We start from the raw sequence: 70,387 nt of genomic DNA, 5'->3' as shown, positions 1-70,387 counted from the left end.
TCCCGAAACCATCTCCTCCAAAGCTACCTAAACTACAAATTTTAACAGCCTCCTCTGTATTGCCCTCACACCTCTTAATAACAGTAACGGTAAATAATAAGAATAAGAATACGAATACGAATAAGAATAGCATAACACAGCTGCTATAGAGGGCCTATTCTATGCCATGCTCTGTGGGGGGACTTTTCAAACTTTATCTCCAATTCTAATTATTTCTACTTTACAGTACAAGAGACTGAAGCTCAGAAAAGAGAAGTGACTTGTCCAAAGTAAGTGGCAGAGTTGGCATCAGAACTCAGGTGTTCTGTCTCCAAAGCATATGCTTTTTCTGCTCAACCATATTCTCTCTTCTGGGAAGATAGGCTCCTTTCTGGACATGAAGACCACAGACACAGCTACCCCGTAACAACTTTCAGACCTTTTCTAACAGTCTCCCTACAGACCACTCATTCATTCATTCACTCCACAAATGTTTATTGAGAGTTTACTAGGTGCTACGGATATAAAACTGATTAAGACAGTTTATGTCTCTAAAGAGTTCACACTGTCATGGGAGAGACGCATAAAAGGGTGAGTGGAGAAGTCAGTGATTAAAAGGGCACAGTGGGAACCCACAATCCAGGTGGAGTTGGAGGGAACAGAGATGGGTGTCAGGAAAAGCTTCGCAGGAGTTGATCTGAATCATTATCTTGTGGTTTATTTCAGTCCTTCCAGAAACACATTTCAAGCAGCTACTGTGTTTCAGGCTTTAGCCTAAGGCCTGGGATTAAATATAGCCAGGTCTCTGTTCAGTCTACACCCCTAAGAAATTTATGTCCATCCAGGAGGGATGATCATACATCATTCAGTGTCACTAAAATTGCATTGGGGCGCACAAGGAAATGGTTAATGCTATTGGCCAAGGGTGGCTCTAGGGGCCCAGTTTCTTTTAAAAGAAATGTTTTTTTTTCTTTCCCTTTATTCCTGCCTTACTGGTCTTTTGGCACTTTAAGCGCCTTTGAGGATATCCCACAGACCATGCCAAGTAAAAATAGCACATCCAAAACTGCATTTATGTTTTACAGCATTCTCCAGGGGAAGAAGCTGTAATTCAAAGTTCCATTGCCTTCATGTCACCAAGGTGTTGCTAGTTATAGAGACATCACCCCGTCTTGACGTCTCACGGTTCAAATCATTACATGCAGTGTCACCAAGTGCACGATTAATTATGTTAAAGCATAATAATCAATAACTTCCTGCTGTTCGCCCATGACTGTCCTTTCTGGAGTGAACTGCATTGCAAGACAAAAGTGGAACTCCATTAACTGTGTCTGGCTCTCCTCTCATAAATCATTTCTTCGACCTAGTGAGTCTCAGACCCCATAGGTGAGAGCAGGTTCAATAAAGAGTCTTCAAAAGTAAGGAAACTTAATATAGGATAAAGGTGTCCTTTTACATCAGGATCACTGTGTGGCCATTTGGAAAATAAAGTTGGGATCAATACAGCTTGTCTTTGTACCAAAATAAAATGAAGATGAATCAGAGATATTTAAACTTTGAAAAATGAAATCCTAGAAGCACCAGAAGGAAACATGGGAAGGTTTTTTTTTTTTTCTTTTCATAATCTCAGAGTAGGAAAGGGTTGAAGTCATAATAGAAAGTATTGATAAATCCAGTCACATAACAATAAAATTTTTTGGGCATGCCTGGGTGGCTCAGTCGGTTAAGCATCTGACTGTGACTCAGGTCATGATCTCATGGTCCGTGAGCTCAAGCCCCATGGTGGGCTCTGAATCTAGAACCTGCTTCAAATTCTGTGTCTCCCTCTCTCTTTGCTCCTCCCCTGGTCACACCCTGTCTCTCCTTGCCTGTCAAAAATAAATAAACATTTAAAATTTTAAAAAATAAATAAAATTGTTCTGCATAGCAAAAAAAAATCACCATAAGCAGTCAAAATCAAGCAAACTGGGTGGGGGAGGGGCGTATCTGAAACTTAGAATAGAGCAAAAAGGATAATATATATAATAATACCCTTTATATGTGATATATAACGTATATACAATAAAATATAATGTCCTTATCCTATAGAGATATAAAATTATCCTTTTTGGATATTGCAGGTATATCTGAGCAATTATAGAGGAAATATATCTATAAAATTTAAAATTTTATATAAAAAAGATATAAAATTTTCTCCAGAATTGCTCAGATCTTCCTGGCTCTCCAGGACCTCAGCTGGTTGCTCAGTGCAGTCTCCTGGCCACAGCCCTAATTGCCTTGTCCCCAACATGCTGCAGTCTCGTCCTCCACCAGGATGAAGCCTGGACAAAGGCCACAGTTGCATTGGTGCCCAGATGTGGGAGACAGGACTCTCCTCTCTTCTGGACTCAGGGGAACGCCATGCCAAAGGACCTGAAATCTGGCTCCCCCCCCCCCCCCCCCCCCCCCCCCCCGCTGCCGCAAGCTGAACTGGGTGTGCCACCCAGAAGTGCAGGGCAATTAATGCCCTTTGGGGCAAATATTGACCTAAGAGAGACTGTGGATGGGAGGCAACTGACAGGAAAGCCCCGCCTCCCCATTCTCACCAGCCCTCCCCCCTGATACTCCTGTAGCTGAGCCACTGTCCATTTCCTCATGAAGCTGTGGCCCCCTTGGTAATGTACCACCTTGTATGTGCTTTTCCTACTTTTTGGCCTCCCTTCCATTTCTCCCTTCACCCTTGCTGTCCTGGGATTGCACTCCCCCAGTAAAGCATTAGCGTGTAAGCTTTGTCTCAGTCTGTTTCCTAGGGAATCTGAGCCAAGACCATGTAGAAGCCACTATTAAAAGACAGTATGAAAAAGGCCAACAATACTATAGAAAAGTAGGCAGATATGAATAACTAGTTCATAACAAAGTAACTGCAAAGGCAACTATAAACAACTCTTTTTTTAAATGTTTATCCTGCTGTCAGCACAGAGCCCAATGTGGGACTCGAACTCACGAACTGTGAGATCATGGCCTGAGCCAAAGTCGAACGCTGAACCAACTGAGTCACCCAGGTCCCCCTATAAATAACTCTTTAGAAACGTGAAAAGACGCTCAATCTCATTCATAATAAGAGGTATCAAGAAGAAAATTATAACGATGTATACTTTTTTTATCTATCACACTGAACAGTCTGGTAACATAATATGCCAGCACAGCTGTGGAAAAAAATAGGTGTTCTTGCTACTGGTGGAAATAGGTATTGCTATGACCTCTATGGAGAGTAATTTAGAAATACTTTTAAAAATAAAAGAATTCTCATGTTCTTTAACCCAGCAATTTAAGCTCATTGTTGTTTTATTTGTAAAAATATGTCCATCAATTAGAAACTAGTTCAGCAACTTATGGTTCAACCATAAAGGGACAATTGTACAGCTATTCAAAAAACAAAGAGGAGGGGCGCCTGGGTGGCTCAGTCGGTTAAAGCGGCCGACTTCAGCTCAGGTCGCGATCTCACGGTCTGTGAGTTCGAGCCCCGTGTCGGGCTCTGGGCTGATGGCTCGGAGCCTGCAGCCTGCTTCCGATTCTGTGTCTCTCTCTCTGCCCCTCCCCCGTTCATGCTCTGTCTCTCTCTGTCTCAAAAATAAAAATAAAACGTTAAAAAAAAATTAAAAAAAAAACAAAGAGGAGGTTTTTTGTTTGTTTGTTTTAATGTACTGATATGTAAAGATCTCACTTTGTATTAAGTAAAAATATCTACAGAAAGAGACACGGGGAATTGGTTACAGTGGTGGCCTCTGTTAGGGCCACCAATAAAAGGGCCACTTTGCACCTTTTGCACCTTTTGAATCTTGTACCAAATGGATTTGTTCTTCCTTGCCAAGTTTACTGAGTTCATTGTACAGTTAAACCACATCCATTTAAGATGCAGAATGCAATGAATTTTGAAAATTGTACATACTTGTGAAACCACCACCGCAATCGGGATATAGAACATTTACATCATCCCCAAAGATTCCTCATGCCCCTCTGCTGTCCATCTCCCTCCATCCTGGCCCCCGACAACCACTGAACTGCCTTCTGTCATTAAAGGCCAGGGTGCATTTTATATAAATGGAATCATACAGTATCTCTTTTGTATCTGGCTTCTGCACCCTGGGAATGACTTAGAGATTCATTCATGTTATTTTGTATATTCAGTAGCTTGTTTCTGAATGGTATTCTGTTGTATGGTTGGACCACATTTTGTTTATTCAGCCAACTGTTGATGAACTTTTGGGTTGTTTACAGATTTGGGCTATGTGAACAAGGCTGCTATGAATCTTTGTGTGTAAGTCCTTGAGTGGAGATATGTTTTCATTTCTTTTGAGTAAATACGTAGGAGTGGGAAGGCTAGAGTGTATGTGTGGATATGTTAGTGTCTTTAAAAATGCCAGTTTTCCGGGGCGCCTGGGTGGCGCGGTCGGTTAAGCGTCCGACTTCAGCCAGGTCACGATCTCGCGGTCCGGGAGTTCGAGCCCCGCCTCGGGCTCTGGGCTGATGGCTCAGAGCCTGGAGCCTGTTTCTGATTCTGTGTCTCCCTTTCTCTCTGCCCCTCCCCCGTTCATGCTCTGTCTCTCTCTGTCCCAAAAATAAATAAAATTTGAAAAAAAAAAAATTAAAAAAAAAAATGCCAGTTTTCCAAAGTGATTGGACCTCGTCTCCATTTCTACTCCCAGGGCATGAGCATTCCAGTTACTCCACATCCTTGCCAATACTTGGTGTTGTTGGGCTTTTAAATTTTATAATGAATATATAATGGTGTATTATATACTTTAAAAGATACAGTTAAGGGGCTCCTGGGTGGCTCAGTCAGTTAAGCGCGCAACTTCAGCTCAGGTCACAATCTCACGGTTCACGGGTTGGAGTCCTGCGTCGGACTCTGTGCTGACGGCTCAGAGCCTGAAGCCTGCTTCAGATTCGGTCTCCCTTTCTCTCTGCCCCTCCCCTGCTCACACTCTGTCTCTCTCTCTCTCTCTCAAAAATTAATAAACATTAAAAAAAATTAAAAGATACAGTTAAGATTTAAAAAAAAATAATAACTTATAGCCTCTACCCCTAAGTCTAAATAATATAATAAGAAAGGTAGATGTTGACATTTTGATAAGGGAGGCATGTTAGTTTTCTATATCTACGTAACCAATTCCCACAACGCAACAGCTTAAAATGACGTACACTTATTATTTCATAGTTTCTGTGGGCCAAGAGTCCAGACATAGCTTTGCTGGGTCTTCTGCTCAGGGTCGCACAAGGCTAAAATCAAGGTTTAGGCTGGGGCTACGTTCTTTTATGGAGTCAGGAGTTCTCTTCCAGCTTACATGGCTGCTGGCAGAATTCAATTCCTCTGATTGTAGGGCTGAGGTCCCTGTTTTCTTGCTGGCTGTCATTTGGGGCCTGCTTTCAGCATTCAGAAGTCACCCGTATTTCCTGTCATGTGGCCCTTTCATAGGCTTTCACAACATGGAAGCTTACCTGTTGCAGGCCAGTGGGATACTCTCTCTCTCTCTCTCTCTCTCTCTCCAGTTCTCTAAGACAGTCTTATAAAACATACCGTAATCACAGAAGTATTTGTCCCACTACCTTTGCCATTTTCTATTGGCTAAATGCAGGTCACACCTTCTGCCCACACTCAAGGGAGAGGCTTACACAAGGACATGATTCATCGGGGGATATCTACATCTATTCCACACGTGTGTGTTAGACTTGGGCTATGGTTTTCAGATTTGAGTGTGCAGAAGAACCACCTGGGGGGCCTAGTAAGTTAAGTTTTCTGGGATATATCCCCAGAGTTTCTGCCTCAATGAGTCTGAGATGGGGCCTAGGAATTTATTTTGTTAGTGAGCAGTTAATGTCTTGGATGTGTCTGAGGCAGGTGGTCCCCAGGTCACATCTACAGAACACCATATGGAGGTTGCCTCATGGCTTTGGAGAGGGGCACACTCGGATCTGAGCCTCCCCTCTGCCAAGAAGCAAGTGAGACTGACCAAAGCCACTTTTTCTTCTTAGAACACAGAAGGAGAGACTGGGTGCTTTTACCAGCAGAGCCCTACAGAGGCAAAGACCACAGCCAGGGACAAAGACCACGAAGGAGAAAAACCCCTAGGACAAAGTAATCTACCACATTGCTGAAAGGTATGAACGAAATGTGTCAATGAATCAAATGTAATGAATCAAAGTAAAACCAACTGGTAATATAATAAAGTTTAGTTTTACGGTATTAGATGTAAAACACTGACAAATTGCTTATCCTTCCTGAGCCTCAACATCTGCAAAATGAAGGTAAGAATACCTGTTTCCCAGATCTGTTACCACATTATCAGTGAGACATGGTTGGGGGTGGGGAGATAGCCTGCATTCAAATATCTGCCCAATCCTACCTAAAAACTAGAATCTCAAAAAAAGTTCCATACTATCAAAATATTACCACAAAATTTGGTGCTTCTGTTTCTCCACCGAGACAAGCTAAAGAAAACAGGAAAAGTAAAAAACGTGATTCAATAAAGATAAATGTAAGGGACAAGGAAAGATCATACAAGTATATCATTTATATTACATGTCAGGGAGATAAACCTCCCTATTAGGAGAAAATAAATTTGAAGTCTGGGTTATAAAATGAATATAACTATTTATTACCTAAAAAAAATAATTAAAACCTAAAGACTTTTTTTTTTAAAGACTAAAATGATGGGCATATTCTAAGTTTTGTCATGAGTATGTAGAAAATAGGATGTCAAATAAAGAAAATTTTACAATCCCCATTTTTTAAAAGTTTTTTAATGTTTATTCATTTTTTGAGAGAGAGAGAGAGAGAGAGCACGAGTTGGGGAGGGGCAGAGAGAGAGGGAAATACAGAATCCAAAGCAGGCTCCAGGCTCTGAGCCATCAGCTCAGACACAGAGAGCAACCTGGGGCTTGAAATCACAAACCGCAAATCATGACCTGAGCTGAAGTTGGTCACTTAACCAAATGAGCCACTCAGGTGCTGCCCTCCCCACTCTGAAATTATTTTTTTTTAATTTTAGAGGAAGAGAGAGAGAGAGCTCATGACTGGGGTAGCAGGGCAGAGGGAGAGAGAGAGAGAATCCTAAACAGGTCCCATGCTCATTGCAGAGCCTGACCTGGGGCTCGATTCCACCAACCCTGGGATCATGACCTGAGACGAAGCCATGAGTCGGATGCTCAACTGACTGAGCCACCCACGAGCTCCTACAGTCCCAAATATTAAGGGTGATAACATACATCGAACAATGAGTGCCTGACAATTCTCAAGTGTTAGGTCCTAAATAATGCAATAATTAACACAAGCCCAAAGCTGGTCAAAATTAAAGAGAAGGAAATAAAAATATAATTGCATTGGGATTCCTTGGCACTTCATTTACTAGTTAATTTCCATTTTAGAAAGAGAGAAAATGGAGCAAATTAAGTCATGAATGAAACAGAAAAGCAAGTTTTAAGTGGTCATTTACTTAACAGTTGTTGAAAAGACAGTCCAGGATTAATGTGTACTCTTCATTAAAGCTTCAGAAGAAGATACGGAGATATTTATGCTTCAGTGAGAAGAATGATGTACTTTTTCTGAAGAGCCCATGTCACATTTACTGGAAATTTATGACAGTTCCTGCCATTGAAAGCAAGAACAGAAGACTCACCCAGTGCTATTCTTTCAACATAGTATTGGAAAGGCGGGTAATAACTATTTGGTAAGGACATCACACTATAGGGTAAAAAATACTACTTTTTGTAGCTGGCATGATTATACACCTGCAAGTTCCAAGAAAAGCAACCCTGAAATTACTAGAAATAATAAATGAATCCAGCAAAGACGTAGCCAAAAGAAACCAACATGAAACAATTGGGTTTCTAGCTGTCAGTGAAATACAGCTGCATATTAATAAAACGATACAATAAAAAAGAGAGAAAGATTCCATTTATAACCACGAACCAAAAATAAATTAGCTGAGGATTTTCCTTGAGCCACAAGATTTATTCCAAGAAAATTATTAAACCGTAACAGGAAGTGGAAAGGAGGTTGTGAACAAATGGAGAGATATACTGCGTCGTTACTAAAAAACTCACTCTAATAAATGTGACCGTATTTTCAAAGTTAATACATTGAATGCACTATTAGTTTTGGGACTTACAAAATACTTGCAGAAGCTGAATAATATCAACCTTACAGAATAATGGGAAAAAATAAAGATTGACTCAAAGGATTTAAAATGCACTGTAAGGGTACCTGGGTGCCTCAGTCCGTTGAGCGTTTGACTCTCCGTTTCGGCTCAGGTCATGATCTCACGGTTCATGGGTTCGAGCCCCTCATCGGGCTCTGCCCTGGCACTGCAAAGCCTGCTTGGGATTCTCTCTCTCTGCCCCTCCCCTGCTCTCACTCTCTCTCCCCTGAAATCAATAAATTAAAATAAAACTTAAAAAAAATGCTTTATAAAAAGCACATTTATCAAAACTATGGGTCCTCAAACAGGAAACAAAAAATCAGCAGAACATCTCCACGTGGTATAGTATCTTAAGCTTAAAACAGAACCAATTCCAAATTCCAGCTGTTCTTCCTTCAGACTGTTCCATCTTACCAAATGCAAAACCTTCCAATGGTCTGGCCAAAATATGTGCAGCCATCCTTGACCTTTTTTATTTTGGGTCAGAAGTAGGCCCACAACCCACCACTTCTCGCTGCTGTCCTCCCCTGCCCTGACAGAGGCCACCATAGCTTCTTGTCTGTACCACTGTCTGGAGCCTCCTACCACATCTGCCACTTCTGATTCTTATGGTCTTTGTTGCCCTGCAGCCGGAGCACGTTAGGCATCTTCCTCCCCAGGGAACTTGATGTTCCTTTCCAGTTACTATTCTCTCTTCTGGAACCTGCTTCCCCCCCAGATATTTACAGGCTTGTTCCCTCCCTTCCTTCAGGTCTCTGCTCAAACGTCATCTGAGTTTTCAGTGAGGTCCTGAAATTTCCCATTGAAAATTTCAACTTTTCAGCCCCACGCTGGGCTCCGTAACATTTTTCCTATCCTACTTTTTATTTATGTAGCCGTCTATCATGTATTTTTAAAAATTCGATTCCCTCCCTCCGCTCCCTCACAGAATGCTAGCTCCACAAGGGCAGAGATATTTGGTTTGTTCACAGCCTTATCCTTAGCACCTAGAGCAATGCCTGGCATATTGTAGGTGCTCAAAAGAAAATTTGTTGGGTGGACGAAACAAAATAGAAATTCCTCTGGCTCCAGGTGTCCTACTTTATAAACTTAGTTTACAGCAAATGAGAAACAATCCAATAATGCAGAAAGATTTCATCATTTACTGATTGTTCAGGCAATGGGATGATAGAAAGGAAGTTGATTGTGTAATATACTATTTTAGATAAATACATTATATCATATTGAATAATAAATTTCAGATAAAGTAAAACATACAGTAGCATTTTTACGAAGAAGAAAAAAATCTTGTGTTTGGAGGGGTGATGAATGTCTGACTACCGAAGAAATGACAAATAATAAGGACAAGATAGAGAAATATGAATATATAAACACCATTCTTAAATTAAAAAAAATTTTTTTAATTTTTTTTAACGTTTATTTATTTTTGAGACAGAGAGAGACAGAGCATGAACGAGGGAGGGTCAGAGAGAGAGGGAGACACAGAATCTGAAACAGGCTCCAGGCTCTGAGCGGTCAGCAGAGAGACTGACGCGGGGCTTGAACTCACGAACCGCGAGATCATGACCTGAGCCTAAGTCGGACGCTTAACCGACTAAGCCACCCAGGTGCCCCTAAAATAATTTTTTTTAACGTCTATTAATTTTTGAGAGACAGAGCACGAGTGGGGGAGGAGCAGAGAGAGAGGGAGACACAGAATCCAAAGCAGGCTCCAGGCTCTGAGCTGTCAGCACAGAGCCTGATGCGGGGCTCAAACTCACTGACTGCGAGATCATGACCTGAGCCGAAGTCAGACGCTCAACCGACTGAGCCACCCAGGTGCCCTTATAAACACCATTCTAAAAAAAGTAAAGATTATTCTAAAATTTATGGTAGATATAGGCTATAGAAAAAACATATGAGAAAAATATAATCACTGGAAGCTTATTCCAAAATAGGAAAGAACTGCTACAAATATATAATTGTGTCTGGATTCCATTCTCTGAGTTTGCAAAGGAGATGAGGAGTTTATTAACAAATAAAAAGGAAGAACAAACATCACATAGAAAAACACACAGCCTTGAAAGCAATAAAGAAAAACATGTTTAAACAAATTTAAGATATCATCCTGGAACTATTAAACTAGCAAGAATAAATAAAAATAATAAATCTCATGTTAACAGAACTATGGGGCAATATGCACTTACGTGTTGCTGGTGATGATATGTTTGTATAATTCCTTAAACAATCAAATGATATGTATCAAAAGCTAAACAAGTTTTCATATGGTCCTGTCATATCTTCTGGACTATTTATTCCATTTTAGGACTAAAACTTATCTACAAGGAAGTAAACTTATCTACAAGGAAACTTATCTACAAGGAAGTAAATAAAACATCGAAACTCTTGTCGTTATTTTGCCCTTGGAGAGAATTGCCCACACAGCAAAGTGCCTGGAAGCGTAGCGTCGTGAATCAGAACAGGCAGGATCATGTCAGGGCACCAGAAATTTATAGCCAAACAGTTACCAAACCAAGTGAGATTTTACTCAGGCTCCGTTTTTGGTTTGTGACATTAATTCAGAAGGAGGAAGAAGGAAGGCCTTCAAGGCATTCACTTTGGAGATGCACCCTCACCCTGGAGGTTGCAAGTTCTAGAGCCTTCAGGCCAGACAAGGCTACCGGGCAGCTCTCTCCCCTCACCCATCAGAGTCAGCCTCAGGGCCCTGGCTGTGAGGCAGTTCCCTTTGAATCGCTTCCTGGGAAAGAGGGCTGGTCCCCAAAACGGTCCAAATGGGCTCGATGGGAACTAGACGCAATGCCTCGCAGACCCTGCTGTGTGGCAGACAGATCCAGGAACACACCCAGGAATTTAGGAAGTGGATAGCGCTGCTTTTTTTTTTTTTTTTCCTTCTAGTGAGAGCCTGCCCATTGGTTGAGAATGGATAGTGTCAAAATTAAAACCTGATGCTCCTGCATTTTCCCTGGGAACAATGACAAATTTGGCTGCTTGGGGCAGTGGACGGGCAGGAGGGAGAGACTGAGTGAAGGGGCCTGGAGGGAAGGGAGAAATGTCTCTGGGGCATTTTTAGGAAGCTTTGCTATGTAGTGTGCTGTGTGACCTCTTCCTCCATGTCCCCAAAAGAATTTTGCTAAAGACTGACTCATCTTTTAAGGCTTCTTTGAAGTAGATTTAGATTTCTTTGGAATGCTGTGCTGTGATGATCCTGGGGCAGAAACGGGATTATTTATTCACATAGCCACTTTTCAAGCATCTACTGTAGGTGAGGCACTGTATTCGGAGCTGAAAATACAGAGGTAAAGAAGGTACAGTCCTTGCTCTCAAGTTGCTCACAGTGTCCTAAAAGGACAGGCAAATATAAAATAAAAAGGTAAATTGTAAGCGTAAGAGCGATAAATGCCGTAGGCTGAATAACGCTTCCTGAAAATATGCAAATCCTACTCCCTGTTAATGTTACCTTGTCTCGGTGGACCTAAATGTCATCACAGGTGTCCTGTGAAATTTGGCAGGTGGAAATTTGACCACAGAAGAGAAGAAGGTGATGTGAGGGTAGAAAGCAGAGGATGGAGGGATGCTCTTGGAATACGGAGGCTGGGGCCACAGGGTCAGGAATGCAGGTGGCCTCTGGAAGCTGATAAAGACAAGGAAAAGGATTCTCCCTTCGGAGCCTCCAGAAGGAACCGGCCCTGATGGCACCTTGTTTTAGCCCAGTAAAACCGATTTCTGACTAATGTTTTCCCAAACTCTAAGAAAATTAACTTGTGCTGTTTGAAGCCACTGAGTTTGTGGTAATTTGGTCAAGCAGCAATAGGAAATGAATATACCAGTGTTAAACGAAGCGAGGGGCAAGGAATGGAATGGTGCCCTATTGCCCTGTTGACACACGGCGCATTCAGGTGTCAGAAGGGAATTCAGAAGGGTGTTGCCATTGACTCTTCCAAGTGGGGAAGGACCACTCACCCAGCACTCTGAGCTACGGAGAGACAAGGCATCGTCCAAGGCCATACATGTGCATTCTCCAAGCAAACATTTATTATCTGCTCTGAGCTGGGTCCTGTGTTGACTCCGATGAGAATCTGAAGCTGAACACGGCAGAGTTCTTGTCTTCAAGGAGTTTCCCGTCCAGCAGGGGAGATTCTGGCCTAAAAGCCCTGGGGTGTCTTTACATTGGACCAGTTCCTGAATTTCTTTGGGTTCGGTCCTGTCTGCGTAAATCATAAAAAGAGCTACTTCACCAGAGGTTGTGAGGACCAAGTAATGAAATATGTGCAAAGCTGTTTTGTGACCTGTGAATCATATTGTAGGGCAGAATCCTAGTCTTTCCATGAACCCCTGTAAATCTGCGTATTTCCCTTCCTCCACCTTTCTCACCTTAGAGAGCATCCCGGCTCCTCATGGAGGTGTCCAGAGTTGGACCCAGGTCGTGTGACTCCAATCTCGGCTCACCTCACCATCAGGGCTATCTCAGCAACAGGCACAGAGTCCGGGGCTGGGTGTCATGAGTCTTTTTTAATTTTTTCCTTTAAAAAGTACTGCTCAGGTGAAACTTTTTTTTTTTTTTTTAATGAGAAAGTTGCTTGTTATCAAATCATGCCAAGGATGACGAGGATAGTTTCTGGGCAAGATGATCTGTGATTGTGAGCCAGAAAGTCAAATGCCGTTTAAAGTATGCCCTGTTCGGACCTCTGCTGATACTCCCATATCGGATTTCATCGTGCTGAAAAATCGGTGGTGAATGTTTGCAGTGGAAAGAAAGTCCCAGGTCAGGATTTGGCTCCTGGTTAAGAATAAAGGAGGAAATCATCGGTTTTGAAGTTGTATTTGTCTTGCCTTTCTGTTTTGTTCCTTTCCGCTCCACAGACGCGAACCGAGTGCCTCCTGTGCCCAGCTGCCCCGTGAGCAGGCTTTGTGAGTGGAGTTCAGACCTGCTGAGGCTGAGTGTCAGATGCGGTTCCTCTATCCCAGTGTTTGAACTTATAACTCAAAGGGTTATGAGTTTTAAGGAAGATTCTAAAGCCCATTTCAAATCTTTCTTCCTCTGTGTTTCTTCCCTGATCCTTAGCTAGACCGACTCTGCCTCTCCGTCTCTTTTTTCTCTGCCTCTGTCCCTTTATGTCTCTTTGTCTCTCTCTTTCTCTCCCCCTCCATTTCCCATCCCCCTTCCTCCAAGAGTAGCTTTTACTCTGTATCTCCCAGGACACTTCATATTTCAAATATTTTGCTCCACAATTCCTACATTAGAATGTGCTCAAAATGCAAATGTCTTGACAACAAAGCAACAGCTTCTGAAATACTTTTGTATCCCCCAAATAATAAAACAGCAGACACTTGCACAGTGCTATTTTCCAGGACTATTTAAAAAAATTTTTTTTTAATGTTTATTTATTTTGGGGACAGAGAGAGACAGAGCATGAATGGGGGAGGGGCAGAGAGAGAGGGAGACACAGAATCGGAAGCAGGCTCCAGGCTCCGAGCCATCAGCCCAGAGCCTGAGCGGGGCTCGAACTCACGGACCGCGAGATCGTGACCTGAGCTGAAGTCGGACGCTTAACCGACTGAGCCACCCAGGCGTCCCCAGGGCAGTTTAGAGATAGGTACTATTACCATCCTTAATTTACAGAGGAGGACACTGAGGCACAGAGATATTCAATGACTTGCCCAGGTCTCCTTGGTCAGATCTTGTGGGCTAATTTCTAGTTGAGAAAATACAGTCTTCGTAATCACTCATCCTATCTCTTCCACTCCCTCTGGCCTTGCCTGGAAGCTTTGCACATCTGTGTCTTTTATCTGCTTGTGGGCCAAAACCTTGTTATAATCTCATCCCTTTGCCCCATGTGCCTCTCTTGTACATAGTGGAAGTTCAGTAAATAATTGTGGATTGGTTAATCAGCTCAGAAAAATACAGACCATAAAAGAATAAAAGAATATCTACAAAAGTTGGAATGATGTGGGAAATGTTTCATGATTATAATCTTGAGTATAAAATTGATATATAACTGAATCTACATTATGGTTTTACCAACATAAAAATATAAGTATAGTGCTATTAATATACTGGAAGAGGGGCACCTGGGTGGCTCTGTGGATTAAGCATCTAACTCTTGATTTCGGCTCAGGTCATGATCTCATGCTTTGTGAGTTCAAGCCCCGTGTTGAGCTTTGCACTGACACTGTGGAGCCTGAGAGATTCTCTCTCCCTCTCTCTTTGCCCCTCCCTGCTCTCTCTCTCTCTCTCTCTCTCTCTCAAAATAAATAAATAAACTTAAAAAAAATTAAAAAAAATACTGGAAAGAAACACAAAAGAGTGTTGGCAGTAGTTGTCGCTGAAGGGTGTGGCTAAGAGTGGTTTTTATTTGCTTATTTATACTTTTTTGTACTTTTGCATTTATGTGGAATCAGCTTACGCTATCTTCATAAACAGAAAATGAAAAATTTTAAATATAGCATCCACTCAAAGCAAAGCAAGAACAATGGAAGATACTGGTTGATAAAGTTTGTCCTAGTGACTTGGGGTCTCCCTGGGGGGGTTGGGCAGAATTTGAGTGTGGTGTGGATTTCACAGCCTCTGTGTGTGTGTGTGTGTGTGTGTGTGTGTGAATGTCTGTAACATCTGTGCCACAATCTGATGGTATGCACGGGAGGACATAGTTTAAATGATTACTTATGAATGAGAAAATGATTAATATAGTTCAAATGGCCCATAGGCTTTGGAAGAAACTGGTCCTAGGAAAGACTAGAGTGTCAGGGCCGCAAAAAGGCCACAGAGATCCCGAAATGTAATCTCCTTCTCTTGTATACATCAATATCTGATGCCTATTTTGTTCAGGGAATCGATCAGGGTTAACGTAGGTCGGAAGGGGAGGAATCCTCACTTCTTCCTCTCTCTGGGTCAAACCTGCAGCAGCCTGATCCTGCTGTCCTGGCAGAGGGCCCCTCAAGCACACCTCCAATGGTGAGCTGCTACACTGGTCCAGCCCTGCCCCGGGCACCTGTGGCTGTCCCCTGTTGTCCTTGCCGCTCGGGACATGGCATCTCTGTGGCTGTGTGTGTGAGGTCTAGTAATGAGTAATTTGCAGGAGGGCACGGGGCACTGGGACTGGGCTCTCTGGAGACCCAGAGACTGCTCTGCTAAGCCAAAGAGTCTGCTCCATTGGCCTTTCCGAGGAAATGGCCTCTACTCTTTCTAGGCCCGTGTGCACCAGCAGACTGCCGTTTGTGACCAAAATGACCATTCAGAGACATCGAACCTCCAGCAACCAACCGACAACTGACCAGTAATTTGTTCAATTGGTCAAACTGCTTTTGTACGTTTACATCTTGCCTCAGAAGGTAACATTTTGTGGTTTGGCAGATGACTTCGGGAAAATCACGACCTCACACGCAGAAGTAGAAGTTTTGCAAAATATTTCAAATAATTTTTTGGCCTATAAAAGCAAAATGAACATTTTATTAAAATTTGGGAAACGCAGAAAAAAGAAAGAGAACAAATCCCCCATAATTTTAACCCTTAGCAATATCCTCTATTAACATAATTGTTTTTCCTTGCTATTAGTGGTTTCTTTTCATTTTTTCCCTCTGTACAGATTCATGGCATACTCTAGGTGTTTTTTAGTCTTGCTTTTTGCCCTTAAAAAGTGTATGATAAGCTTTCCCCGTATCACTCAATACTCTTTGAAAACCATGATTGCTAAGCACTGCATAAAATTCCACTGTAACAGTGAACCATCATTATGTAACTATTCTCCTGGTTGCAGACATTTAAGCGGTTGCCACATTTTAAAAATAAAAATGTCATGAACAGAAGAGGAGACAATCAGTCCTGGATACCTCCCGATGGAAGTGCCCACCAGCACCTGTGAAGGATGTTTGTCGAAAAATTGAGCCTGAATCTGATCAAGCCTCTAGATCTAACCTCCAATTTACAAGAAATGAATGACAGAGAAACACATTAGTGACACTCTGACACCACACTCAGAAAAATCTGGATTCCGGGAAACTACAGGACGAATGAACCAGGTTTTTCAGGAGATAAGAGGCCTGGTGGAAAAGATGAGGGAAGGGGAATCTATGGACGGAAAGAGGCTTAAGAGGGAGCATCAACCAACTGCAGTGTATGGACATTTGGGTTCATATTCAAACAACCTCTAAAAAAATATTTGTAAGACAGAATTGACACACTAACTTAGATATTTGATAATATCAAGGAATTACTAATTTTTCAGAAGTGATAAGAGTTTTTGTGGTTATGTTTGAAAAACAAATCCTTACTTTTTAAAGACACATGCTGAATATCTCACATTTGAAAGGATGCATTTGGGATTTGCTTCAAAGTAATGGGAAGGGGCAGGAGATAGTGTGTGAGGATACAGGTAGGTCAAGATTGTCCACAGTTGTTGAAGCTGAGTGATGGCTGCATGGAGGTTCATTTTATTATCTTTTTACTTGGCATATGTGTGATACTGTCCAGAATTAAAAGTTAGCAAAAGGAACAAAGGAAAAGGGAGCCAGTTTCTCTGATGACCAAATGCTGAGCTGAGCTCTGGAGAAAAGAGCCCTGTGCTTGAATAAGACAGACCTCATTTTAGTCCCACCTTTCACGTTTACTGGCTGTGTGTCCTTGGGCTATTTATCTACCCTCTCTGAGCCCCAGAGCCTTCACTTATAAAACTGATATTATAAAGCCTGCCTTATAAGGTTGTTGTGAGGAGGACACACGATCTTATCTGGGAAAGTGCTTGGAAAACTAAGGAATATTGGGTATTTTATCTCAAGGGACGGGTAGAGCATGAGATCAAGGCATAAGGAGAATGTGCCTCTTCCCCCCGCCCCTCTTCAGGGAGTTAAGCTCCCCAGTTTTTCATTGACAGCTGCAGGGCGGGCCTTTTATAGAAAAATACTCAGGTATGTAATTTTATTTATCAACTTATTTATTTATTTTTATTTTGCGAGAGAGTGAGAGAGAGAGAGAGAGCGTGAGTGGGGGAGAGGAGTGGCGGGAGAAAGAGAAAGAATCCCAAGCAGGCTCCACACTCAGCGAGGAACCCCATGCGGGGCTGGACCCCACAACCTTGAGATCATGACCTGAGCTGAAATCAAGTCAGATACTCAACTGACTGAGCCACCCAGGCGCCCAGGTATACCATTTTAATTCCCTTGTTGTTTTTTTTATTATGTATTTTTGAATTGTTTACTTTTTGTTTTCGTTTTTGGTAGGAAGGTTGACTTTTTTGTTTGGTTTGGTTTGGGTTTTGTGGGGTTTTTTTTGGTGTTTTTAAAAAAATTGTTTTCTTAGTGGTTGCCCTAGGGATTACCATCTTAAACAACCTGGTTTAGATTACACTAACTTAATTTTTTATTTTTATTTATTTTTTAATTTTTTAATTTTCTTTTTAAGAGAGAGAGACAGAGTATGAGCAGGAGAGGAGCAGAGAGAGGGAGACACAGATTCCAAAGCAGGCTCCAGGCTCCAAGCTGTCAGCACAGAGACCGACGCGGGGCTCGAACCCACAAACCATGAGATCATCACCTGAGCCAAAGTCGGGCACTTAACTGACCGAGCACCCAGACGCCCCTAACTTAATTTTTTAAAATATTTGTGGTGTTTAATTTTTCTCAAGCATTGTGATGTGAACAGTGAATTGAGTATACCATTTCTATTAAAATATTGTTCTGAAATTTTTCAAAAATCTGCAAAAGCAGGGATTAGAGAAAAACCAACTATCATCTTACCTTGAAAATTGTCAACTCATAAATGATTTAGGTTCTCTTCCTGTAGAACCTGTAGCAGATTCCAGAGAGTGCATGATTTTATTATCTGCCGACATTTTAGTATTTCTTAAAGACCCAACGTGGATGAGCGATAGAGGATCAAAAGAGACTTCACATACACATCAACCAGTTGCAGATTATGGATCTTATAAAGATCCTGAATCAAATCAAATGTCAAACCAGGAAACAAACGAGACAATTGGGGAAATACACTAACTTAATTTTGATAGCACACCAGAACTTTGTTCCTTTATTGCTCTAATACTCCCCCTCCATAATGCTGTTATTTTTATAGGTTACATCATTACACATTTTTTTTTTTTTTTGCCCATCAGCATAGATTTATCATCATTGCTTTCTGCAGTTTTCTTTTAAATCAGGTAGGAAAAAATACACTTACACTGTCTTTTGTATTTACCTATGTATTTACCTTTACACATTCTTATTTCTTCATGTGCATTCAGGTTTCTATGTCGTAGATTTTCTTTTTTTTTTTTTAATTTTTTTTCAACGTTTATTTATTTTTGGGACAGAGAGAGACAGAGTATGAACGGGGGAGGCGCAGACAGAGAGGGAGACACAGAATCGGAAACAGGCTCCAGGCTCCGAGCCATCAGCCCAGAGCCCGACGCGGGGCTCGAACTCCCGGACCGCGAGATCGTGACCTGGCTGAAGTCGGACGCTTAACCAACTGCGCCACCCAGGCACCCCTGTAGTAGATTTTCATTTCAGCCTGAAGAACTCGCTTGGTATTTCTGGTAAGTCAGATCTGCTGAGTGACAAACTCTCAGTTCTTCTTTATCTGGAAAAGTCTTAATTTTGCCTTTGTTTTTGAAAGCTGCATATAGAATTTTTTTCTGGGTATAGAATTTTTGGTAGACAGTTCCCCACCCCACCCCCACCCCCACCTTCAGCACTTTGTGAATATCATCTCACTGCCTTATAGCCTTCATAGTTTCTGATGAAAATTCAGCTGTTGATCTTACTGAGGAGTTCTTGTCCTGTTTGCATCATTTCTCCTCTGCAGCTTTCCAGGGTCTCTTTGTCATTTGAAAGTTTGATTATGATGAGTCTAGGTGTGGGTTTCTTTGAGTTTCCCTACTTGGAATTCATTGAGCTTCTTGAATATGTGGATTAATGGTTTCCATCAAGTTTAGAAAGTGTCAAATGATTTCCCCAAATATTCTTTCTCTTCCTTTGTCTTTCCTCTCCTCCTTAGGCTCCTATGATGCACAGGTTGGCGTGCTTGTTGATGTCTCGTAGGTCTCTGAGGCTTCATTCATTTTTCTTCATTCTTCCCGTTATTCAGGCAGGATAATCTCAATGGACTTATCTTCAAATTCACTAATTCTTTCTTCTGGCTGTTCAAGCCTACTGTTGAGTTCCTGTGGTGAAATTCTCCTTTCAGTTAATATACTTTTCAACTCTAGGATTTCTATTTGGTTCCTTTTTCATAATTTCTTTTCTTTCTTTCTTTCTTTCTTTCTTTCTTTCTTTTTTTCTTAGAGAGAGGGAGGGAGAGAGGGGCGGGGAGAGGGGCAGAGAGAGAGAGAGAGAGAGAAAGAGAGAGAGAGAATCTTAACCGGGCTCCATGCTCAGTGTTGAGCTGGACTCAGGGCTGGATCCCACAACCCTGGGATCATGACCTGAGTCAAAATCAAGAGTCAAACACTTAACCCACTGAGCCACCCAGTCGCCCCCCACCCCCTTTTTATAATTTCTATACATTTGTTGACATTCTTCATTTGGTGAGATATTATTCTCATGTTTTCTTTCAGGGCCTTTTTTTAAGATTTTATTTTATGTTTAAAGTTTATTTATTTTGAGAGAAAGAGAGAAAAGGAGCATGAGTGGTGGAGGGGCAAAGAGAAAGGGAGAGAGAGAGAATCCTAAGCAGGCTCTGCACTGTCAGAGCAGAGCCTGATGTGGGGCTCAGTCTCAACTGTGAAACCATGACCTGAGCCAGAATCAAGAGTTGGACGCTTAACCTACTGAGTCACCCAGGCGCCCCTTAAAGATTTTGTTTTTAAGTAATCTCTACACCCAACATGGGGCTCAAACTCACAACCCCGTGATCAAGAGACATATGCTCCACCAACTGAGCCAGCCACGCACCCCTTTCTTTAGTTCTTTATACTTGGTTTCCTGTAGTCTTTGAACACACTTAAAATACTTGACTTAATGTCTTTGCCTAGTAAATCCAATGTCTGCACTTCCTCAGGGACAATTTCTATCCATTGCTTTTTTCCTTATGTATGGACCAACTTTCTCATATCTTTAACACACCTTGTAATTTTTTGTTGTGGTGGTGGTTAGAACCAGACTTTTGAAATAATCTAATGCAGCAATTCTGGATATCAAGTTCCTGCTCCCTCCCCAGAGTTTGTTGTTGTTGCTGCTATAGAAAAATACTCCAAACATAGCACAGGCTTTGGGCCAAAATTTCTTCAAGACAGAGGATGTTCTTTGGGAGAATGGATAGAGAGAGGCTCTTGCATGTGGACATGGAGCTCCTCTGAGGAAAACCTACATGGACTGAGTGCCTACAGTGCACTCTGAGAATGATGCTCTTTGAGTCTCCCTCAAATATAGGCAGAAGGAGGGTCCTGTCCCTAGCCATTTCCCGGTCTCCCCAGAATCACTAGTGTGTTGAACCTGCAGATGTCACACTCGGTGATCCTGATTCAGCCTCGGTCGTGCCATCCCAGCCTGTGACAACTTCCTCCAGAGATCTGGCTGGTTGTATGGTGAGCAAATGCCCAGCCTCTTCGCCCAGGAAGGTCAGGATCAGGCAAAATAAGAATAACACCAAAGCTTGTTGCCCCCTAAAGTGATCAGTGCCCAGATGTCACCTTGGCCAAAAATTAGTCAGAGACCTGGGAGAAGCCCAAAGGGAAAAAACACATGGGTCATAAAGGACCCAGCCAAAGGGACTCTGTGGAGGGGCTGGCAGTCAGGAAGGGACTCTCCCAGAGGCCCAGGTGGCGGGCACATCATCCTGGAGGGGCTCTTTCTCTTTTCCTGGAGGATTTAGGGTTAGCAGCAGGGCCGAGTATGAATCTGTCACAGGTCCTCCTGCCCGGTGCCAGACTAAACAATCCTGCCGAGGGAGAGAAGAAGAAGGAGGTTGCTAAGGCCCTGGGAGCCCTCCAAGCCTGCCAGACTGGAATGAAGTGTCCATTTGTGTAACAAGCATCTGCTGAATGCCTACTAGAGTGTGATGTGACAAGACCATGGGCTTTGAAAACAGGCAGATTGGGGTTGAAAACTAGGCTCTGCCGCTTACCACCTGCTGTGACCTTGGCCAAGCAGGTTTTAAGTGTCTCTAAACCTTAGTTTCTACATCTATAAAAGAGAATATTAGCACCCACTGACGGGGCTATTGTAGGATGGAATGAGATGACATTTTTATAGAGTGCCTCACCCATACCAGGCAATTAGTCAATGAAAGGTATTCATCTTGTTGGCAGCATTGGATAAAGACTATTCCTCTATGACTTCCTCTGCCTTGATTTTCCTAAGGGCCTGCACAGCCCTGCATCCTTGACCAGGTCCTCTGTTATAAGCTCTCACAGCACCTGTGTCTTCCTACCTCTGTTTTGGTTTCATAATTACTTACTTGTGTCACTGACCTATCTCCCCCACTGACTCTTTTGCTCATGATTTGGTGCTCGGTTTCTAGCAATAAATGGGGAAATGAATGAGTAAGTGAGGATGAGGCTGTGGCCTTCACAGACCTCATCAGGTGCGCACACACAAAGAGACTAAATAGCAGAGTGGCTGGGACGGGTGTCCAGGACCTCTGAGCAGGCCTGGGGCCTGGGAGCTGGAGTGGCTGGAGTCCAGCATGGGGCTCTCACCCAGCTCTCCTCCAGGAGCTGGTTCAACAACTCCCTTGACCCAGCCTCCTCCACCTCCACCACCTGTAACCTCTCCTGCCCCGCTGTCACCCAGTCCCAGAGCTGCATCAGTGTGGACTCTGGACAGGGCCATGGGGGTCAACCTGTGGGCCTTCCCGTGGTCTCAGACCAGCGATGGGGCCATGGCAGCCGCAGCCCCTACAAGCCTCAGAATGAGCCTCTCTGTGGTTTGGTCACTTTGCCATGGGGCTTTCCAGGCTGACAGGTCCACCTTGTTCCCCCAGGAGTCCCAGCATCCAGGCCATCCCCCTTTCCCAGAAACTGAAGTGGGAAGCCAGGGGACAATTTGCTCTGCTCTGGCAGAGGGGCAGTTCACTGCGGGAGGGGAGTTTGGGCTCTTTCCCCGCAGCTGCCTAGCAGCTGACCTGGGCATTGCCCATGCCTTTATGACTTTAGCATCTTGTTCAAGGGGTCGCCAGACGCCCACCCAGACTCCAGGCCCCTACCAGCCCTTTCCTTGCCATGGCCCGCAGTCCGCACGAGGTTAACCTCAGGCTTCTTCCTGGTTGTCTCTGATTCACTTTCCTGTCTCTGGCCGGATAATGGTTTGGGGTTTGGCTGGGCCCTTCTGCTCACATACTCGAAGACAGAGTTCCTGACCCTGCCTGCCAATGGGTACCTACTGCCTCCCGGAGCCACTTTCCCCTGGGTCTCCAACCTGTCTCCTGCCTCCAGCCGGAAATCCTTGAGTTACAAGGTATCCAAATCCTCATCCGGGTGGGAAACACCCAGTTCTACCACCTTGGGCTGAGAATAGCCAGGGCCTGGTAGCATCCCGCCTCCCTGGTGCCTGCCCCCGAATGGAGCTGTGTTTAGCCTGGGCCCCCTGGGACCACTCGGCAAAGGCAGCATCAGAACACATTTTGTTTGGGGACAGACCTTTGGAGTCCACCTGGTGCTCTGTGGTTTCTCCCCTCAAGCCATGTATATACCTGGCTTGTATTCTGAAACCGGTTCTAAGGATGAGGAGAAACCTGAGGTTTGGAGAGGTTGAATACTTGCCCAAGTCTGTACTGTTAGGCAGTAAGAAATCCAAGCCAGCTACCTAAATGCTCTTGCTCTGAATCCAAAGTGACTATTGTTCCATAGATATGACCCTTCTCCAACAGCCGCGGCAACACGTGAAACCCAGGAGAAGCCTGCTGAGGTTCCCTGGCCTTTCTTTCTGGATACCTCCTGGGGCTTCTGGAAAGGCAAGTGAGGGGCAGGGATTTTTGTTTGTTTGTTTGGTTGGTTGGCTGTTTTTTGTTTGTTGTTTTGTCAATCCTTGCCTTGAAGTATACATTCCATCCATAGCACAGTGATTAGAGTTCTAACATAACTTCATCTCCATCAGAAGCCAGAGAGAACCTTCTACTGAAAATCCCTTCTCTGCTTGGCTAATGAATTAGTATAGTTATCCAGTATAGATTCCACTGGTTAATACCAGTGAGGCTCTAGAAAAGGGCACCCATGAACTCTGGTCAGAATTCGCATTATTATGCCTTCATTCACACATTCAGTATTAACCTTTTGACACGCGTTTATCGAACACCTACTGTGCGCCAGATACTCTTGGGCGTTGGGATGAGAGAGAGCTGTAGCACGGCTCCTGCTACAGTTCACGGCCTGGTGGGACAGACAGACCCATTAACAGGCTCTCAGTCTGTTGGAACACAGAGGAGGAAGGAACTAAGCCTGGGTGGGCCTCAGAGGCCTGGGTCAGGCTGGGAAAGCATTTCAGAGGAGGGGACTTTTAAGCTGGGCCTCGAAGGAAAAAATATGAATAAGTTTCTTCAAGAATCTTTTCTGAGGGGCTTTTCATAAATGATTGGAAATGCTTACAAGAAATGATGAGGGATAGGGTGGTAGCGGGGGTTAAGGGTGTAAAGAGGAATGACAGAGACACCTGGGAACTTAGTCCCTGGCCAAGTTTCTTTGGGGCCGGTCCTGACCTTACAAGCTCAGTCCCCTAAGTGCAGGGACCCAACCTTTTAGTCGGCACCGTCCAATAAGATTTCTGCAATGGTGCAAATGTTCTGTTTCTGTGCTATCCAACAGGGTAGCCACGTGTGTGGCTAGTGAGCCTTTGAAATGTGGCCAGCGTGACTGAAGAACTGGATGTTTCCTTTTATTTCGTGGTAAGTCATTTCAACTTAGTCCCCGTGTCAGACAACGCACCTCTATGTGCTTCTCACTCAGGATCACATTTGAATCATTTAAGATGCCTTGCAGAATTTCTGATGCCCGGTGCCCGAGCCTTTATCCTGTGATTCTGATTTTGTTGATCTGGGGGGGGGGGGGAGGTGCGGTTTGGGCATCAGCTGTTTTTTGAAAACAACTCCAGTGTTTCTCAGGTGAGCCAGGGTTGAGGACCATTGGTCGGCAGCTTTGTCCACCTCTCTCTCACAGGTGGGGAGGTCCTTGTTTCACAGGGTTAGTTCAGGGGAGTGGGCTGTGCCTTCAGTCACCCTGGCTTTCCCCAACACCGCTCCCCCAGTTAAGGCCACACTGCCCAGTAAGAGGGGCAGGCCCTAAGACCCTTCGCACAGCCTGCCGGCTCTCCCCATGCCGGCCTCACCCACCTCCCAGTCGAGGCCGCGTTCAGCCACCTGAGCCCCGCTAGGACAGAGCCCCCCGTCCCCTCACCGGACAGCAGGGGTCAGTGGTCAAGAAGCCTGGTCCTTGCAGGTCTGGGGACCTTGGACAGAGCCCAACCAGCCATTTTCCAAGGCTGGGCGAGGCTGGGCTGGAGCGGGGGCCGCTGGCCAGGCCTGAGGCTTGGCTAGTTTCTGTCCACTTTCCCATTAAACAGACATGACGATGTGTGTGTTTGGGACAGCAATAACGCAGGGGGTTTTGGTAACGGGACTGGGACCTGGGGAGAACCCTCCTTCCCCGTGTACCCTGGAAAAAGCTTTCTGAGCTGGGGCTGGCCCAGCAGCTCCTGCCTGCCTGCCTACCCCCGTTTTTGCCACCCACGCCCCAAAAGCACTTTTCCCATGACTCACACGTGGCAGCCTGTGCACTTCTTTTATTATTAAATATATAAGCAGCTTCCTATTTTTTAAATAGATATTTAAATGACTTTATATAAAATAATTCACCACTTCCAAGTATAAAAACAAAATCTCACAGTGTGTGAGCCAATGTTCCCTCTCGGCTTTCTCAAAGAAGGGATTCCTGTGCAGGTAGCCGGGGGAGCAGCCCAGAGGTCCGGGGCCCCTCCCGCACCTGTGTCACCAAGCGCCCACAAAGAGCTTCTGCAAGGAGTTGGATTTGCTTTCTTGACTTTTAAAATACTATATGTTTGGGGTGGGGGAGGAATGCCTTTTTTCTGTGGGTTTTTTTTTTTCCCTTTCACTTTTAAATACATATACTCTAGCATCAAATACAGAGTCTGTGACTAGAAGGAGCCCCCACAGGGCAAGTTCCCCGCTGCTCTTTCTTCGGCTGAGAGCGGCAGGGCAGGGGCGGTGGGGGCCAGCAGACCCCAACTTTCGAGGGCAGGAAGAAAAGTCATGGGCCTCGGCCCAGGGGCCAGGAAGGGTGGGATCTCTCGGCGGAGGGCCCAGGGCAGCAGAGAGGAGGGATTGCAGCAGCACAAAGAGACCAAGGGCAATCAGCAGCCCTGTCACCTGCTGCCAGTTCTCAGAACAGTGGCCACAGGCTGGCCCAGGAAGCTGAAGCCCTCAAGACAGAATTGGAAGCAGACACCCGGTCCCTCTCCCACCCCGGCTGGCCCGGCCAGAGAGACAGTGTAGGGGTGAGAGCTGGGGGTATCATTGCCTACCCAGGTGGGGGAAGAGAGGGGGGGATGAGAATGGGAGCTGGGTGCCGCGCTGAGATGCTGGAGAGCAAGGCCAGCCCCAGGGCTTCCACGGGGACAGCCGGGTGCCTGCCAGCACTGCCCTGCTGCTATGAGGGGGGCGGGGCCTGGTGCAGGGAAGGAGACTTGGGCCGGAGGGTCAGGGTGCAGACGCCTCCCCCCACCTCAGCGGTATACCCATAATTGCAAAGACCCATTTTCAGTCAGAGTTCACCCCGCAGCCTCCTTCTGGGTCTGCCTCTGCCCTCCCTGCCCGCCCTCCCACAGTCACTTCCCTCCTGGGAATGTCAAAGTGCAAGATGCAGAAACCTGGGCGAACAACGCAGCCTAAAGACCAGCTCTGGCTGGCAGCCCAGGCAGTTCTCCCACCCCATCCACCCTGGGGAGTCGAAGCCTGGGTCAGCAGAAGGTCAGGGCTTAGGGGCTCCCTCAGTCGACAGGCAAGGCCGGCTCGGGCACTCAGTGCAGGAAGCTGGCGAGAGGCTGGAGGGGCAGGAGGCCGGACAGATGTTCACTCACAGGGATGGACGGGGCAGGCTGTTCAGCAGGCAGGTTCAGTATTCACAGTGCAATGGCTTCCTTCGTGAGGGGAGCCTCTGCGCAGCCTCCCGGAGAAGCTCTGGCAGGGCTGGAGGGAAAGTGGGGCAGATCCCAGAGCCTGGTCTTCGCCTTGGCATTGGAGCCAAGCCAGACAGGTCCCGAGGGCAGGGCTGACCTCTCCTCTCTGTCTGGCAACCAGCAGAGGGCACTTGGGCAAGCGGAGGGTGCAGACACGCTCCAGGCTGTCAGTGCAGACCAACAGGCCCAGAGGCCTTCTCTTCCCGTCTTTTGGGCCGCACACCTTTACGGGAAATCCAGCTGACGCTGTCCCGCCCTGCCAATCTCATGCTTCTCTCGCTGGAGACAAGTCCCTGCTTGTCGGTGCTGGCATCATCCCTAGGCACCAGGCGGTCCTCTGGGCAAAGGGCTCTTTCATTCCTCGGTGCCCACCCTGCTCTCCCACGTCCTACAGGCATCTGGGTCCCTGGCCCAGGTGTGGCTTGGAGGGGAGTAGGAGGAGAACACAGCCCCTGAGGCGCAGAGGGTCCTCAGCCGAGCTTCCCAGCCTTCCTCCAGTGGATGGGAGCCGCCAGGGCCCACGATAAATATCAGCAGCGTGGAGGGCAACCTCCAGCCCTCTCCTGGTCAGTCCAGAGTCTGAGGGTCGAGGGCAGAGGGACTCCAGCCTCGCTGCTCTGGTCAGGAGCTCTCGTGGTGGGCAGGCCACATTGCGAGGAGAATGGCTGGGGAGGGGTGGTGGTGGACGCCCCCATGATGTCTCGTCCCATGGAGAGACTGTCCTGTGCGCCCAGCTGTAAGGGAGAGAAAGAAAGGCTGGTCAGCCGAGTGGGAGTGAAGGGAGGGGTCGCTGAGGACATGGGTGGGGGAGACAGCGTTCCTGTGGGCTGTAGGTGGTGCTACAGGCAGGACTTCCTCTGGTCCTCTCCCTCGCCTTCCCAGCCACCCCAGACACCGCAAAGGACCAGGCGGCTTTTCCTGGCAGCAGTCCAAGCCTCTGGCCAGACTGGCCTCACCTCCTACCTCCTTCTGGGGAACTAGCGACCGCAGGGGATGGTAACGGGGCCGGGTAGAGGCCTGAGCAGGGCCAGGAGAGGGGGTTGGCAGCTGCTCAAGTGGAGGAGTCTAACAGGGAGGTGGGGGGGGGGCACTTGAGTGTCCTTAGACTTCCCCTCGGGCAAGACCACCTCCCTGGCCTTGGGCCAATGAACCAACGATTCCTGCTAACTCTAGCAAAGAAGAATTTCTCATTCCCACCTCCACACCATTCATCACAGACGGTCATCGCGCACGTTACTCGATACTCGGGACAGCAGGTCATAGGTAACCAAGAGGAAGAAGTAGAGGCAGTTTCGGAACAAGGAAACTTCCACCCTGCCACTTGGCGTGCTATCCCCTAAGTAACCCCGCCTCCTTCCTGACGGGCCAAGGGACTTGCCTCCCTGGATCATCCATGGGAGTCAGGGCCTTGCTCTCTCCAACCCCACCCCCATCCTTGTCCCTTGCCCAGCATGCTCAGAATGCTTTGTTCCCGGAGCAGAAATCCCCTGGGCTCCATCCAACTTGGGATCCTGTGCGGGGCTTCCCTCCCTGACCATCCACAGACCCGATGGCAAAGTCCGTGACGGACAAGGAGGGCAGATGGGACCATAGCTTCTGGCTTCCAGCCCATTCCCGTGCTGTGGAGGGGGAAGAAGGGAGAACCAGAAATTGGACATGAGCCATGCTGGGCACAGCGGGGTCTCAGACCTGGCTGGGGCTAGGAGAGAAGAAGGACCAAGTGGGTGAGTCTGCTGCCCATATGCCCTGATTCCTTAGAGTGCCTGTGTCTTCTTCTGAGCATCCGTCTATCCGTCTCTCTGCCTCTGTGTTTTCTCTCTCTCGTCAGAGTGGCAGGTAGGCTAGGGGTTCGCCCTGGATCTCCTGAGGCTCCTGGGGCTGGACCTACTGATCCAAGTGGTGGGGTCAGGAATCTGGGGTGTGGTTCCTGCCCTGGATTCCCTTTCTAAGTGAAATCTAGAGGGGAGGAAGAGGAAAGTTGGGCAGAGCCTGAGAACAGGGAGGCAGGGAAAGCAGAGCAGGGGTGTAGAAGAGATGGGGCAGAGGGCCAAGACCAAGGGGGGAGGCTGGCAACCAGTCAGAGGGTGGTGCAGCACTGAGCCACGGAGTCCCCAGGGACCTTGATCCCTCCTCTGCTTTCCCAGTCTCAAGGGAGTCTGGGTCATCCTCACAGCCCTGCCAGTGTCCCACCTGACCCGCTGACCCATCTTAGCCCACCCCGCCGAGAAGGGGGGACCCCAGGATTCCAGATACGCTCCCTCGTGCTCTCTTCTAAATAGGCTCCCTCGATTCTGAGTATTCCTTAGATTCCTTTTCTGCGAGGAGTGGCCCAGACCTGTCACCGTACCCATGGGAAGGTCCTAAGGCGCTCACGTGTATGTGCCATGGGGTGTGACTGGAAAATTGAATGGGTTACCCTAACTAGCCAGCCAGCGAGCCAATCAGCAAGTCAGGCCATTAGCCAGCTAGTTAGTTAGGCAGACAGCTCAGTTTAAGCAGTTCCCAGCTAGTCAGTCGATCAGTCAAAGTCACCTAGCCAGCTGGTCAGCCAGGCAGACAGAGTTGATTAGTTAGCTGGTTAACCGGTCATCCGGAAGGCTGGTCGGTTAGAGCCTGGCCAGGGTCAGGTGGTCAGTCAACTGTGAAGCCAGTCAGTTATTTATTGAGTTCTTGGCAGATGTGGAGGAGCCCTTGCTGTAGTAGAAAAAGAAACGCAAAGAAAGTGGAAGACACAGTCCCTGCCCTCAAGGGGCTTACAGCCTTCTTAGGGATGCGGAACGTACATGTACACATAAAATAAGATTTCAAAGTGTATGAAAACAACATCCAAGTAAGTGCCAATTGATACAGGATTAACCAAATACCAAAGAGCGGAGGGGGAGGACCTGAAGGCAGTCAGCGGGCGGTGGAGACAATCAGGAAGAACGGGAGGTGGGGGCGCTGCCTGGAATCGGGGAGCCGGGGGTGAGGAAGGATAAGGGTCACATCTTTACCAACAGCGTGGGCGAGGACAATAGAAGGCGCTCATCAGTGTGCAGGAGACACATTTGGGAGGACTATGAAGACAGCATTAGGACTTGAAACGATTGCAGTGGGCACTGGTGATGGGCAGAAACACTAATGCAATCTGAGTCTGCGCGAAAAGAAGTGTCCAGATCAAGGAAGGTTAACAGTCCCGCTGTACTTTGAGCTGGTCAGACAACATCTGGAGCACTGTGTCCAGGGCTGGGTGCCACATTTTCAGAGGGACATTGACAAACGAGTGTGTCCAAAGGAGGGCGACCAGGGTGGTGAGGGGTCTGAAAACCCTACCATACGAGGAATGTTTGAGGGACTTGTGCCACACTTAGCTTACAGAATTCTTAAAGGGGGCCTGGATAACTGACTTGAGACACTGGGAGGGCTCTCGTGAGAACAGGAGGGAGGACCATCGTGGAGCAGGCAGGGAAGCTCATTCGAGGCAGGATTTCCTCGCGGCGCTCCTGGGAGATGGCAGGGAGCTTGCCTGGGAAAGGGAATATGGGACCAGCAGCTGGCTGACCCCCTGTCGGGGATGCAGAAAGGGGACGCCTCTGTCGGGTGGGACACTGGCCAAATGACCTCCACAAGCCTTTCTAAGACTAAGGTTCTGGGGGTCCATGAATCTAAAAGCAGGGACGTAGAAATGAGCTCGGCTGCGGAGAAGGGTCAAATAGGGTGCAGACAGATAGAAACCTGGCAAGAGGTGCCAAGCTGAGAACGTTGGGTTTGAAGTGGTTGGCGGTGCAAATTCCCCGGGAGGGTAAAGACCACGTACAAGAAGATTTTGGTTGCTCTGGGATGGAAGGTGGCAGCAAAGACTAGAAGCCAAATATAGAAATAATAAGCCGATGTACAGGCCACAGGGCCTAGCCTCCGATGGTGGGGGTGGGGGGAATGGAGGGGCCGTGCGGCTTCCTGAGGATCTCGAAAGGAGACAGTTGGCAGGATATGGGGACGGATGGAAAAGAGAGCAGGAGGGGAGGGAGTCAGGTGTGGGTTGGTGATTAGAAATGTAGGGTGATTAGAAAAGAGGGTAGCTAATTTTAAGGGGTGGAGAGAGATCCAAATCAGAATCTTACCTTAGAAACCCCTCTATACTGGGAGCTCCACCTGTCTGTCCTCATCCTGGGTCAGGGGGCTGTGGGCAGAGCATAGGGCTGGCATAAGACTTCAACAGAGGCTGAGGAGAGAGGGAGCCCCTTAAGTTTGTCCACCAAACCCCTGCACATGTGCTCCAGCCCTCTCAGACTTAGAAGACTCAGAACTGCCTAGCCCTAAGGAGAAATCAGGAAAAATCCCAGAGATACAGGAGAGAAGAAACGCCCTTCCTCCTCTCTGCCTCCCATCCTGTTCTGGGCTCCACTTCCTCAGAGCAAGTGAAAGGAAGTCTCCCTCAACTCTGGAGGGGAAACAGATGCCAAGACAGGCCCCCCTGTGCCTTCCAGAGCACCCCCACCTCCTGCAAACTCTCACCTGCCCTCTGGTCGCTCCATGGGAGAATCCACTGTCTGAGGCTCTCGATGGCTCTGGGGACAGACAGTAAAGATCAGGCTCCCTGAGGAGCTGGGGAATGGTGTGGGGACTGTGGCCTCACCCCCAGGCAGGGGGTGCCCAGAGGAGTAGATGAGAGAGTTATCAAAGTCTCCCCCAGCTACCCTAATGTGGGGGTCAGCCGTAGGGCCAGGAGGGCTCCCTGGGGCCTCGCTGCTGGTGACGCCCCATCTCCTCTCCCCATGCAGGCTGCCTCCTATCCCAGGGATCCCGGGGCCCGGGGCCCCACAGAGCTCCCAGCGAACACTGCCCTGACCTCCATGCAGCATCACTTTCCTCTCCTAGCTCCCCTCATGGCCGGGTTCTCTTCCCACTCTCGGCCCAAGAATGTCCTCTCCTGGTCCCTTCCCATTGACTTTATAGCCTGGGTGTCCCCTGTTTTTTAATAGACCCCCCACTTCAACCTGCCATCTTCTGTGCTCAGCTGGCCTCCTGTCTTGGCATCTGAAGAACCCAGGCGGAGCCCAAGTAATCCTCTGACCCGCTCGACCTGCTCCCCCACCCAGGCTGTGCCACCGCCCCCACGGGATGCCCTCCTCTCACAGAGGCTCTCCTTACCCGCCATCTCTGCCTGTAGAACAGGAGGCCGCCGACAGCCAGCAGGACCAGGATGATGCTGGGCACCAGCAGGCGGAAGACAAACCCGGGGAGCTGAGGGTCTGAGGGTCCCTCCTGCTGCCTGTCATGGCCTGTGTCAGTCAAAGGAACGGAATTAAAGCGGGCTGAGGGCCTGTGCCCCTCACTTGCTTGTCCTTCCAGCTCTGTGGGGCTCCTCCGATCCCTGGTGCTCCTTCTGCCCTCCAACTCCCTGAGGGGCAGCACATGGCCCCAGGAGTGGCTTCCGGGAAGACCTGGCTGTGCAGAGAGGGCCGAGGGACTGCCGGGGCTTCGTGGAGGCCGTGACGGGGTCCTGAGACTGCTGAGGCTTCGTGGGGGCCGCGACGGGGTCCTGGCAGAGCCTGGCTCCTGGTGGTCTCTGGGCTTGGCAGATGGACGGTCTGTCTTCTCAGGTGTATGACTCTGGGCCTGGCCAGTGGGTCTCGCAGGGCCCACCGTGGGCAGGGGTATGCTAGTCATGTCCTCTGGCTGCTGGCTCCTGGCTGAGTAGGACAATGGAAAAGATGCTGACAAGAGGTCACTGGGCCTGGCGGTCATCTTGGCCTGGATGCTGCCTCCTCCTGGCCTGGAGGAGGAAAGCTCTGCCCCTTGGGGTACGGGACCCTCACTAGCCTCTCCGGAGGCCTCTTCTAGGGTCCAGTTAGTGCCTAACACAGAGTCAAGAATGTGCTCCATCCCAGGGGTGGGGGCCCCGGCAGAGGACTGGGGCTGAGGTGAGTCTCCGATAGGACTGGCCTCTACACCCGGGGGCTCTGGAGAGTCAAAGCTCTGGCAGGTGCTCCTGGGTGGTCGCTGCTTGGCAGTGCCCGGGTCCAGGTCCACTGTGCGGAGGGGCAGCTCACTGGGCAAGAGGGAGCCGCCCTCTGTCCCCTCAGAGTCAGCCCGGGTCAAGCCAGCCATGGGGGCCGTGGAGGGGGCAAGGGGCTGCTGAGGGGAGACAGAGGCCAGGTCACTGGTAGGGGTGGCTTTGGGGTACAGGCAGTTGCAATCAGGCTTGGTCACCACATCTGAAAGAACCACAGAGAGAGGGAGAGAGAAAGATGGGGGGGAAGAGATAGAGTCACCAGCCTCCAGCACAGGTTTCCCGGGAGGGGGGGTTGTTGAGAGGGGGATATGGGTCCAGGGTCCCTCATCCCCTAATCCCTCAGCTAGGGGCTGAGGAAAGGACAGGACTGGAGCCAGTGCTCATGACACAGGCCTTAGGCAAGGAAGGTACAAGCTGCGGGGTCTCAAAGGCAGAAAGCAAAGAGTGGGGTTTAGAGGACAGACTGGGGGCCAGGGTCAGGGAAGACCAGGGGACAGCTTTTCCTGGAGTTCCAGCTGGCAAGGTGCCAAGCCACGATTGAGCAGCAGCTGGCCAGGTGGTTGAGCAGCAGCCTCCAAGACTAACACAAGACACCCTCAGGTCCCATAGACAGTGCTGGTTGGAAAGCAGCAAGGTGGTTTCATGCACAGCCAGGGGCCACACAGCCACAGCCACAGGCGGGAACAAACTGGGGCTGGAATGTGGCCAAGACTTGAGGCCTTGGGATTGAAGCAACGAGATTGGACTTGGCCATTGGCAGGTCGCGGGGCCTCAGCTCCTGCCTCGGGGAGCAAGGTTGAATGTAGGAGGGCACACGTGGCACAGGATGCAGAGACGAGGCCACGTAGGATACACGCGTGTGCAGCTGGGCCTGCACTGGGAGAGTTTGAGTGATGCTCAGCCTTCAAATCCAGCCTTTTCCCTTGAGGGGACATTCAAGGCATCCTGGGGACTTCTGGAGCCAGGGTATCCTGGTGATTCACTGCAGGGCTCCTGGTGCAAGGGCCCTGGCTCCCAGATGGAGCCTTGCTCTCTCCACGGAACCCCCTGTGCGTTCAGCCAGCCTGCAGAGCCGGTGGGGAAAGCCTCCAAGCCTACAGGGCCCTCCAAGAGGGGCCCCTTGCCCATTCCCTGATCTCACAGCCACCAGCATGATCCTTCTCGATGTCTCAACATGCACACACATGTCAGAAAAGACATGTGCCCGGACCACCCAGAGGTACGTGAAGCCACATATGAACACGAGAAAAGCACATCTACACACACAGGAGCTCGCGTCGCAGCCAGGCTGCCTGCCCAGGGTCCCTCCAGCCCGCCCCTCACCTCCCAATCCCTGCTCTATTCCTTACACCCTCCCCTTGACCCACACTTGCTGGCCCTTTTGGTGCTTACCTTGGCTGGAGCATTTCTCAAAGCTCTTGTTGCAGTTCTTGCTGAAAACGTTCCAGTCCTTTTTAAGGAGATTCTTTGTTTCATTAAAGACATTCTTGATCTTTTCCAGCAACTGGAGGGGTGTCTCATGGAAAGTTCGTACACAGGCCTGGAAAGACAGTAAGGGCCCCCCCCACCGACTTGGTGAGGATGAGCCATGTCTCTAGCTTGTTTGCCAAACGCCCTTGGCCTTTTTCACATCTGTCTTCTTTTTCTCTTTCATTTTCTCCCTCCCCTCACCCCTGCTGGGTAGTGGAACCAGCCCTGAGATCTCCAGATATGTCATTTATTCACAGATCTGTTGAGCACATATCTATGTGCCAGGCATATGGCAATTACCTGGGAATCATGCAATGAGCATGAGAGAGGTGGTCACTGTCTGAGTTGGGACACTGAATCTAGCAAGGCATTGGCATTAAACACGTTACAAGTGCAGGGAGTCATATGAAGAAGTGTGGAATGATCTGAGAGTGCACAACGAGGGGAGCCAAATGAGGGCCCAGGGTGAATTTCCCCATGGAATCAACTGAAAGATGAGCAAGTGTCAACCAGGAAAGGAGGTGGGGTTGGAGAGAGCGGTCCAGGTTGTGGGAACAGAGTGTGCAAAGGTCCTGAGGCAGGAAAGAGCCTGAAATGTGGAAAGACCAAAAGACGGCTAGAGTGGCTATAGTAGTGCCACCTAGGAAGAAGTTGGCAAGAGATGGGGCACCTGGGTGGCGCAGTCGTTTAAGTGTCCGACTCTCGATTTCCACTCAGGTCATGATCTCACAATTCATGAGTTCGAGCCCCATATTGGGCCCTGTGCTGACGGCACGGAGCCTGCTTGGGATTCTGTCTCTCCTTCTCTCTGCCCCTCCCCCACTTGTACATTTTCTCTCTGTCTCTCTCAAAATAAATTAATTAATTAAAAAAAGAGACTAGGGGCGCCTGGGTGGCGCAGTCGGTTAAGCGTCCGACTTCAGCCAGGTCACGATCTCGCGGTCCGTGAGTTCGAGCCCCGCGTCGGGCTCTGGGCTGATGATGGCCCAGAGCCTGGAGCCTGCTTCCGATTCTGTGTCTCCCTCTCTCTCTGCCCCTCCCCCGTTCATGCTCTGTCTCTCTCTGTCCCAAAAATAAATAAACGTTGAAAAAAAAAAAAAAAGAGAGACTAAAAAAAAAAAAAGAAGTTGGCAAGAGATTCATGCAAGAGAGGTCAGCAAGGGCCAGGTGCTTCGGGCCCTTGTTGGCCATGTCACAAACTGCTAACCTGATCCATACAGCAAAGAGAAAACATCTGAGGGGTTGTTGGGGAGGTGGCTGGTGGCACGGTGAGACCCAAGTTTTAGAAGGGTCATCCCGTGGTGTGGAGCAGGCCACGGGGCTATGTGTCCTTCTCCGGCATGAGTATGCCTTGGAAGGGGGGGCTGAAGTTGCCTCAGTCCTGTCTATCGAGCTGTCCTTTTCTCTTCTGCTCATAGGACCATGGCTCCTACACCCACTGGGGCTCTGAGAAGCTTCCCATCTCCTGAGCTGCTCCTTCTCAGTCGTCTTACCAGGCTCCCTTCCTCCACCAGACTTCTAAATTCTGGCATTCCTCAGGGCTGTCCTGGACCTACTTTCTCCCTTTCATGCCAGATGAGGCCCCACATGCCCGTGGCTTCACCCGTGGTCTACTTAGCAATGACTTCCAAATACCAAGTTTTTCCTTAAACTGAGCTGCACAGGCCCTTGACAAATGTGGACCAGATGAACAAATGAATGAATGAATGAATGCACGCATGAGAAAACCTGGGCTCAGCTCTGTCACCCACCACCCACGTGACACTGGCCAAGTGGATTATCCAGTTTGGGCTCATTTCCTCTTCTACAGTGCCTTCCAGCCTCCCACCAGGGCTACTATAAGAAAGAGGGAAACTGCCTTTCTCTTCCTTTCTTCGTAAACCTCTGTGCCCTTCGTACCTCACCTCGTAACTGCACAGGGAACAGGGCAATATCCAACAGAAGGTCCCGATGCCCACCTATCACACAGAGGCTGTGCCTTCTCTCTTCAGGAGCTCTGAACCCGCACCAGCCTTCTCCTCAGGAGACTGGCTCCTATAAGCCTCAAAGGCTCCCTCCCTCCTCAAGTCCACCCTGCTGCGTTCACGCCGGGCGTAGGAAGTGTGCATGCAGGGTGGGTGGCTTGTGACAATGCAGATTCCCAAGCCCACCCACAGCCCCAGGGAATCAGACTTTCTAGGGGTACGTACTGGGAATCTGGATTTTAAACAAGCTCCCCAAGTGATACTTAACGAACCTTAACATTGGAAAACCTCAGCCTTAATACCTCTCGGGAAAGATGTTTCCTCCCGCAATCCCACACTCCCTCTGGTGACCTCTATTCCTGTGCCTTTATGGAGCCCCACTCCCCCACAGCGCTGCCTCTACTTCCTCTCCGTTCACCCTCATCTGGCACCTGCCTCCAGCAGCAGCCGCACACTGCCAGAGCCATCGGACGCTTTTCTACCCTCGTCTTGCTTGACTTCTCAATCCCGTTGGATAAAGGTGACTACTTTTTCCATCTGGAGACAGTCTTCCATGGGCCCAGTGAAATCAGTCTCCTGGTTTTCCCTCCACCGCTCAAGTTGCTCCTTCCCAGTCTCCTGGCCAGGTCCCCTCCTCTGCCTGGCTTCTGGGTGCTGGGGTTCAGGGGTCTGTTTCTCCTCCCACAGTGGGCCATGCTCTACAGTCTCTTGGCCTCACAGATGACCTCCACACCACCTCCTCTTACACGAGTATCTTGCCAGACAGACTCAAGACCCCGTGTATCCAGCCACCTGCTCCACATTTCCCCTTGGCTGTCTCACAAGCGTCTGGAGTTTCATGTGTCCCAAAGTGAGCTCCTGCCCTTTCCCCAAACCTTCTCTGCCTGATCTTCCCCTAACTGCTCCAGACAAAACCGGCCTTGAGCCATCCCTTCCCTCAGCTCCTTATGGCCACCGCATCCCCAAATCCTGTGCGTTCTTTCTCCAAACTCGACCTGGGAGCACAGCTGCTCGCTCCACCTGCACAGCATCACCGGGGTCCAAGCCCCGTGCTGCGTCCCCCCCCCCCCCCCCCGCCAGTGGTCCAAGCCACTAGAACCTCTGGCCCCGACTCGCGCCCCCTGCTGGCCTCCCAGCCTCCATTCTTGCCCCCTGCAGTCCTCGCAGTGAAGTTAGATTAGGTCATTCCTCTGTTCCCCAAAGCTTCCCTCAAACTTCAGCCAACATTCCACATCCCCAAGACCCCAGATGCGCCCCCTGCTGGCTCCTGCCTCCTCCCCTCTCTCCCCACCTCTCTTCCACACTTCCTGGCGACCACCCTTTCTTTGTGGTCCTGAATGTGCAGTCCTGCTCACCTCAGGGCTTCGGGCCTAGCATTCCCTGTTCTGGAATGTTCTGACCAGCCTCACAGCTTCCTAACTCTTCCTCATCTTTGAACCTCAAGCGAGTATATTCTTACTCGGAAGGCTTCTCCTTCTCTTCTTCCCCACCCCCCTTTTTAATTAGAATGCTGTTTCTTTCTCAGAGCCCCACGCAGCCCTCCTTCATGGCGCCGCTCCCTCACCTCCTTCAGGTCTCCCCCTTGCCTGGCTTTCTCTTCAGCAACGCACATACTACCATCCCACATAGCACGTATTTTACTTGTATATTTTGTTAACTCTCTCACCCCCCGCCAAATGTAAGCTCCATGAACGTGGATACGGGTACTCGTCTGGTTTGACCCCAGATGATTCCTAGTGTCTAGAACAGTACCTGGTACACAAGAGGCACCATTCACCATTGGTCGAGTGAATGAATAGTGCTCATGTTCCATAATGCTATTTACTTGTGTCATTGTTTAATGGTTGCCAACCTCACTTAACCGTAAGCTCCACAAGGGTGGGGGCCATGGAATTTTTCCTCACGAAGACACCGCCAAGGCCTAGCACCATGTCTCCTGCCCAGTAAGTCCTCAGCAGAGGTATGTGGGGTGAATAAATGAATGAGAGAGAGAGAGGAACCATGACACAGGGTGAAGCAAGTGAATATACTATGTGCACAAGGACAGGGAGGGTACCACCAAAGCCACCCTCTACTCTTGCTCACTGTTCCTGGCTCCAGGACCCTCCTACCTTGTCCTGCTCTTCATAGTCCTTGGTGAAGCAGCTGCTTAGCCTCAGAGAGAGTTCCTGGAGCGTCACAATGACATTGGCATTGGGAGTATTGTCTTTGAAGCGCATGGTGTCCTCCATTATGTCTTGCACTAGGAGAAAGGCCTTCTTAAGGTAGCACACGGGATCTTTCTGAAAAACAAGAAGCTGGAGTTTATGGTCTGGCTGATGTGATCGGGGAACCCAGGCTCTGTGACAGGTGCCTCCATCCCGGGCAGACGGAGGGCTGCGGCCTGCCCTTCGCCTGCCCCCGAGGGGAGGGCCACGCCACCCCAGTAAAAAGGGGGGCGCTGACCTCAGCTGGTCTTTCAGTCTCTTTCATGGGATCTGGAGCTGCCTGGACTTGAGGTAGAGGGAAGGAAATGTGGGTTCTGATTAGAGATATCCTCAGATTTCTGGAAGGTGAGGCTTTCATCAGAATGGGGGTGTGTAGGTAAGGTGGATCCTGGGGAACTACTCTGTCTCTCTTTGGCTTGCTTTCACCAAAAGTCCTTTACTACACGGCTCCTTCAAATCCTCCAGGCCACAGGGGGAACTAGAGACCGCCTGAGGACCCAAAGGATAACTTCCGTGTTTTGTGTCCCTCAGAGAAGGTGGTTGCCTCAACAGACACCCTGCTTCAGCGCCGGATTCCTGGTACCAGTCTCATCATTTCCTAGCTAAGGAAACTTGCCACATTGGTTAAGGCGTGAGTGAGTGAAATACTGAGGTTATTCCTTGGACCATGAGGTGGTCTCCAGTTCTAATAGACATGTATATGGGTCAGGTGTGCAGAAGTTCAGAGATGGGAGCAACTCTGGGGCGTATCATGGTGATTTTGCAGGTGCAAAGATGAGCAGGCGTGGAATAAGGGGCAGTATGGGGGCAGTTGAAAAGACATCACAGGCACAGGAAGGGCTTGTGCCAAGGCTTGGAGGCAGGAAGGGGCAGGGAATGGGGGCGGTGGGCCCGGACTGTGTGGTGTAAACCCCAAGCTGACCAACCTGGGCTTTCTCCTGGAGTGAGGGGCAGGGGCGAGGGGGTGCTGACAGGTTTGGAGGAGGGAAATGAAGGTAACAGGTTGGAGTTCCGAGAGCTCCCCCTAATGGCGGGAAGATGGGGTGCATTGGAAGCAGGGAGGCTCTTGAAACTGTCCAAGCAACTGATTGGGTGAGGCTCCCGCAGAGCCCAGAGCGGCTGGGAGGCAGAACCGGCAGCACTTGATGGCTGGTTGGGTGTGGGGTAGGAGGAAGAGGGAAAGGGCTGGACTGACTCCCTGGCTGCTGTTCAGTCTGTTGGATGGAAACGACATCCTTAAGCAAAGCATGTGACCCAGAAGTCATCTTGGTTTGCTTTGGCCCTAGAGCCAGCCTGCCTGGGTTCAAAGCAGGCCCCCACCACTTAGTATCTATGCTCCCTGAACCTCCCTGAGGACGATAACCGAGACTGGTATATCACACAGTCGTACTGTCAGGATTAAATTAGAAAGTGTCTGGTGCATAGTAAGGCCTTGATATGTGCCAGGGCCAGGAGAAGGGAGCAGCAGGGGACTTGAGGCCCGGATCCTGCTCGGCCCTGGACCCTGGCACCCCAAACTTGAGCACCAGGGATCCTCACGCCCTCACCGTGCCCAGTTATAGGATTTCTCCTCCCTTCATGTTCCCACATATACCCACCTTGGGAAGCACATATAGGGCTGGCACAGGGGCCTTATAAATAACCATAACTCACCAACTGCTCCTGGTCTACAAACTCAAAGGCAATTTGGCACGAAGTCTCCATCTGACTGTCAATCTGTAAGAGAGAGCAAGCCAGGGGTGGCAGGGCGTCTGCAGCTCAACTGAGCTCACCTAAGAACGAGAACTAGAGTTTTGGGGTGGATCAGGGTTTGGTGCTCATCTACCTCCCCACCAACCATACTGGGAAAGACAGAGGCAAGGGAAAGACTTGTGCCTCCCCCATGCCCAGGGTGGGCTGTAGAAGAACAAGGAGTCTCCTCGTTCCACCCCCACTCCATGAAATCTGACAAATACCAGTTAGTTAGAAGGAAGAACTATCTAACAGAGGGTACAGGGCATAATCTTCCATGACAAGTAGTGAACTCCCTGTCCTGGCAGGGATTCGAGTCGCGGCTGGACAAGCTCTGGGGATTCAGAATCTACAGGGGCTGGGGCTAGGTGCCCTTAAAGCCCTCGCTGGCCCCCAGAGCAGTGGCTCTGGGAGTGTAAGCCTCAGAGAATGCTATGGCTCTTGTTCTACCTGGATGGCTGCAGAAGCTACATGCAGGAGGAAAAGTGTAGAGGTAAGAGAGTCAGGAGGCCCAGCCTACAAGCCCCGAGCTCAGGGCCCTGGAGCTGGTCTTAGCCAGTGGTGCCCCACCCTGTCTGGCTGGCCAGAGAGATGGTAAATTCTCTTCTGAGCAGGACAGCAGCCATGATGGTAACCTGATTCTGCCTGGCTGAACCATGTTTGGAATTGTTGACAACTCTGCCAGCCGGATTAGAATAAGACACGGGTTCCTTCATGGCCTGGGTGAGCAGTCCATCCCAGCCCCAAGGCTCAGGCAAGAGCCAGGAGAGTGAGGGTGGAGGGCTGGGAGCTAGGCAGGAGCCTCCTCTCCAAATCTGACGGTAGCTCTGGTGCCAGGTTGGTGGCATATCTGAGAGGCTGGGAGTTAGAGGCGACACAGCAGGCAGACTGGGATGGCTCCCCAGAGAAAGCATCACACTGAGGGAGAGCAGGCTTCGCAAGCCTTTTCAGAGTCTATGGTTGACATTCCAGGCAATCATTAACCCAGGCAACTGGCTGGAAGCCCACCCTGTCCACTGTCTGCAGGGGAGTCAGAGAGGGCTGCAGGCTTGGGGGTGGGTCAGAGACCCTGACCCCGAGAAGGTCAATGAGAGCTAGGTGGGAGCCATGAATCATGTCCTGTGCAGCCGTATTTCTCTGCCTGCAACCCTTGCCTTTGACCCTGCTCCCTGCCTCAGTTTCCCCAGTGGGAAGAAGGTAGATAGGCACGGCCACACACTCACCAGCTGCTGCAGGAACTGCAGGTGTCCGTTCCCAATCATGTGGCTACAGCGCTCTGACACCTCCTCGGTAATACTCCTGCTCACCAGGAGACAGACCAGCAGCAGCAGGCGGCTCAGCCATGTCTGTGGTAGAGAGTGCATCATTACTCCCAGCCCTCACTCTCCCTAGGAACCCCAGTGCCCTGCTGAGAGTGGAGAAACAAGGAGCTCACACCTACAATGCTGCAGGCTCTGCCCCTTGCCCAGGATGCAGCGTTGCCCGGAACTTTTTCAGCATTTCCTACGTGGCACGCACAATCTTGCTCTCCTTGATAACTACCCAAATGTCACCTCCTCCAAGAAGCCTTCCCAGATTAACCTAAGCCGAGCCTGATTACACACTGACCCTTTAAGGAGGACACGGGAGGTGTTCCTACCAGTCTAAATTTCCGTGACACTGGAAACTCCTTGAATGCAGGGCTTGCATCAGCCCATTGTTGTGTCCCTGCAACTTCAAACACCGAGCCAGATGTCTTCTGGGCTGCCCACTCCTCTCAAGCTCATGTTCGAGCACCCACTTGCAGACTTCCAGCCAGACATTTTCCCTAGGCCCAGCCCTTCCTCCCACCTGATTCCACACAGGTCTGGCTCTGCTACTGGAAAAAACCAGGGCCCCGAACTCAGTTTCACTGGGAACCTATCCCACACTGGAGACCTTTTGGAGCCCTGGGTGTGTGTGTCAAAAAGGAGCCCGACTGCTTAATCAGAGGTAGCAGTGCCAGTTCTAGGCCATCCCTCGTTGGCACCTGCTTATCAGAGCTCCAGCACGGTCTGCATCCATCCAGCCAGCTCTCATCATGGCCAGGAAGTTTTCGGAGATCTCTCCCTCCTTCAGCTCCCACCTGGCCCAGGAGCTGCTCACCCCTCGAGTGACGGGACTGGTCCCTGACACCTCATCGTTCCCCTTCCTTCCTTTCTCCCTCCTCCTAACCAGGGTCCCTTCAACCCTCCCCCTGGCCCAGGTCTCCCATTCTCTAGCCAGAGGCAGAGGGACTCTTGAACTTTCTTTCCCCAACTCAAGGTTGCCCCTGGCAGCTGATGTCTCCAGATTCAGGGAAACGCTGTCAGGGTGGGGTGAGAGCTGGCACCTTCCTGGGCTCTGGGCTCTGCCTCAGTAATCCAGATGATGAGACAAAGACTGCAAATAAATAGCACATTGGAAAAACAAGGAGGCTATGAAACAGCCCTCAACAACATGCTGATTTACATATAATTAAAAGCCCAAATGTTTGTTAGCTCCTACCAGGGAACAGAGGCCCTGGCTGGGACTACCAGGGAGGGCGCAGGGAGAAGAGGCCTCTGTGAGGCCATGAAAAATGGGGAGAAGTTGATGGCAGAGAGAGGGAAGGGGAGGCCTGGAGGGAAGAGGCACAGGATGGCCCAATGCCACTCAGTAAAGGGATCTGGTGAGGGTCCTGGCCTGACCTGGTGGAGGGAGAGTGGAAAAGGGGGAGGACAGTCGGCGGGGAGGGCTTCAGGCTCTGTTGGGCAGTTGAAGAGGTAGCCCTGGGTGGGAATGGCTGCCCAGGCCCTCCAGAACCTTTAATTCAGGACCCATTGGAAACTGGGCCAGGCGGAAGGTGTGGCTCTGTCCCAGGCCGCTGCCCCTGCCGCTCTGAACCCCCCCAGTTTTAAACAGTGTGGAGGAAAGAGCCCGTGAGAAAGGCAGTATTCAGGAAGACAACCTTGCCACAGGCACTTCAAGATATTGACATCCGAGGACAGCTTCACACCCAAGGGCTGCCTGGCGTTTGGAGCTATTTCAGTGATTGGTGCAGGGAGAGTGCAGCCACCACGTGGGAAGCTGACTTTGAAGGTGGCCAGAGGGGGTCCCCCCTGCCCCTGGGGCCCCAGGTTTGCCTCAGAGGAGGAACCGAATGGGCACCCAAGGGTTAACACTCTAGCTCGCATCTAGCTGGGCTGGCTCTTCTCCCCCTCCATTCTTCCTCCCACCCACCCGCCTTGGCCTCTGGGACAGCCACGAAGGCACCTCTCCTGCAGGCCCACAGACATCTCAGTCCCACTGTCCATCCTCACCTGTCCCATCCTTCCCATCAACAGGGGCCCTGGAGGGACCTTGGCACGACCAGATCCTTAGACGGCTCCTGTCTAAAACCAGTCTACGTTTCCCTCCACCTTTACTTTCCTCATGGTCTCCCTCCAGCCCTTATCTTCGTCTGGTTGCCTACCAGCTCCCCCTCCACAATTTCCCCCCTCCTGACACTGTCTTCAGCCTCTCAGTTGGGCTCTTGCTCCCCTGTGGGTCTGCTCTTGCCCCTTCCTCTCAGCCCCACCTGCAACCCCTTCCATTCCCCTCCAAGTATTTGCTTCTCTCCCGGCCAGTTTCTCCTGCCATTCTCCTCTAGGGCTCCTCACAAGTAAACCCACTGGGAGAACACCTACTGTTCGTTAACAGTGCCACCCTGCACTTTCTAGGAGCTGCCCCACCTACTGCCCGCAGTTGGGGCCGGACATTCCCCGTGCAAGGCGGAGCAGCCCCTACCCTGCCCAGGGCTCTGCACCACGGAACCCTCCTTCCACCTTCCCCTTTCTCTGCTACCGCCGAGCCCAGGAGCTCCCCGGCTGAATGAACCAGATTTTGCAATAAAAAGATTCGGAGCTAGCCCCAGGCAGCTCTGGAGTCCGGTCCCCGCAAAACAGACTTTGACTCAAGTCCCCCAACACCTCCTGCTTGTATGCTGGGACAAGCAGCGGCTTGCCCGGCTCTTTCCTTTTGCCAGCAGGTTCCTGGGCACAGACCCTGGAATTCTGTGAGCTGGATGACCTCTGAACTTCTCCAACGCAGAAGCGCCCACTCCCCAGCAGAGCCTGGAAGCATGTGTGTGGCCCATGGCGAGGGTGCCCGCTGGGAGGGCGCCACACTCAGCGCGCAGCCACTGCGCGGGTCTCTTGGCGGTGTCGGCTCAGAGATGGGAGAAAGGCAGGGGCTGACACGGAGCCGGCACAGAGCCTCTGCCGGTGGCTGTGAACCCCTCTCTCCCGCCGGCGGGTGGCTCAGTGCGCGCCTCGGAGCAGTGGGGTGAGCAGCCTCCCCTTTCCGGAGAAGTACCGCAGCCCCAGGAACCGCTGCAAGGCGTCACGGGTCCCAGCCCGAGTGCGCCCGGGACGCCAGGCAGCCGGCACGCAAAGATGGGAAGGACCCCGGAGCCCGTGGTCGCGGCGGGGAGCGTCGGCGGCCGGCGCGCCAGGGCAGTAGGTTCCGAGGCGCCGCACCGCGCCGCCCGCTCCCGCCCCAGCCCTGCGGGCGCCCCGCCGCCCCGCGGCCGCCGCTTACCGTGGGAGGGCAGCGCCCGGCGGCGCCCCGCGCGGTCATACGGGCAGCTGGGTCCCGGCCGGGCGCGTCGGCCGCCCTCGCTCGCTCGCTCGCTGGCCGCCGCAGAGCCCGCGCCCCGGCCGAGGGCCGCGCTGCAGTCCCGGGGGTGCGGAAAGCGGGCGGCGGCGCCGAGAGCACCCAGGCAACTTTCACTTTCCACCAGCCGGTCTCCACTGGCCAGCTCCTCGGCACAGCCTTTTAAGAGGACTTGTGGGGGCATGTGGTTTATGGGAAATCACCTTGGACAGGCGCCAGACACACACACACACACACACACACACACACACGCACGCGCGCGCGCACGCGCGCGCGCACTGACACAGACACACACTCCAGAGCCCCACTGAACCGCCTCCCCTCCCCCGCCCCTCGGGCTGGTCTTCCCCGTGGTCCTCCCAGTCGCCCTGTTTTGTGCGCGACTCCAGAGCCTTCAGCAAAGTAACTCCGACTCCGCCGCCTCCCGCCCTTCCGCGCGCCCGCTGCGGACCGAGCCGAGACTTTCCTTCCGCGCTCTCCAGGCAGATCCGGTGCTCTCTGTCTCTCTCTCTCTCTTTCTAATATTCGTCTCGAGGGACTTTCCCTCCAGGCCTGAAAATTCCCAAATCTGAGCAGGAAATGGGCCGAGAGCAGGGGCAAGCACTGGAGCCTGGGGCCTCCCCGGGCTGTGCACGCTGCAGCACCTTGTTGCGATGCAGTCCGCGGGTTTGCAGCAGCCCTCTTCTTCCTATGCAGCCCCCCAGCCTCGCGTCTCTCATTCTGGGGGCAGGGTACAGATAGGCAGGGAGGCTAGCTAGCTACCTGGCCAGGAGGGGAGGGACTGTGTCCTGTGGCACAGAGCTGGGAGGTTCTGCTCTGGGCCAGGAGACACTCCGGGCACTTGACCTGCCGGTGATTTAAATGCTGGCTGAGACCCATGCTCCTATCTGACTGCCAAAACCTGGGATGATTGGCACCTGGGCCCTAGATTTCTTTTTTTTTTTTTTTTTTGAATGTTTATTTATTTTTGGGACAGACAGAGACAGAGCATGAACGGGGGAGGGGCAGAGAGAGAGGGAGACACAGAATCGGAAACAGGCTCCAGGCTCTGAGCCATCAGCCCAGAGCCCGACGCGGGGCTCGAACTCACGGACCGCGAGATCGTGACCTGGCTGAAGTCGGACGCTTAACCGACTGCGCCACCCAGGCGCCCCCTGGGCCCTAGATTTCTGATGATGCTTTTGGAAATGCATTTCCCGAGATGCTTAATCATGTTCTGCACCTGCATGAGAACGAATCTAAACGAAGCCTCATAGGATGTGCCTATTAATTATCATGCCAACTTCAGGCTCTTTTTCTTTCTTCAATTCATTATGATTCACTGTTGGAATCTTCTGGAAGGCCACCCATCCATGATATATGGCCTGGTCTCAAAGGGGCATCTTTTGTCGCTTGCCCCAGCCCCAAGCAGTAATTTTATACTCTCATCCCCTTGCTCCTACTGGTGTCTCTGCGTGGAGTGCTCTTCTCCCGCTTGTCTTTAAGGCAAACTCCTCATCCTTCAAGCCTGAGGTAGTACCACATCCTCCATCAGCAAAGCCTTCTTTGACTCCCCAGGCACATCGGTGGTTCCCATTTCTGTGTTCCCACCGGACTTGGCGCCTTCATGGTGGCCCTGATAAGTTGTTATTCATTCATTCTCTGATGATTCTAAAAGTATTGAAGGGGACACTGAGAGTTTTATTGTGCCCCAAGTCTCACCGAGACTTCCTGCAGGCTGGTCCCTTGTTCACTTACCTCAAAACAACAGTGTCTGACCCATAAGAGCTACCCCGTTAACGGCGATTGAGTCAAATGAGACCTTTAGAGAACAATTCATTCATTGGACAAATGTAGCACCCTGTGGCTCCTATGTGCCAGGCACGGTGCTGGCCCCCCGGGGATACGGAGATGGACATACCAACATGCCCCTGCTTTCACGGGCTTAGGGGCAGTCATGTGGAGCAGTGCTGGGTCCTCAGAGCCTTGAGGAAGGAAGACAAGAGACAGAGCCCTGCCAAAGGAAGGAGGTTAAGGATTTACTTCCCCCAGGCCTGTTTTGTCAAGTGTCCCTGTACCAAAAATACACAAAACACAATAACACATTCACTCCATAGTGCTTGGGACTGATAAGAGGTTAGAGGAAGTATAAACCTCTTGACTCGTTGAAAGGAAGTAAAATTTCACCTGCTCCGTCCTGCATCACCCCAACCCTGCCTCAAGCTCACTGAGGCTGCCTTCAGAACCTAGCTCTGCCTCTGGAAGGCAGCCTTCCTCTCTGTTGGCACAAAGCTTGGGTCCTCATTCTCCCTCAGCTGAAATCGTTTACACATCCAGGCTTAAACCCTGACTCTACCACTTAGACATTAATTTACCTTTCTTACGGGAATGGCGGGGATGGGATGGGATGGTGCCCATTAAGTGTTTAGCCTGGGGCCTGAAGGTAGTAAGCGCCATTGCTGTAGTTACTGTTATTATTATTGTTTATCTACTCACATGGGCCTTAAGCAATGACACAGCAGTGGCACAGAGGACCTGGGAGTCTCAGAGCCAGATTTGAGTCCCAGCCCTGCCACTCGTTTGCTGTGTAGCTTGAGACAAAGCCCTTAATTCTTCTGAGCCCTTCTTTCCTCGTTTGTGCAATGATCATAGTAAGCCCTTTCCCCAAGGAATGGTTGTGAGGTCAAATGGGCGACATATGGAGGTCTCTAGGGCAGCAGACAGCACAGAGCAAGTGCTTAGCTATGAAAGAACACTTTGGAATGGGGCTGTGGGATGCTGGGAAACTGTCTGCACGGAGCTGCAGAGGGATGAACAAGGCCCTGGATGACCATGACTCCACAGCGGGACCCTGCAGCTGTCTCATGTCTGTTACCTTAAAAGGAAAGGCTGTGAATCTGCTTGACTTCAGATGTGCTTTACCACCAGACACAGGGAAATCGAGGCTGGAAGCCCCTGTGGTGTGCCTGATGGGCTCACTATCTCCAGTGCTCCTTCCTGCACTGCGTGGATACTCCTGCCCCCTCTCCCTGCCTGTCTTGCTGGGAGACCTTGGCGGGCATGTCCTGGCTGCGTCTCAGGGCCAATCCAACAGCATGATGTCCATGTGCGCATAGCGTCCTAGCCGTTCACACCAATGAAGGCCCGTGTGTGGCCATCCACCGGCAGCGGGGCTTGGAACCACAGAACGAGGAGTGTTTCCGGCCCACATTGGCTCAGATGCGCAAATGAAGGCCCAGATGGGCAAAGCCACCTCCTCCAGAGTAATGCACGAATTGGTGCAGGCTGGGGTGGGGGCTTCAGGAGTGAGGCCTGACACGAAAGAGCTCTGGGGCCCGTGTGCTGTCCCTGGTCAGATTTACTGCTGTTCTCCGCACTGGCTTCCGGTGGAGTCACGTCCGGAGCTGGGTCACTGGGGAGGCATGGAGGGATTTGGAACAATCCAAGATTTGGGTTTCAATGATTTCCTAATGCAGCATCATCAAGAAGGCAACACTCAGCTGACCCTGGAGGAGGGCAGAAGGGAGTACAGGAGGGACCCTGTTTGCCAGAGGAATGAACCAAGGGTGGGAGGAGAGCGATTGAAAAGGGAGAAATGGAGATGGACGGCAGGAAGTGGGAGGAAAGCCTCATTTGCTTGTTGTCGAAATGTCATTTCTTTGAAATTATTTGACAGGCAACATCCCCTTGAGACCTTTTCCAGGGAGTTGACTTTTATCACAAAGGGCTGGCTTGCTCGGTCTTTCTTCTTTCCCTCTCTTTCTCCCCCTCCCTCTCTCCTTCCCTTCCTCCTTCCTTCCTTCTTTCTTTTTCCTCCCTCTTTCTCTCTCCTTTTCTCTCTTTCTACCTTCCTTCCTTCCTCCCTCCTTCCCTCCTTCTCTGTCTCTCTTTCTTCCATCAAAGTGGTCCCATGGTTCTTAGGAAGTGGACTGGAAGGTGGAGAGCAGCAGCCTGGGGAGCTTGGGGCTGTGGAGGGAACACTGTTTTCTTGCCCCATGCCTCCTGACAAGGTGTTGCTTAGGGCCAGAGTGTGTAAGGACACACTGGCTAGCCAGGTTAGGGATGCTAGATATCCCATCTCCCATCCTGCCCCACATAGGTATTTTGCGCTGCAGGCTGACTGTTCAAACATGTCTACCTTCTTTTTAAGAAAGTGGGGTGAGAGCGTGAAAGGTGGCAGAGCGGCCATAATGGATCGATCCTTGACTGGACTTCTCATCAATTAAATGGGAACGGTAGCTCCCAGCCAGCCAGCTTCTCAGGGCTGCTGTGAAGACCTTGTATTTGATAAACTAACAAGAGCCAACTTAGATACTGTGGAAAAATACCCAGGTGGATATGAAGGCCGTGTCTTCTCCTGGCTGGGGGAGAGCCAGCTGTCTCCCTCGTCCCTGAAGCTGAGGAGACACCTGTGCTGGTTTCATGGCCATGCCACCAGGAGTCTCGCCCCTGGAGAGCAGGCACTGCCGGAAAGCTGTCTGTATCGGGCCCCCGCTCTGCCCTCTGCTTCCTGCATCTACCAGGCTGGGCACTATCTCCTGGATGTGGGCAGGGGGAGCCCTCTCAGATTGCTATCATGAACTCCTCAGAGCTGATCAGTGTAACCTAGAAATAAGAAAGCGACTTGTCCATAGTGAGTTTTAGCTTCCCAAGTGTCCTCCCTACCCTCTAGCATCACAGCACTTTAACTGAGGAAACTTCTAGAATGAAATTTTGTTCTAACCTTCATTGGAAAAAGAGAATCACAAACAGGATGGTCGGCTCGTGTCCAAGCAGCAAACAGGCCCACTTCTTATCTGTGGTCCTGTGTGACTTCAGAGCAAATGAGGCAGAGCATTACCTGGAAACAGGAAGTAAAAACCTACGCCATCCGTATTCATCTATTAACGCTATAAGCATTTTCATTGTTGAGTGCTTGTTGCATGCTGGATCCTGTACTCATCCAGGCCAGCTGAATTACATGCCCTCTGCGCACAGACTGCCAGGGACAGTCCAGCACGAGCCAGGACGAGTGACAATGGGGAAAGGTCCAAGGTGCCCCAAGGGCCAGAGTGGCTTGGCTGCTGGAGGTCACCGAAGGGAGCCAGAGACCTGGAGAGACAAGAGCCTGAGGGTTGGAAGAGTTCAGGTCCCCGATACCCCTGGCCACAGACCCCTGTCTTCCACTTTGTGTTACTGAAGGCGATTCCTTGCGTTGGTTTGCGTGATGCGAACTGGGACATCTAAGAGGAGCCCTCCTCACATGAGGGCCAGGCTGGGCGGGATGGGGCAGCCCAGCGTAGGGGCGTGAGTGGGGAGCCCAACACAGGGGTGTGAGTGGGGACCCCAGCATAGGGGTGTGAGTGGGGAGGGAAAACCTTTCCAGGGTTGCCCTGCATGAGGAGAGGAGAGGCATGAGTGAGTCCCGCTCCAGCCTGCAGCGCTTATCTCTGTGGCTGCCCTGGACTCCAGGCCAGGGGCCCAGCCCAGCCCTACACCCTCCAGCTGGGTGGCAAATCTTCCTGTTGGCTGGTGCCGTGCACTTCTCCCCAGGAAGTAGGAAGAGTCAGGGTAGCCATCATGGGCGGAGAAGCGGAGGATGGCGAGCACAAGATTAGCTCTGTAGTCATGCCGCCTGGATTGAAACCTCAGCTCTGCCTCTTCCTCAAGCTCTATGACCCTGCATAAATTACTTAACCCTCCTGTGCCTCAGTTTCCTCATCTGTAACATGGGGATAATAATGGCCTCTTCCTCATAGGGCTTCTATAAAGTTGTTATTATGTGTAGAATGCTTAGAACATTGCCTGGACTATAGTGGGTGCTCTACAGGGGGTAGAATTCCTTAGGCTGAGAGGGCATCAGCGCTACTCAATTAAAAGAGGACTCCAGAGTGGCTGTGCTAATGCCTCCTTAGCAGTGCCCTGGCCAGGAAACAAGGGAAAGGGGGGGTGGGTAGGGTAGGGAGGCATGAGGTCAAGGCTGCTTCCACCTCAGGAAAGCCCCTTCCCTGCTGTGAACGTCCCTCTGGACCCTGTGGTGGTAGCGAGAGCCCTGCTCTGGCAGGAGGGCGCAGGGCACAGGCTTAACCTTGGAGCCCAGAAGGATGGACGGGCCTGTGCTGCCGCCGCTGGGTCCTGAGCACTTAGAGTTGCTGAGAGGAGCAGGAATGCAGTGTTGCTTGGGAGCCTCTCCCCTCTCCTAACCACAATTGGCCCACATAACCGCAACCACCAATGGTCCATTCATTGGAAAGCCAGCAGCCTGACACAGCTCCCTCCCCCTCGCTCACATTCCTGCTCCCAGCTGGGCGCCTGGGCTGCCGGAGGAGTCCAGCCGCCAGGCCTGGAGGCCCTTGCTTTCTCTCCTCCCAGGTACAGGCATTGGGAGCAGAGTCCAGTCTGGGCCACAGTGTGGCACGAAGGCTCTTCGGGGCTGTTAGGTGAGAATTCTCTTCCCAGAATTAGACACTTTTCCTAGAATTCTAGTGCTGTGCTAGAAGCTGGGCAGGGCCCAAACTAGACGATCCGGGCCTCCATCCGGTATAGCAGAAGAAACACAGGATTTGGCTTCAGCTCAAGTCCTAGATATGTAATTTACCAATCGGGACTTTTCGAAACTTGCTAGAACCACCACCCCCCCCCCCCGCCGCCCACCGAGCCTCTGTTTCCTTATCTATAAAATGGGCATTATAATCATTGTGACCTCACGTGACACAGTGATAGGATCCAATTAGACATGTCCTGGAAAATACTCTGCACCCTAGGAAGACTCATGCAGATGTTGGCTGTCATTACCAAGGACTTTGGGTTTGAAACCAGAGAATCCACATTCAGATCCCCGATCTGCTACTTTCCAGCTGTGACATCTGGGATAACGCAGAAACTTCTTTTGAGCCTCAGTTTCCTCATCTGTTAAGTAGAAATAAAGCTACCTGCCTTAGGGAGCTAGTGAAAAGTCAGCAGAAGAATAAAGCAGACGCTTGCTGCAGGGATAAGGGCTGCACTCAGTGTTACTTACAATTAGTCATAGGAGTAGTGGTGATGATATGGCCGGAGGAACTCGCCACGAAAAGTAACCCAGGCTCACACACATCTTGCATTGCACTCAGCTGCAGCTCCCCATGCTGTAATCACTCAATAAATATTTGCTGATTGATTGAGGATGATGACTGGTCCTGGACTCTGGTGCTGACATCCCTTGAAAATCTGGAAAATTCAAACCTCCCGGCGCCAGGCCCTGGGCCTGCTCCATAGGAGATGGAACCATCTTGTCTGGAGCCCCCCTCCCCTTCCTGCACAGCCGCCTCAGGTCAGACAGTTGCTTCCCTTAAAGCACATGAAACACTATTTCATGAAATTATATTTTCGCTTACGCAAGAACGCTGTCATGCCAAAGCTATTTTATTGTGAAGAAAGCAAAAAGCCATGGACGATATATTTTTAGAACACAACAATAGAAATCGTATTCCAGTTCTTCCTTGGATGTTAAAAATAAAAGATCATGGGCCATACGCCTGATTTTTTAAGCCAACTTCAAATAGGGATCTTTTTAGAGTTGAGTTCTGGGGGATCCTGGATTGTGGGCTCATGTCATCTTGGACGCTGAATCTTGAGGGAGTTTCATCCCTTTCTGCGAGTGGGAGCCAGGACCAGAAAAATTGCCACCTCCCTCTGAAATCACTGGCATTTCTCCAGACGTTAATTCACTCATTCATTTAACAACGGCCTATGGAGCACCTATCAACCACCGGGCCCTTGGCACTAAGGCTAAAATCGTGAAACAAGACTTGTCCCTACCCTTAGAGAGCTCTTGGGCTTGTAAACACGGGGTTCCTACACAGAGCACAGTGCCGGACAGCGTCAGGAGAAGGTGTGTGGGTAGGAAGAGAGTCAGGAAGGCTTCTAGGAGGAGACCTTTGAGTTGCATTGAGAGCAAAAGAGCATCAGGTACAGAAATGGGGAAGGGACATTGCAGAGAGAGGAAAGACACGCACAAAGGTCAGGAAAGGCAGGCAACAGTGCATCAGGCTTTGGGCAGTGTGGCTATTCTGTAATGGCTGGAGCCAGGGAAGAAGAAGACAGTGGGAGAGAGGCAGACCAGCGCCATTTGTCAGGTGCCTATAGGTCACACATGACTTTTGACTTTACCTTGAGGAGCCACTGAGGAAACTGGACGGTGACAGGGCCAGATCCATCCATTCAGAATGAATGTTTTTGGAGCTTAGGACGTTGTTCTTAGTTTTGAGGGGCCCGTGAAGAGGTACATATTGTATTGCATGGACTCTTATCCTCAGGAAATGCAGCATCTAATCGGGAAGCGAGAGGATCTGGGGTGGGGAGGTGTCAGAGACTTAATCACATTTATTATCAGCGAAAGGAAAGGAGCCCAGGAACTAACCAGATAGAGAGACAGAGGGCACTGAAGGAGCAAGGTCCCCGGGGAGGGCAGGGGTAAGATCAAGGACGTAAGGAAAGATTTGAGGGGTCAGGAGAAGGGATGTTTCACTTTCGAGGTCAAAGATGTGGGTCTAGCAGAAGGAAAGGGGCTCAGGAGACTAAGTGTTGTTGAGAGAGAAGTTCGGGGGGCCAGTGGTGGGTCCAGGTGGGGAGGGAAGGAGGAGGGTCAGAGGAAGTTCACTACCTCATTCAACAAGACAAATGGTTATCGAGCGCTGCTGGGAGAGAGGGGACAGAACCAAACCGCTGTGGTTGCCCCTCCAGGAGCTCTTGGTCTCTTTCTGCCCAGCCTGCTGCCTCGCCTCACCCCTCCCAGGTCCCCGTCCCTGGAGGCGTCTGAAACGTCCCCTCCTGAGGACGCCTTCCCATTGCTCTCAACAGGAATGCTTTCTCCCTCCGCTGGGCCCCGTGGCTCTTTGGTCTCCGTCTCTCCAATGTTTGTGTCTCCCTTTTGTGTGTACACTTCTCATCCTTCCTCCAATTAAACTGCGAGCTTCTTAAGCATAGAGACAGCTTTTTATCTCCTGCAGAACCCACGTATACCAGGTGCTCGATAGAAGTGTGTTGAATGGACGAATTAGTGAAGGAATGAGTGAATGGACCACAAGAGCCCAGGTCATTCCTCAGCTGGAAAAGAATCCCCCCCCTTCCCTCCATGCTAAGCTGAGTTCCTCCCTTCCACCCCACTGCTGCCTGTCCCAGGGCTGGCTGCTGGGTCACATGCTTGTCACAGGCCCTCTGCACTTGGGTAAGGCCAGGGCTCTGGCAGGAGGGCAGAGATGCTGGGTTTGAACTCACTCTGTCAGTGAGCCCAGGTGTGAGCAGGACCTGGGGGCTGCACAGGCTCACCAAATGCTCCCGCAGCCTGCTGACCAGGATGCTGGAGGAGCCCTCAAGCTTTCCTCTCTCATAGTCTCTCTTTTCTCTGCTTAAACCCTCGGGTCCCTGCAGGTGACCTTGTCAGTGGGCTACCTTGCTTGCCTAGTGGGACAGTGGTTCCATGTACCACTTACCCCCGCCCCCACCTTGCCTGATGGCAGGCCTTCCTCAGGTTGGTCCCAGTCTTCTGCTTCAGCCTCGGCTTTCATTATTCACCTTCAGGCCCCACAAAAATTGGATACCCATCCACTCGATGAATCTTTTACTTTTTTAAAGTTTTGTTTATTTAAGTAATCTCTACACCCAACATGCGACTCGAACTCCCAACCCTGAGATCAGGAGTCGCACACTCCTTTGACTGAGCCAGCCAGGTGCCCCTGACTTGATGAATCTTTATTCAGCGTTTACTATGGCCTGCCTCAAGGTTAGTTGCTGGAATTTCCAAAATAAAATACAGTCCACTCTCAAGGAGTTCACAATCCACAGGGAGTTAGGTAAGTAAGCCGGCTCCAGGGCCCTGCCCCGTCCCATAGTTAGTGCCAAAGGCGGAAGCCCAGGTTGCCATGGGGCAACTGGAAGAGGAGGTTGAGAATGGCTAATGGGGGGGGCATGCCAAGGGAAGATGAGAAAGGAGGGGAAGGGTGTTTCAGCCAATTGGGAGCGGTAAGTGCGTGGGAGTAGAAGGGAGGGTGGTTTGGTGCGGCTGAGTGTAGGCAACAGGGGGTCTGATGGCAAGGTGGGCAGGGGCTGGGCCATAGAACTGTCACTATGCACCCATGCCCACTTGTGGAAATAAGTCCCTCCTTAAAGCCCTCTAAGCTGCCCCCTCCTCCAACAATTCCTATTTCTACAGCCCACCAGGTTTCGTCCTTTTCAGAACCGGATGGCATTGGGTATCCTTCTGAGGGCCCTTTGTCACGTTCTAGTTCATTTCAGCCTCATATGTGCACCTGCTCTACCCCTTCCCCAAGACTAGGAACTCCTCCAGGGCAAGGACATGTCACTTTAATACTCTCCACAAATATTTTTTTTATTTTTTTTTAACGTTTATTTATTTTTGGGACAGAGAGAGACAGAGCATGAACGGGGGAGGGGCAGAGAGAGAGGGAGACACAGAATCGGAAGCAGGCTCCAGGCTCTGAGCCGTCAGCCCAGAGCCTGAGCGGGGCTCGAACTCACGGACCGCGAGATCGTGACCTGAGCTGAAGTCGGATGCTTAACTGACTGCGCCACCCAGGCGCCCCTCTCCACAAATATTTAGAGAGGACCTGCTCTGGGCCAAGTCTAGGGTACTGGGAATGCAGCAGAGACCTCCCCAGACAAATTGAATTGAAATACCAAAGTCCCCACCCAGATCTCCTCTGTCCCTTTATCAGGCTCACCAGTGAGTCACCAGGAGGTTGCTTGATAAGCAAGGAACCCATCCAAAGGGAGGGAGGTCATCTGGTGCCACTTGCTGTGTGACTTTTAGCAAATCCTTTAACCTCTCTGATAGAGGTAAAATAACTCCTCCCTCAGGGACTTAAGTTGTCAGGAGCAAGTACACAACAAATGCGGACGTGCTAATTGAACTTTATTTTTTTTTTCAGACCAAATTATTATTATTATTATTATTATTATTGTATTTCTTGTTAAATTTTTTAAAACTTAAACTCAATTAGTTAACATACAGTGTAGTCTTGGCTTCAGGAGTAGAACCCAGTGATTCATCTCTTACATATGACATGACACCCAGTACTCATCCTGAGACGTGCCCTCCTTGATGCCTGTCACCCATTTAGGCCATCCCCCCCCCACCTCCAGCAGCCCTCAGTTTGTTCTCTGTATTTAAGAGTCTCTTATGGTTTGTCTCCTCCTCCATTTTTATCTTTTTTTTTTCCTTCCCTGCCCCTATGTTCATCCGTTGTGTTTCTCAAATTGCACGTATGAGTGAAATCATATGATATCTTCCTTTGACTGACTTTGTTTTGCGTAGCATAATACCCTCTAGTTCCATTCACCTTGTTGTGAATGGCAGGATTTCATTCTTTCGCATCGCCAAGTAGTGTTCCATTGTATACATATTACCACGTCTTCTTAATCCGTTCATCAGTCGACGGACATGTGGGCTCTTTCCATAATTTGGCTACTGTCAGTAGTGCTGCTGTGAGCATCGGGGTACACGTCCCCTTCGAATCAGCATGTGCGTATCCTTTGGATAAAAGGAAGTACTAGGTGAACTTTCAAGCAGCCTCCAAAAGCCAGAAGTTTGGGAGCGCAGTGCTTTCCCGCTCTTCCCAGCCAAAGTGCATCTTTCGAGAGGTGCTCCGCCCAGACCAGGCCGTCCTGCCTGGACAAGGCCCACTTGCTCAGCGTGGCTCACTGCTCCTCTCTGGTTTGCACCCATCTTTTTCTGGCATTTCTCATCAACAAAGAAAACCTTCCAGCACTGCTAAGAGGCCTCATGTGCAGGGTTGTGATTTCTGAGCCTGCAGTGCGTCCTCTGATTCTAGAGGATTTATTTCTTGGTTTCTTTAACCTCTGGGTGGAATTGCACCCGAATTTCAACATCAGAAGAATGGAGCTTCTAGAGACATGCTCACATGGTGGAGTTTCTGGAAACCAGAGCCTATTTGGTGGAACTAAAAAAAAGTGGTATGTCCCACCTAAAATCATCCTTAACTGTGCTAACCCAGAGACTGCTGGATCTTTGGTTCTCATGGAGACAAGCAGTAAGGAGCAGGGGCACAGGTTTAAGTTTTGAGAAGACTGCCAGAACCTCAAGTCCTCAGTGGAGAACATTCTACACTCAGCCTTCAGATGGGTTCTCATGTTTAGGGGTGCCTCTTACTCCAGGGAACAGAATTTGGGGGCTCTGGGTCTCAGAGTCAGGCCAAACCTCCAAAGAAATGGCCCAGTGCCCTAAGGGCTCTGCTGGCCACCTGGCTGCCCTGGCTTTCCTTTGTTTCCATTTTCCTCTCCTTCCCTTTCTTCTAGGCTGACCTCCACGACGTCCATGACTATTCTGATCTTCCTTCTCTTCAGCGATGGGAGAAATGAGGAAACAAGAAACAGAGAACACTAGATGGTCCCAGTCTTCTGCTGGGCCCTGATGAGAACGAGGTAGGGGCTGTGGTAGTGATGTTAGGGTGGCCTTAGAGGTGCAGTGAGGATGGCCTCCCAGAGCGCATGACATTTAGGCCGAGACCCCTGTGACAAGGAGCCCACTGCATGGCAACTGGGAGAAGAGAATTCCAGGCTGGGGACACAGCAGCTCTGGCTCCCGCTTCTGCCCTTGGCCCAGTTTCGAGCCAGCAGCATGGTCCGCAGTATGAAGAGGACCAGGAGGAGGGGCGGGAGGAGAAAGGACAGGATAGAAAGGAAAATCCGGGTGTCTTCTGATCTGCAACTTGGGGCGCTGCGGTGGCTGTGGGAGGTGCGGGTCTCCTCACCCTGCTGGTCCTCAACCCCTCTCCCAGGATAGACCCCTTTTCTCAACATCCCACCCCAAGTGCCCAGCTCCCCTCTCCCCTTGTCTCCCGCCCCAGTCTGACTCAGAGCCCCCGGGGTCCCAGGCTCGAAGCAGCCAGAGGTCTCCCTTCCTGTCATCTGGCAGGTGAGCAGAAGGGTGGGGTTTTTCTTCCTCCCTCGCAGGGGACGCAGGGGACGCTAGAGCTCCGGACACAGGGAATGGGGGGAGCTTCCTGGAGCCACTCCCAGAGGCAGACCCTGGAAGCGGAAGAAAACTTGGGAGTCCTGCCCTCTGTTGCCTGGTTCCCTAACTTTTTGTTGGTTGAGAAAATGCTTATGTGCATATGGATTCTGGACTCTGCTCCAAGTCTACTCTCTTCCTTTCCTTTACACCTAAGTTTGCAGCTCCTCTCTCTCTCACACACACTTTGTAAAAATTTTTTAAGTTGAATTCTTTATTTTGAGAGAAAGACAGAGAGAGAGACAGAGAGACAGAGAGACAGAGAGAGAGAGAGAGAGAGAGAGAGAGAGAGAATCCCAGCAGGCTCCATGCTGTCAGTGCAGAGACCGATGCAGGGCTCAAAGTCATGAACCCACGAACTGTGGGCTCAGGTTTGACCTCAGCCAAAATCAAGAGTCAGATGCTCAACTGACTGAGCCACCCGGGTGCCCCTCTCTCTCTCACTTTTTAAACATCTTTATTGAGGTATAATTTATATAGAAAAAACTGTACACAGTTAATGTGTACAATTTGATGAGTTTGGACATACGCAGATACCTGTGAAACTATCACCGCAATTAAGGTAGTGCACACACCCACCGCTTCCGGAAGTTTCTTTGTGTCCCTTTGTGTTTTGTTTTGCTTTGTTTTATTTCTGTGGTAAGAACACGTACCAGGAGATTTGCCCTCTTAACAAAATTTTAAGTGCACCACATAACACTGTTAACTAGACACACTGCAGCCTTCTCTTATTAAATGTTATGGCTCACACAGAATTCTGTGGCACGGCCGAGCCCGGGAACTGGGCGACGTGACATCACTCTTCTGTAGAGAAGAACACATTCTAAACTCCAACAACTCTGGGAGTTTGAGCCAGCCTGCCATGGTGACAGCTATAGTAGGTTAACTCTTGCCAGGTTCTATGTCAGAGGGATGGGTTTCCATCCATCCCCGTCCCTGCCCCCATTCCAGGTTACACCCTTCTGCGGGCCCGGAGCCCTCCGTCCCTTCCTTCAGTGCTCACTTCCTTAAGAAGCCTTGCCCGACATTGTCCCCGACTCTGATGCCCTCACTGGCTCTGGCGTCCCCCTCAGAAGGTGTGCCTCAGCACCAGCCCTGGCCGGTGCACCCCCCCCTCCCCGCACCAGCCTGGGAGGGCCGGAAGGGCACCTCCTCTCCCCTTCCTGGCCTTCACTCCCCCCCCACCCCCAAGCTGGCTGGAAGAGGGTTTCTGGGGCTGCCTGACTCACCAACAACTGGAGCTGTCAGGCTGGCTGTCATGTGGCATGGTGGGTCCTAAGCGGGTGGGTGGGCGGCAGGGGTTGGGGGATGGTGTGCTCCCAGCCTCCCTCCCCACTCTGTGTTGTCCTGTGTTGCTGTTTTGGTGCCCAGGAAGCTGGCTGGGGAAGGGAAAGTCTGACCCCTCTTCCTGTCAACAATGACTTTCTGCTCGGAGCTGACCCCTCTGGGGTGAGTCACCGGGAAGGGCAATCAGTCTCTGCTAATGGAGGAGGAAGCATCAGTGTGAGAACTTTCCTTCCACAGCCCAAGGCTGCCAGGGGCCTGTGGCTAGATGGGGCCTTCCAACTGAAAGAGGGGCTCACGGTGGCTCCCTGGAGCCCCCTAAAATGGGGGTGGTCTCTAGTCAATCTGGTGTTCTTAAACATGGCTTTGACCAGGTCAAGCTTGCTTATAATCTTTGGAGGCTCTTCACTTCCTCTAGAATAAAGTCCAAAGGCCTTAGGTTGGCCCCAACCTCCCTTTTTGACCTTATCGCCGTTCACTCCCCTCATGCCCTCGGCTCCAATCGAAGTGGCCTCATTCACTCCTGAATGAAGGCCACCTCCACACCTTTGTCTTTGGCACACCCCTGCTGTGCCAAATGTCTTTTCCTTTCCAGATGTGTCCATACTTTATTTTATTATTTCAAAAAAATTTTTTTAGTGTTTACTTATTTTTGAGAGAAACAGAGACAGTGTGTGAGCATGGGAGGGACAGAGAGAGAGGGAGACACAGAATCCAAAGCAGGCTCCAGGCTCTGAGCCATCAGCACAGAGCCTGATGCGGGGCTCGAACTCACAGACGATGAGATCATGACCTGAGCCAAAGTCGGACGCTTAACCTACTGAGCCACCCAGGTGCCCCCAGATGTGTCCATACTTTAAACCCCACTTCTACTCTCACATCATCCATCCATCCATTCAAAAAATATTTGTCGAACACCTTTATGTGCCAAGAGCTGAGGATTCTATCACCAACAAGCTGGACAAGGTAAGCATTCACAGACATGCCAGACTTGTGGAGGGTACGGAGACATAAACAGGCACCTGTAATGTAGTGAGGTGAGCTCAGGGTGCTAAGGAAACACCTGGGAGGAGTACCTGGCCTCGCCCTGAGAAGATCAGAGGGCTTGCTGGAGGAGGTGACACTGCTGATTTCTTTAAAGGTTTTTTTTTTTTTTTTAGTAATCTCTACACCCAATGTGGAGCTCGAACTCACAACCCCAAGATCAAGAGTCACATGCTCTTCCGACTGTGCCAGCCAGGTGCCCCGACATTGCTGATTTCTTGGAGAGTGAGGAGGAGTTAGGTAGGCAAGGGGACCAGGGAGAGAAGGGGGAAGCAAGGATGTTGGGACCGGCAGAAGAGGAAGGTCCAAGGCAAGGGACGGTGCATTCTAGGAACTGAAAGTTGGTCATAAAGTCTGGACTAGAGGGTGCCAGGGGGCATAGTGGCAGAAGAGGTTCAGAGCTACCCAGTGGCTCTGCACGGTTTGGACATTATCCTGAGAGCCATGGGAAGCCGATGTAGGGTTTATAGCAGAGGCTTACAATGAGCAGACTTGCACTTTAGATGGCCCGGAGTCACTACAGCGAAGGCCACAGATGGGATGAGGGCAAGCAGCAGGCCTCGGACACCGGTCAGGAGGCAATGTATGTGGTCTGGGCTGGAGGCATGGTGGCTGGAACCAACTGATAGCTGGGGATCTGAGGCATGGGGTGTGAGTGTTCAGCTCTGAGTGTTCAGAGCTCCTTCCAGCCGACAGGACTTGGTGATGGCTTAGCGGGGGGGTGGGGAGGGGTTGGAGGAGAGGAACCAGCATGGCTCCCAGGTTTCTAATAAAGCCGGGGGTGGGGGGGGAGACTGTGACTGAGAGGGGCAGTCTGCGGGTAGGGGGATGATGAGCGCAAACTTGAACAGTATGGGCTCCTCTAGGGGCAGTTGAGGGCAAGCAGGTGCCGTAGGGGTGGGCAAAGCTAGATATCTGGAGAGAGGTCTGTGTGGACGGATAGACTCGGAGGCCCTGGCTGTATATGGTCATTGAACTGGGGGATAATGAGATGTCCCTCTTCTGTGAAGCCCGCCCTCTCCCTCCAGCTTACGGCCCCCAGCCCTAGCCCTCCCCTGACGTTGTACATGCTGCTTTGTGGTATTTAGCTATTCTCCAAGTATGTACCATCTTCCTGATCAGAGAATGATCAGAGGTCAGCCAGTTAGGAGACCCTTGCCAGGTCCTCATAACAGGGGTAAGAGTCTGAACCCAGAAAGAGGGGACAGATACAGGAAATATTTTTAAAGGGGTTTTAGTGGGCCTCATGACTAGCTGGGTGCATGGGGTGAGGGAGAAAGAGGAGTCCCAGCTACCCTCAGCTTACTGGCACAGGGGATAGTTTAGACGACAGAAAGAGGGACAGGTTTCAGGAGGAGGAAAACAGGTTCAGTATAGGACCCACTGAGTTTGTGATGATGCCTGCAGAAGGAGTCTCCAGCTGTAGAAGTCCAGAAGTGTAGAAGTCACAGGGCACTGGAGTCTGAGGCCAAGAGGGGAGTGTGGAGTTCTACATGAAGCAGCCTCATCCATCCCTCTCCCTGTTCCAGCCACACTGGCCTTCTTTACAAGCTCATTTCTCACCTACCTCAGGGCCTTTGTACTTGCTCTTTCCTTAGCCCAAAAACACTGTCTCCTCAGACATTCACATAGCAGATATGTGGCAGATATTACATGCAGATCATTCAGGTCCCTCTGGAATAGCCCCTTTCCCCATCACTTGCTGTCTGCTACTTGTTTCCATTTTCACCATGGTATGGATCACTCCCTACCCAACATTCTGTCATGAATTGTTCACATGTTTTTCTGTCTCTACCCCTGGAACTTGACTTCTCTCAGGGCAGGGGTGCAGTCTGTCTGGCTCACCCTTACCTGAGGGGTGTTCAGTGCAAGCAACTGGTGAACACAGGTGACTGAATGGCTCATTGGGGAGCAGTGGCAGAAGGGTATCAATTGATCACCATCAGGGTGGGAGAAGGGGCTGGGGTGGAACCTGAGACCTCAGGCAGTGGGGGTGGGGGTGGGGGTGGGGAGGAGCCACGGGTACCCGGGTAGTACCTGCGGTGCCAAGATGGCCTGGGAGTGGAGAGTCCCCGCAGGAAGAGGGGACCCAGAACACAGAAGGCCTCAGGGAGCTCCAGCCTGGAAAAGCCCCTGGGAGAAGGCCACTGGTAGCAGCTGCTGTGGAGAGTGGGGCCGGGCCCCAGACACAGGAGGAGTGAGCCGGGAGCCGGGGAGGGCAGAGGAGGAGAGCCGGGAGAGGTTCTGGAAGCTGTGCCAGCCTCTGGGATGGAAACTGGGGGTGGGGATGGAGGTGAGGGGCGCCAGCTGTGATGAATGATGACCACAGCCCCCTAACTGTTTTCCTGGCCCCGCTTTGGGAGTGAACTCCCCACGCAGAATAATCTCAAAAGCATAAATCAGATCATGTGTCCCCCCCCTCCCCGCCACCGGCCCCCGCTCAAAAACATTACTGAGAATAAAACCCAAACTCCCTAATGTGATAAACAAGGCCCTTCGGGCCCTGGCCCTGCCTTGTCCTCTGACCTCATCCCCCCACACAAGCCCTGCTCACTCCACTCCAGCCACACGGGCTCCATGCCGGTCCTTGGGCCAAGCACCTCCCTGCCTCAGGGCGTTGGCACTGCTATTCCCTCTGTCTGGAACTCTCTCTCCCAGAGGGTCTCCTGACCCTCTTTTTCCCTATAGTCAGGTCTCTGTCCAAATGTCACTTCCTCCGAGAGGCTTCTCTTGAGCATCTTAGATGGAGCTTTCCCGTCTTCTGTTGTCTTACGCTGCTCTATCTTCCTGCATGGCAGAGCGTTATATCTCCTGTATTTTAAATGTGTGTTTGTCAGTTTCTTGTTCACCTTCCCTGCTAAAGTGTAAGCTCTAGGAGGACAGGGATTTTTGTCTGTTTTGTTCACTGCTACCTCCTTAGCACACAGAAGAGAGCCTGGCACATAGTAGGCAAAGGAAAATGCTGGTGGAATGGATGTTTGAATAAATGAATAACTGAATGTCTAAAGCAAATCTGCAATGAGTCCTATGTGCCGGGTCTCTTCATAGCAGCTTTGCAAAAGGGACATTCTCCTCGTGCAAAGAAAAAAGCCTAGGCTACGAGCAATTGGGTGACTTGCCCAGACTGAGCCGGAGCCCCGGCAGGTGAGAGCAAAAGGTGAGCACAGCCCACATGAGGCTCTTCTTGCGCTGCCCTGTGGACCCAACACGCCCAGCCTTCCCCGCTTTCTCCTGGTTTAGGTGGGGAGATGAGAGGAAGGCTGTGAGGGCAATAAGAAGGGCCAGGGAGAAGTGCTGGGGGAACAGGAGAAGGAGGAACCCAGGAGGAGCCAGGAAGGGCAGGGAATGCCAGGGAGGGGTTGAGGGTGAGACAGCCCCCCTCCCATGGGAACCGTGGGACTGTGGGAACCGTGCGCCCCGCAGCGCTGAAGGGACACCTTGGGTTCCCACAGCCTACTTCTACCGCCAGGGGATAAACAGGGACTTGCCTCAGGAAGGTATGCGTCTGCTGATGAAGGGCTGACCTAGTGGAGCCTTCTTCCCTCCATCCCTCCCGGCAAAGCTGCTGGGAATTCCCCACTTCCTGGTAGGAACTGTAGAACCTTGGGGGGATTTTCCTCAGCCTGGGAATTTGGGACACTGTCCAGCTTTTATCACAACTTCTTCACCCTCTGCATAACAACTTCTCCCCCCACTTCCCCGCAGATACATTTGGAGAGGGGTGGGGGTTGAAGGGACAGGACAGAGTCACACGGAGACCTCTGCACCTGCTCCAGGAACAGACCCTTTCTCCTCACATCTCCCCAGACTTAGGGAACGGTCCCACCTTGTCCTCTCCTTCAGGCGACCCAGTGGCTCAGGGCACAGTTGCAAACACGCGGCCTCCAAAACCAAGATGGGGCCCAATCCCAGCTGAAGGAGGAGTCTTCTGCTGGTGCACCTCAGAGCTCCACTTTCCCAATGAGTCACTCTAGCTGGGTCCCTGTAGTTCCTGACCCTGCCTCTGCCTGCTGGAAGCATCCCTTCCCTGTGCGTGGCCATATGCAGGAAAGAGTGGCTACCGGGTGGGCTGGGAGTTTCATCAGTGAGCCAGCCTCAGAAGGCCCTCCAGGACAAACTGTGACCCACTGGTGTCTGGGTCTAGACAGCAGTCACATGAATCGTGAGCACTCGTCTGGTCTGAGACATTTCCCAAGCCAACTGTTTACTCACAGGTCCCCAGAGCACCTGCTACTTCTGCGCAACTCTTTCTCTTAGATCATTTCAGTGAATGTTGACCCTGCCAGGCCTCGTACAAGGCACCAGGGGAAAGAAGAACAAAAGATTGAGGAAGACACAGCTCCTACCTTCAGGGAGCCTGAGGTTCATGCTAACAAATCACATAGGGTGTTTTTATGACATGCCAGGGTTGGGCGGGGGCGTGGGGACTCAGATAAAGAAAACATCTTTCTGGGGCGCCTGGGTGGCTCAGTCGTTTAAGCATCCGACTTCGGCTCAGGTCATGATCGCGTGATTTGTGGGTTCAAGCCCCATGTCAGATTCTGTGCTGACAGCTCGAAGCCTGGAGCCTGCTTCAGATTCTGTGTCTCACTCTCTCACTCTTTCCGTCCCCTACTAGTGCTCTGTCTCTGTCTCTGACTCTCTCAAAAATAAATAAACATTAAAAAGAAAAGAAAAGAAAAGAAAAGAAAAGAAAAGAAAAGAAAAGAAAAGAAAAGAAAAGAAAAGAAAAGATCTTTCTGAGCTCAAGGAACTTAGGTCCTACCTGGGGTGACAGGTATATACACTGGTCACTCCACTACAGTGGTGGTCCTTTGCCCAACTCAGCCTGCACCTCAAGGTTTTGTCATTGCCTGTCAGCTAGCCAGCGCCCCCACCACGACACGAACACCTTGAAGGCAGGGGCTAGACTTGCCTCTTTTTTTTTTTTTTTTTAATGTTTATTTATTTTTGAGAGAGAGAGACAGAGCATGAGCAGGAGAGGGACAGAGAGAGAGGGAGACACAGAATCCAAAGCAGGTTCCAGGCTCCGAGCTGTCAGCACAGAGCCCAACTCAGGGCTTGAACGCACAACCTGAGATCATGACCTGAGCCAAAGTCGGACGCTTAACTGACTGAGCCACCCAGGCCCCCCTAGACTTGCCTCTTTGTATCTTCAGTGTCTCACACAACTAAACATATTTGCAAGATAAGCTACACAAACGGCTTCTAAACAGCTCACTGTATTACAAGACTGAATATACACGCTAAATAGAGATTTGGGCAATTTCCTGCCTTTGTTGTAGAGGAAGGGATTAATTCTAAACAGTGGGGAGCAGAGAAGGCATCAGGGACAAGGTGTGACGGTAGCAAAGCCCTACATGGATGGAGGAGGAGAATGGGAAGGACATCCCAGGCTGAGGGGACAGCAGATGCAAAGTCCCAGAGTCAGGAAGGAATATGACTTATGACAGCAAATGTAAGATAGCCTAGCGGTACTGGCACATGGTGCTTGGAAGGAGGAGCGAAAGATGTGGGTGGCAAGGAACACAGGGCAAGGTCAAGAGGAATCCTGAATACCATGCTAAGGAGTTTGATCTTTGTTCTGTAGACACAGAGATCCTCTGGGAAATATTAAGGACAGGAGTCATGGAGACCAAGCAGTGTTTTAGGAAGATTTTATGGATGACTGTAAAGGGTCTATGTGGAGAAAGCACTGCTAGGAGTGTCTTCTCTTTGGCCTTGGCCCCTTGAGAAGGGGGAGAAGCTAGGGAAAGTCAGGGTGGGGGGTATGTGCAGAGAAATCATTTAGGAAGCCATTGTAATGTTGGGAGACAGATGACAACGATATGAATCAGAACAGGGGCACTGGCAGTAGAAGAGGCAGAATGAGTGACCAATTGGATATGGGAAGTGAGACTGAATTTTCTAGTCAGAGTAATGGAAAGAACACAAGAGAAAGCGCAGGCTCTGGGGATTGGGGGAGGAAGATGAGGCATTCTGGCTCGTTACTGACTCCTTGGGCTCCTTAAGTAACATTGAGAAGGACTCAAAGAAGATTTTCTCAGTTCTGCTGCATATTGACAGCAGCCTATGCACTCCTTCAGCCTAGAAGGACACAGAGGAATCCATTTTGTTCAAAGCTCACACAAAAATCTCTTTCTACTATGGCAACGTTTCACAGTCCCCTCCTAGTTTTAGCCACCACCGCCTCCCCTCTTCCCACCCACCACCATGACAACCCACGTGGCCCAACAAACAGGGATGTGTTGCCAAGAAGCAAGACGTGTGAAGGACCTAGGAGGCCCTGCCATTACTGTGGATGATGTCAGAGCCCATGATGCACCCCAGCCCACACCCTAGCTTCTTAGTTGCTTGGTGTCTCTATCTCTGACAACCTTCAGTCCCACTGTATCATGGCCACCCACTCCTATAACCACTGCCCAGACTTAGCACCCAGAACTCCCCTACCTCTGCAATTAGTAACTCTGACATCCTTCTATCCTCTCTGCTTTCTAATATCTGTCCTCTGACCCCATCAGAAGCACTTGTCCATGGCCCCCTCTTCCTCCATATCCTTCCTCTTTCTTCACCTTCCTCTCTCATGGCTTGGACTGTGCGGCTCAGAATTTCATTCATTCTTCCCTGTAATGTAAATTCCCCTTTGTTGCACCACCCCGCAAAAACCCAACTGTGAATCAGCCAGCTCTCCTTTTCCTCTTAACTGTACCTATGTTGGGGGTGATTTCTGCTGCAGAAGTCCACACCAGCAAGCTGACTGGATCCACATCACTGGTGGTCACCAAGCTTGACCGGGTCCTCAGCACTGCCCGCTATGTTTTCCATGGGCAACATCTATTCAACTCCTTGTGCACCCGCCTTTTTAAACCTTATCCCCTGTTCTCAAACCTTGCACATATTTACCTCCATCTTATTTCTCAGTGGATGATATCACCTCTCCCTTCAAAGACAAAACAGGAACCTCAAAGCAGGAAATCTTTCAACATCTTGCCATCCCTTCTATCAACCTGCCCGTACTCTCCATTTGCCTCCTGGTATAATGGAAGGTGCATGTCCTTCTATGTAATCCTGCCCCTGATTTACTGGATCTCAACCCTTCCTTTCTGCCATCCCCGGGATCTTTCCTGTCCCCTCTTTCCCCTCATCTTCAGCTTCTCCCTCTCTACTCATGTCTTCTCATCAATATTTGAACAAGTTTAAGTCTCCGATATATATTTTTTCAAGTCTCTAATATCAAATTAAGCCCTCCTTTGACCCCACCTCTTTCTCCCACCATCACCTTCTCCTTAATAAGAAAAGGAGAACATCTCAAATCTTCCTATAAACGGCTCTCACCAAGACTACCAACAACCTGTCTGTATATTCGATGAACGCTTTTAGCCCTTGTGTGTTTGATTTTTCTGCCGTGAGTCATTTCTACCACTCTCAGCTCCCTGACATTCTCCTCTTTTTCCTTCATTTTGCTCCTCTACCCAAACCCTAAATGCTGGAGTTAATTGGACCCTGTCCTAGACTCGTCTCCTCTATGTATTGACTCTAAACACCTCTACATTTCCAATGCTTCAAGTCCTTGGTGCTGGCAATTGTCAAACATATGCCTCTGTCTAGACCTCTCTTCTGAGCCTTGGATCATGTATACAATGGCCTGCAGGCTTGTCACCTTTAGCAAGTATAAAAATATAGGATGACCAATTAAATTTGAATTTCAGATATAACAATGAAAAAATGTTTTATTATGAGTGTGTCCCATGTAATATTTAGGACAGATTTATCCTAAACATTTGTCATTTTTCTGAGATTCACATTCATTCCTTATTCTATTTGGCAAGCCTGAATGACTTGACATCTTTATCGAGGCCCCACAAAAACCTCCACTCCACGTGTCCACAACCGAATTTCCGTGGGACAGACTTGACCGTACATTGTGTCACACAAGCGAGAAAAGCAACGTTGTCCCTGACTCCGTTGCCCCTCTTTAGATCCTGAATCCTTCTAAGTATTCCTAAAATCTGACCACTCCTGTCCAGTGACAGCCATCACCCTGATGAGGCCACCATCATCTTCCACTCACCACAATGTCCTCTCCAGTCCCTAAAGTGTGATTGTCACAGAGCAAGCCAAAATATCTTATTTACATGCACATTTTTACATGGCCCTCCTGGTTTAAATTCTAAAGTTTGAAATCCTTACTGTCACCACCATCACCACCCCCATGCCCTGTGTGACTCAGCCTTTGCTCACTGTCCCTCCTCTATATGGACCACTTTCTTTACACTCCATAGCCACTCTGAGCTTCATTCAATTCCTTGGAAGTGTTGAGCCCACTCTTGACTTGAGCCTTCCCACATGCTATCTCCCTGCCTGGAACAATCTTCTCTCCCTCTTTTTCCTCTTAGCTCTTAATAATCCGGTAGGTCTCAGCCCCCGCCCTTAGCTCCCTGTACTCAATCTTGTTCTTCTCTTTTTTGAGGGGGCACTCAGCACTCTCTCCTCACTTGCTCACGCCTGGTCTTCTGTTAGACTGAGCTCCCCGAGAGCAGGACATTGTCTGTCTTCTACAATGTATCCGGAGCCCCTAACACAGTCCCTAGCCCAGAGAAGGAATTCAATTAACATTTCAGGGATGAATGAGAGAGTAACCTTTCTCCCCATTCAGCCTGGGAGGTCTCCTCTTATCTTCCTGTGAGCTCTCAGCCCAGAGCACTCCCCAGGACTGGAATGGGTTCCAGATGGGTTTAGAGTGTACCCACCACTACATCCCCCAGGGGGGCATCTCAGTCCTTCAGGTTCAACATCAGCAATAGAGAACCTGCCAGAGTTTTCTCAATACTGCGTGTCAACAGAAGAAAGCAGAAGGCAGAGTGGCCAGAGATAAATAATAGCAGGTAGCCTCCTGCAGGATGATGGCAGGCCCAATGCTGGTAAACTGAGGCAAAGACCCAGGCACCAGGGCAGCCTTGTCTCCAGGCCTGGCTCCTGAAGTGCGGCCTCCAGCACGGTGACCAAAGTCCAGTGGAAGCCCCCCAACAAAGGCTGTATTGAGCTTGGGGATTGCGGAGGGCTCCCAATGGCACCCATCCAGCAGGCTCTTGCAATTGAGGGACTAGAATTGAAGAAGCAATCAAGGCTATAGAGTCACCAGTAAGCAAGTGACCATCAAAGCTGCACGAGTGGTGAGACTCCTCCAGGGAGACCACGGTTGTGTCCAAGGGGACGAGACCAATGGAAGAATTGGGGACATCTGACTTAACGGGTTCAAGAGAGTAAACTATAGAAGAAGTCAAAAAAGAGGAATTGGAGCAGTAGAGAATCATGAAGGTGCAAAGGCTGGGAGCCCAGGAGATAACATTTGAAGAAGCAAAGGTTGAGCAATAGTCAACTGCTCTAGGGAGAGTTAGCTCTGAGAAGTGGAAACTGGGGTTGGAACACGGGACGTCGGTGGTGACCTTTGAAGACAGATGTTAGCTTCTCTCTCTGGTCCCAGCCCCTTCTCCCTTCGCTCTGAGTGCTTTCCCCTCCTGTCCATTTCTTTAAGTGGGAAAACCGTTTATGATTTGGGGAGTGGGCGGGAAGAAGGAGAGAGTCGATCCCAGTCAAGTAAGCTCACTGCTTCTGTGTCGTCTCCAGAGGCGGTGGCTGTGCTGAGGAAGGTGGTGGTATGGTCCTCGCCTTTCAGAGGCTGACGGTCTAGTGGAGGTGTCCAGCTCTGCCCCTTCTCAGGCCAGGGGGCTTCCTGGACCGTCCCCTTTTCTTGAGAAGGTTCCTACAGGCTGCATCCTTCTCTGCGTGTCTCCTTGCCACCACCCACTCTTTTGCCTGAAGTTTGCCTTCTATCTCCCCCCTTCTCAGAGCCCCAGAACCTGCCTGCACAAACGGCCACAGGCCCCCCAGTTCTCCACGTTATTCTACCCCCTCCCCCCCCCCAGGACAAGCCTACAATATACTTCTCTACTTACATCTACTTCAGGGAAACAGAGCAAAACAAGCAACCAGTCCAGTCTGGGTTGTGCGATACAAGGTCTGACAACTCTTACAGCTGTGTGTGGTTCCTAGTGTCTGCTCCCGGTCCCTCCTGGGAGCTTCCATGGGCCTTGACCTCATGGCTTTGTTCCTGAGGGTAAGACCTCCTTCTCCTCTCCACCCCAGTTCAGATATGCAGACCTTGCTTCCCAGCCCACCCTCCCTACCAGTACCCTCCCTTCAGTGGGTACTGAAGCCTTTGGGTCTAAGGGACCCCCATTCTACAGAGCCTCAGACTTATTTAAGAATGTCCCCATGGGGCGCCTGGGTGGCTCAGTCGGTTAAGTGTCCGACTTCAGCTCAGGTCACGATCTCGCGGTCCGAGAGTTCGAGCCCCGCGTCGGGCTCTGGGCTGATGGCTCAGAGCCTGGAGCTTGCTTCCGATTCTGTGTCTTCCTCTCTCTCTGCCCCTCCCCCGTTCATGCTGTGTCTCTCTCTGTCTCCAAAATAAATAAACGTTAAAAAAAAAAAATTTAAAGAATGTCCCAATGGGGGGCATTCTCTCTTAGGAGAAGACAGGACAGATTAATCTTTCATATGAATGTCTATCTATCTATCTATCTGTCGAGTGTGCATGCCTACAAGCAGGGGGAAGGACAGAGACAGAGGGAGAGAGGGAGAATCCCAGGCAGGCTCCTCTGTGCCGTTAGCACAAAGCTCGATGCAGGGCTTGAACCCACAAACCATGAGATCATGACCTGAGCTGAAACCAAGAGTTGGATGCCCAACCAACTGAGCCACTCAGGTGCCCCTCATACTAATATCTTATAATTAATGCCTTTATC

At 50.5% G+C, this 70,387-nt stretch overlaps 1 protein-coding gene and 1 long non-coding RNA gene across 6 annotated transcripts; both read right to left on the bottom strand.

Moving 5' to 3' along the window:
* Positions 1 to 26,637: 26,637 nt before the first annotated feature.
* CSF1 (colony stimulating factor 1) lies at positions 26,638 to 44,460 on the bottom strand. 5 transcript variants are annotated; one of them, XM_030325528.1, is made up of 9 exons: positions 44,195 to 44,458; positions 40,861 to 40,983; positions 39,560 to 39,622; positions 37,811 to 37,981; positions 33,658 to 33,805; positions 31,401 to 32,467; positions 30,765 to 30,817; positions 30,371 to 30,429; positions 26,638 to 27,004 (listed from the first exon to the last, which is right to left on the bottom strand). In XM_030325528.1, exons 1-8 carry the CDS (start codon positions 44,231 to 44,233, stop codon positions 30,384 to 30,386), a joined length of 1,710 nt encoding a protein of 569 aa, XP_030181388.1. In that variant the 5' UTR covers positions 44,234 to 44,458; the 3' UTR covers positions 26,638 to 27,004; positions 30,371 to 30,383. The 5 variants fall into 5 exon arrangements, with proteins under 5 accessions (XP_030181388.1, XP_030181391.1, XP_030181392.1 ...); XM_030325531.1 differs by having other exon boundaries at positions 31,401 to 31,942; positions 44,195 to 44,457; XM_030325532.1 differs by having other exon boundaries at positions 31,401 to 31,531; positions 44,195 to 44,456.
* Positions 44,461 to 55,596: 11,136 nt separating this feature from the next.
* Positions 55,597 to 58,610, bottom strand: LOC115520929. The gene is made up of 2 exons (XR_003970897.1): positions 58,484 to 58,610; positions 55,597 to 55,754 (listed from the first exon to the last, which is right to left on the bottom strand). It is a non-coding gene; the product is annotated as an uncharacterized LOC115520929 (long non-coding RNA).
* Positions 58,611 to 70,387: the final 11,777 nt, after the last annotated feature.

Source organism: Lynx canadensis, chromosome C1, assembly GCF_007474595.2.
Source record: "Lynx canadensis isolate LIC74 chromosome C1, mLynCan4.pri.v2, whole genome shotgun sequence".
Lineage (NCBI taxonomy): Eukaryota > Metazoa > Chordata > Mammalia > Carnivora > Felidae > Lynx > Lynx canadensis.
The sequence above is the reverse complement of the archived record's forward strand: the minus strand, read 5'-3'. Positions and strand labels throughout refer to the sequence as shown.

Bases quoted from the DNA above. Each gene is read 5' to 3' on its own strand.
- CSF1 (XM_030325529.1), bottom strand. From the start codon at position 44,233: ATGACCGCGCGGGGCGCCGCCGGGCGCTGCCCTCCCACG. The intron at 39,623-40,860 runs GTGAGTGTGTGG...TCTCTCTTACAG, and splicing joins TGCAGTTCCTGCAGCAGCTG to ATTGACAGTCAGATGGAGAC. The intron at 33,806-37,810 runs GTAGGAGGGTCC...CTGTCTTTCCAG, and splicing joins ACTATGAAGAGCAGGACAAG to GCCTGTGTACGAACTTTCCA.